The 72,089-nt window shown below is 44.1% G+C and overlaps 4 protein-coding genes across 4 annotated transcripts in view; 2 read left to right on the forward strand and 2 right to left on the reverse strand.

Moving 5' to 3' along the window:
* Positions 1-6,720: 6,720 nt before the first annotated feature.
* LOC120033460 (intermediate filament protein ON3-like) lies at positions 6,721-14,633 on the reverse strand. The gene is made up of 8 exons (XM_038979826.1): positions 14,433-14,633; positions 12,947-13,155; positions 11,049-11,205; positions 10,168-10,332; positions 9,239-9,364; positions 7,993-8,213; positions 7,816-7,841; positions 6,721-6,887 (listed from the first exon to the last, which is right to left on the reverse strand). The coding sequence occupies exons 1-8, from the start codon at positions 14,631-14,633 to the stop codon at positions 6,721-6,723; spliced, it is 1,272 nt and encodes a 423-aa protein (XP_038835754.1).
* Positions 14,634-15,050: 417 nt separating this feature from the next.
* Positions 15,051-18,946, forward strand: zgc:92380 (uncharacterized protein LOC445086 homolog). Its single transcript, XM_038979827.1, has 6 exons — positions 15,051-15,386; positions 15,591-15,673; positions 15,930-16,086; positions 16,246-16,407; positions 17,688-17,813; positions 18,716-18,946. Exons 1-6 carry the CDS (start codon positions 15,051-15,053, stop codon positions 18,944-18,946), a joined length of 1,095 nt encoding a protein of 364 aa, XP_038835755.1.
* Positions 18,947-38,342: 19,396 nt separating this feature from the next.
* On the reverse strand, positions 38,343-51,899 carry LOC120033601 (actin-related protein 2/3 complex subunit 2-B). Its single transcript, XM_038980019.1, has 10 exons — positions 51,669-51,899; positions 50,642-50,676; positions 50,399-50,511; positions 47,649-47,694; positions 46,528-46,714; positions 44,782-44,875; positions 42,970-43,096; positions 42,407-42,507; positions 41,838-41,938; positions 38,343-38,802 (listed from the first exon to the last, which is right to left on the reverse strand). The coding sequence occupies exons 1-10, from the start codon at positions 51,740-51,742 to the stop codon at positions 38,781-38,783; spliced, it is 900 nt and encodes a 299-aa protein (XP_038835947.1). The 5' UTR covers positions 51,743-51,899; the 3' UTR covers positions 38,343-38,780.
* Positions 51,900-71,700: 19,801 nt separating this feature from the next.
* LOC120033438 (C-X-C chemokine receptor type 1-like) overlaps positions 71,701-72,089 on the forward strand; it is a 5,617-nt gene continuing 5,228 nt past the window's right edge. The window contains exon 1 of the mRNA XM_038979797.1: positions 71,701-71,921. Within this exon, the coding sequence (XP_038835725.1) occupies positions 71,915-71,921 (7 nt within the window). The 5' untranslated portion in view covers positions 71,701-71,914. The remainder of the gene's footprint in view (positions 71,922-72,089) is intronic.

Here is a 72,089-nt window from a genome sequence, read left to right on the forward strand (position 1 = left end):
GCAAACAGTAGACATTTGACTTCAGAGTCTAGTAGGGTGAGACCGGGTGCTGCAGACTGTTCTAGTGCCCGCGCCAATTCGTTGATATATATGTTGAAGAGGGTGGGGCTTAAGCTGCATCCCTGTCTCACCCCACGACCCTGTGTGAAGAAATGTGTGTGTTTTTTGCCAATTTTAACCGCACACTTGTTGTTTGTGTACATGGATTTTATAATGTCGTATGTTTTACCCCCAACACCACTTTCCATCAATTTGTATAGCAGACCCTCATGCCAAATTGAGTCGAAGGCTTTTTTGAAATCAACAAAGCATGAGAAGACTTTGCCTTTGTTTGGTTTGTTTGGTTGTCAATTAGGGTGTGTAGGGTGAATACATGGTCTGTTGTACGGTAATTTGGTAAAAAGCCAATTTGACATTTGCTCAGTACATTGTTTTCATTGAGGAAATGTACGAGTCTGCTGTTAATGATAATGCAGAGTATTTTCCCAAGGTTACTGTTGACGCATATTCCACGGTAGTTATTGGGGTCAAATTTGTCTCCACTTTTGTGGATTGGGGTGATCAGTCCTTGGTTCCAAATATTGGGGAAGATGCCAGAGCTAAGGACGATGTTAAAGAGTTTTAGTATAGCCAATTGGAATTTGTTGTCTGTATATTTGATCATTTCATTAAGGATACCATCAACACCACAGGCCTTTTTGGGTTGGAGGGTTTTTATTTTGTCCTGTAACTCGTTCAAGGTAATTGGAGAATCCAGTGGGTTCTGGTAGTCTTTAATAGTTGATTCTAGGATTTGTATTTGATCATGTATATGTTTTTGCTCTTTATTCTTTGTTATAGAGCCAAAAAGATTGGAGAAGTGGTTTACCCATACATCTCCATTTTGGATAGATAATTCTTCGTGTTGTTGTTTGTTTAGTGTTTTCCAATTTTCCCAGAAGTGGTTAGAGTCTATGGATTCTTCAATTACATTGAGCTGATTTCTGACGTGCTGTTCCTTCTTTTTCCGTAGTGTATTTCTGTATTGTTTTAGTGATTCACCATAGTGAAGGCGTAGACTCAGGTTTTCCGGGTCTCTATGTTTTTGGTTGGACAGATTTCTCAATTTATTTCTTAGATTTTTGCATTCTTCATCAAACCATTTGTCATTGTTGTTCATTTTCTTCGGTTTTCTATTTGAGATTTTTAGATTTGATAGGGAAGCTGAGAGGTCAAATATACTGTTAAGATTTTCTACTGCCAAGTTTACACCTTCACTATTGCAGTGGAACGTTTTACCCAGGAAGTTGTCTAAAAGGGATTGAATTTGCTGTTGTCTAATTGTTTTTTTGGTAGGTTTCCAAACTGCATTCCTTCCATCTATAGCATTTCTTAATGTTACTCAGTTCCTTTGGCTTTGATGCCTCATGATTGAGTATTGCTCTGTTCAAGTAGACTGTGATTTTGCTGTGGTCTGATAGGGGTGTCAGTGGGCTGACTGTGAACGCTCTGAGAGACTCTGGGTTGAGGTCAGTGATAATGTAGTCTACAGTGCTACTGCCAAGAGATGAGCTATAGGTGAACCTACCATAGGAGTCCCCTCGAAGCCTACCATTGGACTATGTACATACCCAGCGTGCGACAGAGCTGCAGGAGTTGTGACCCGTTTTTGTTGGTTATGTTGTCATAGTTGTGCCTAGGGGGGCATATGGGGGAGGGAATGCTGTCACCTGCAGGAAGGTGTTTGTCCCCCTGTGTGCTGAGGGTGTCAGGTTCTTGTCCAGTTCTGGCATTTAGGTCGCCACAGACTAAAACATGTCCCTGGGCCTGGAAATTATTGATTTCCTCCTTCAGGATGGAGAAGCTGTCTTCATTAAAGTATGGGGATTCTAGTGGGGGGATATAGGTAGCACACAGGAGGACATTTTTCTCTGTTAAGATAATTTCCTTTTGAATTTCTAGCCAAATGTAAAATGTTCCTGTTTTGATTAATTTAATGGAGTGAGTTAGGTCTGCTCTATACCAAATTAGCATTCCCCCTGAGTCCCTTCCCTGTTTCACACCTGGTAGTTTGGTGGATGGGACTACCAGCTCTCTGTAACCTAGAGGGCAACCAGTGGGTCCGTCTCCTCTGTACCAGGTTTCTTGCAGGATGACAATGTCTGCATTACCGATTTCTTTGGTGAAGTCCGGGTTCCTGCTCTTTAGGCCAAAGGCAGATGACCTCAGGCCTTGGATATTCCAGGATGATATAGTGAAGGCTTTTTGTTCCATAAAGTGTCCAATGTTGTTGGTCGTGGTTTGGCCTCAGGCCAGTAAGTGTGAGCAGAGCCTGCTGAGCATCTGGTACATGCCGTTGGCTTGGGCGAGTGTAAGAGTGGGGGTTGGGCCTGTTTGCCCGCTCACTACCTGGGCGTATGTGTGACTTCCATGTTGATGCCCTCTTTGCGGGGGTGGGGTGCATGGGGTGGGCAGGAGTGGCATAGGTCTGATCTGAGGGGGCCTAAATTGGGTGTGGGCATGGTTGATGTGGGGGGGTGTTGATTGGTTGGGGTGGGGGTGTGGATGTGTCTGGGGGTGCTGTGGTCTGGATGTAAGTCCTCTTGGCGTGGGTCCTCTATGTGTAGGTCCAGGGGGGGTCCTGAAGGTCTTGGAGGGTGTCTCGCTGGTCTGGGTGGGGTGTCTATTGATCTGTTGCTCCTGTGTGAAGTGTTGGGGCTGCGTTTTGAGAGCGATGTCCTTTAGAGTCTGGGCAAAGGTGGGCACTGCTGCCTTGTAGAGGTGGACCTGGTCATAGAGGCTGTTCAAGTCCAGGGTGGAGTGGTGGGCCAGAAAGATTGGCCCACCCTCATTTGGTTTTGAGGCACAGTCACGGGAAATGCTTGCGTTTACCCGCTGTATTGTAGCAGGGTGGAAGTCTTTTCGTGGTAGCAGGGTGGAGATAACCACTTGTGCGTTGGGGAAAGTAGAAGAAGCTTTTTCAATCACTCCCTTCAGTGCTGTGGCCACCCTTTCCTGCTGTGCTCTCAGGTCGTTTGTGCCTGTGTGTATTATTATGTGGCTAGGTGAGCCTAGTTTGTCCTCAGACATAAGGTCTAGGGCGCGCTGGGTGTTTGGACACCAGAGTTTAGACACACTGTGTTTGGGAATATATCTATATATTTCCCATTTGAGTCCATAAGGAGGACAATCTGTGTCTTGTGTTTGTCCTCAGTGGGTGTGGGGGGGTTGTCAGGAGGGCTATCAGGGTGGCTGACTCTCTCTATCTCTCTCTGTCTCTCTCTCTCTTGCTCTCTCTCTCTCTGTCTCTCTCTCTGTCTCTCTCTCTCTCTGTCTCTCTCTCTGTCTCTCTCTGTCTCTCTCTCTCTCTCATTCTGTTTCTCTCTGTCTCTCTTTCTTTCGCTCTCTTATCTCCATCCACCCAGAACAGTCTGTATACCACATGGAACTACAGTCTCTACTTTGAACACTAAATGAGAAAGGGTCCTCATGCTAGTGTTTAACATTACCGTTATCAAATTAGACAGTTGTGTTTAACATTACCGTTGTCATATTAGACAGTTGTGTTTAACATTACCGTTGTCATATTAGACAGTTGTGTTTAACATTACCGTTGTCAAATTAGACAGTTGTGTTTAACATTACCGTTGTCATATTAGACAGTTGTGTTTAACATTACCGTTGTCAAATTAGACAGTTGTGTTTAACATTACCGTTGTCATATTAGACAGTTGTGTTTAACATTACCGTTGTCAAATTAGACAGTTGTGTTTAACATTACCGTTGTCAAATTAGACAGTTGTGTTTAACATTACCGTTGTCAAATTAGACAGTTGTGTTTAACATTACCGTTGTCATATTAGACAGTTGTGTTTAACATTACCGTTGTCAAATTAGACAGTTGTGTTTAACATTACCGTTGTCAATATTAGACAGTTGTGTTTAACATTACCGTTGTCATATTAGACAGTTGTGTTTAACATTACCGTTGTCATATTAGACAGTTGTGTTTAACATTACCGTTGTCAAATTAGACAGTTGTGTTTAACATTACCGTTGTCATATTAGACAGTTGTGTTTAACATTACCGTTGTCAATTAGACAGTTGTGTTTAACATTACCGTTGTCAATAGACAGTTGTGTTTAACATACCGTTGTCAAATTAGACAGTTTGTGTTTAACATTACCGTTGTCATAATTAGACAGTTGTGTTTAACATTACCGTTGTCATATTAGACAGTTTGTGTTAAACATGACCGTTGTCATATTAGACAGTTGTGTTTAACATTACCGTTGTCATATTAGACAGTTGTGTTTAACATTACCGTTGTCAAATTAGACAGTTGTGTTTAACATTACCGTTGTCAAATTAGACAGTTGTGTTTAACATTACCGTTGTCATATTAGACAGTTGTGTTTAACATTACCGTTGTCATATTAGACAGTTGTGTTTAACATTACCGTTGTCATATTAGACAGTTGTGTTTAACATTACCGTTGTCATATTAGACAGTTGTGTTTAACATTACCGTTGTCATATTAGACAGTTGTGTTTAACATTACCGTTGTCATATTAGACAGTTGTGTTTAACATTACCGTTGTCATATTAGACAGTTGTGTTTAACATTACCGTTGTCATATTAGACAGTTGTGTTTAACATTACCGTTGTCATATTAGACAGTTGTGTTTAACATTACCGTTGTCAAATTAGACAGTTGTGTTTAACATTACCGTTGTCATATTAGACAGTTGTGTTTAACATTACCGTTGTCAAATTAGACAGTTGTGTTTAACATTACCATTGTCAAATTAGACAGTTGTGTTTAACATTACCGTTGTCATATTAGACAGTTGTGTTTAACATTACCGTTGTCATATTAGACAGTTGTGTTTAACATTACCGTTGTCAATATTAGACAGTTGTGTTTAACATTACCGTTGTCAAATTAGACAGTTGTGTTTAACATTACCGTTGTCAAATTAGACAGTTGTGTTTAACATTACCGTTGTCAAATTAGACAGTTGTGTTTAACATTACCGTTGTCAATATTAGACAGTTGTGTTTAACATGACCGTTGTCATATTAGACAGTTGTGTTTAACATTACCGTTGTCAAATTAGACAGTTGTGTTTAACATTACCGTTGTCATATTAGACAGTTGTGTTTAACATTACCGTTGTCAATATTAGACAGTTGTGTTTAACATTACCGTTGTCAATATTAGACAGTTGTGTTTAACATTACCGTTGTCATATTAGACAGTTGTGTTTAACATTACCGTTGTCATAATTAGACAGTTGTGTTTAACATTACCGTTGTCAAATTAGACAGTTGTGTTTAACATTACCGTTGTCATATTAGACAGTTGTGTTTAACATTACCGTTGTCATATTAGACAGTTGTGTTTAACATGACCGTTGTCATATTAGACAGTTGTGTTTAACATTACCGTTGTCAATTAGACAGTTGTGTTTAACATGACCGTTGTCATATTAGACAGTTGTGTTTAACATGACCGTTGTCATATTAGACAGTTGTGTTTAACATTACCGTTGTCATATTAGACAGTTGTGTTTAACATTACCGTTGTCAATTAGACAGTTGTGTTTAACATTACCGTTGTCAAATTAGACAGTTGTGTTTAACATGACCGTTGTCAAATTAGACAGTTGTGTTTAACATTACCGTTGTCATATTAGACAGTTGTGTTTAACATTACCGTTGTCATATTAGACAGTTGTGTTTAACATTACCGGTTGTCATATTAGACAGTTGTGTTTAACATTACCGTTGTCATATTAGACAGTTGTGTTTAACATTACCGTTGTCAAATTAGACAGTTGTGTTTAACATTACCGTTGTCATATTAGACAGTTGTGTTTAACATTACCGTTGTCAAATTAGACAGTTGTGTTTAACATTACCGTTGTCAAATTAGACAGTTGTGTTTAACATTACCGTTGTCATATTAGACAGTTGTGTTTAACATTACCGTTGTCATATTAGACAGTTGTGTTTAACATTACCGTTGTCAAATTAGACAGTTGTGTTTAACATTACCGTTGTCAAATTAGACAGTTGTGTTTAATATTACCGTTGTCATATTAGACAGTTGTGTTTAACATTACCGTTGTCATATTAGACAGTTGTGTTTAACATTACCGTTGTCAAATTAGACAGTTGTGTTTAACATTACCGTTGTCATATTAGACAGTTGTTTTCATCAAAAGGAGATACTGAATGTAAGTACTTATATGACGACAGTGATGGTCCCGGGGTTCTAGGAAGTATATCTCTGTCTGTGTGGTGACAATAGGCCCATGTATACCTTGAGTTCAGGGCTGAGTTGTATAGGGTGACAGACATACTCCTTAAACAAACCATACACATATTTGGTACCTTAATATTTTCTCTTTTTATTTTGGACCTGGTTCAGTGACATTCAAGCTTTGGAGGACATGGCCTTCCCAGTCACACGAGCACAGATAAATTCTCCCACCACAAACGTAATGAAAAAGAGCACAGGACACATTTTGTAAGAGCTCCTGTTACTGTCGCACATGGTCTTCAAACTGCAGTTGAAAACAAAGTTTGTAAGTTTAACACCTTAGCTTATTAAACAATGACCTTAACGTAAAACAAAAGACTCCGCAATGTTTTTTTAGATGGAAAAGAGAGAGAGAGAAAGAGGTACAACACCGTGTTACTATAGCGACAGCAGAGTGACGGTGGACTTGGTTAATTGTCGGAATAGTGCAAGCTCTTGGACATGACCCTGCCCGCCTCCACCTCAATTCTGATCAGCAGACGCTTCCTGGGGCTGGTTGGGGGGGCAACGGCATCTAATGGGAGGGGCTTCAGAGTCAGGAGGGGCTTCCTGGGGCTGGTTGGGGGGGCAACGGCATCTAATGGGAGGGGCTTCAGAGTCAGGAGGGGCTTCGACGGCAAATCAATGTCTGCGTGCAAGCAAGGACTGGGATTGGTTGGTTTGTTTTAGTAATCTGAGCAAAAGAGATATGATTTGATTTTAGTAGGACACACACAGATCATGACACAACACAGGTCACAGTTCCTTCCTATCGGATCTTTCTCTTCTTACTCACCCTTCTACACATTTACTGAGGATGGGAAATAACTACTCGGCAGTGGTGTAAAGTACTTAAGTAAAAATACTTTTAAGTACTACTTAATTAGTTGTTTGGGGTATCTGTACTTTACTATTTCTATTTTTGACAACTTTTACTTTTACTCCACTACATTCCTAAAGAAAGTAATGTACTTTTTACTCCTTTACTCCATTTTCCATTTTCCCTGACACCCAAAAGTACTTGTTACGTGTTTAATGCTTAGCAGGACAGGAAAATTGTCTAATTCACGCACTTAACAAGAGAACATCCCTGGTCATCCCTACTGCCTCTGATCTGGCAGACTCACTAAACACAAATCCTTTGTTTGTAAAGGATGTCTGAGTGTTGGAGTGTGTGTCTGGCTATCTGTCAATTTTAAAAACAAGAAAATCGTGTTGTCTGGTTTGCTTAATATAAGGAATTTTAAGTGATTTATACTTTTACTATTGATACTTAAGTACATTTAAAACCAAATACTTTAACATTTTTACTCAAGTAGTATTTTACTGGGTGACGTTTACTTTTACTTGAGTTATTTTCTTTTAAGGTATCTTTACTTTTACTCAAGTATGAAAATTGGGTACTTTTTCCACCAGTGCAACTCTGAAGTGGAACGTATCATGTAGATGCTACCTAGAGGTTCTAAGGTTAAATAAACTAACGAAGAAGAGAGTGAACCACTGGAGGGAATAAGAAGAGCTCTTACCTTGCTGACGTATATGGTCATTCATTCTGAAATGACAGAGAGAATACGGGCTAAGTATAGGCAGGATACTACAGTATTTCTCCATTTCAATCTCTCCTACATCCCCCGTCACCACACACACTTCTCTCCCCCTGCCCCCCCCCCCCCCCCCCCCACCCCCTCCACTGTGCTACTCACCTCATCTCCTCTCCCTCCAGTAGCTTCCTGTAGGTGGCGATCTCGATGTCCAGGGCCAGTTTGAGGTTCATCAGTTCCTGGTACTCCCTGACCTGACGGGCCATGTCCTGCTTGGCCCTGCGGAGAGCGTCTTCCAGCGCAACAATATTATCCCTGGCCTGCTCCAACGCATTCTGCCCATCCACCTCCACAACCTCAATGTCCTTCTCAATAACTATTTTCTGAACAGGGGAAGAGAGAGAGGGAGAGGGTCGGAGGGAGAGGGTCGGAGAGAGAGGGGGGGTGGTCAGAGAGAGGGGGGGGGAGGGTCAGAGGGAGAGGGTAGAGAGAGGGGTAAAGGGAGGGGAGGAAGAGGGTCAAAGGGAGAGGGTCAGAGGGAGAGGGTCAGAGGGAGAGGGTCAGAGGGAGAGGGTCAGAGGGAGAGTGTCAGAGGGAGAGGGTCAGAGGGAGAGGGTCAGAGGGAGAGGGTCAAATGGAAGGGAGAGGGTCAAAGGGAGAGGGTCAGAGGGAGAGGGTCAGAGGGAGAGGGTCAGAGGGAGAGGGTCAAATGGAAGGGAGAGGGTCAAAGGGAGAGTGTCAGAGGGAGAGGGTCAAATGGAAGGGAGAGGGTCAAAGGGAGAGTGTCAGAGGGAGAGGGTCAGAGGGAGAGGGTCAAATGGAAGGGAGAGGGTCAAAGGGAGAGTGTCAGAGGGAGAGGGTCAGAGGGAGAGGGTCAAATGGAAGGGAGAGGGTCAAAGGGAGAGTGTCAGAGGGAGAGGGTCAGAGGGAGAGGGTCAAAGGGAGAGTGTCAGAGGGTCAAAGGGAGAGTGTCAGAGGGTCAGAGGGAGAGGGTCAAATGGAAGGGAGAGGGTCAAAGGGAGAGGGTCAGAGGGAGAGGGTCAAATGGAAGGGAGAGGGTCAAAGGGAGAGTGTCAGAGGGAGAGGGTCAGAGGGAGAGGGTCAAATGGAAGGGAGAGGGTCAAAGGGAGAGTGTCAGAGGGAGAGGGTCAGAGGGAGAGGGTCAAATGGAAGGGAGAGGGTCAAAGGGAGAGTGTCAGAGGGAGAGGGTCAGAGGGAGAGGGTCAAATGGAAGGGAGAGGGTCAAAGGGAGAGTGTCAGAGGGAGAGGGTCAGAGGGAGAGGGTCAAATGGAAGGGAGAGGGTCAAAGGGAGAGTGTCAGAGGGAGAGGGTCAGAGGGAAACGGAAGAGAAGGATATAGAAATATATGCGTGTATATTGCGTGTGTATGCGTGCAAGAGTGTTTCACCTGCTTCTTGAGGGTCTCCAGCTCTGCCTTCAGTCTCTGTGTTAGACGGAGCATGTCAGCAATCTCCTTCTTCACATCACGTACATCCTGCTCATACTGACCTGCTGTCAGCACTATGTCATCCATCTGAGAGGGGGAGGAGGGGGAGGAGAGGGGAGGGAGGGAGGGAGAAAAAGAGGGGGAGAAAGGATAGAGGGGCATCAGTGAATATATTTAGGATAGTCATCACTCTTGTTGCATCGTCAACATCATTAACTGTGTTACATAATGTTGGTGTGTGTGGCTCTGATGTGTAACCGTGATTAAGTTGCGAAACAAAAGTTATTCTTGATGGACAATAGATACCACTCACCCCAGCCACCACTCACCCCAACCACCACCACCACCACACCATTCCCAACACCACCACCACCACCCCTCACCCCCACCACTCCTCACCACTCACCACCACCACCCACTCCTCACCACCACACCATTCATCCCCACCACCACTCACCACTCACCCCAGCACTCACCACTCACCACTCCCACCACCACCCCTCACCCCCACCACTCCTCACCACTCACCACCACCACCACCGCTCACCCCCCCACCACTCACCCTCACCACTCACCCCCACCACAACCACCAGTCACCCCACCACCAGTCACCCCCACTACTCCTCACCACTCCTCACCACTCCCACCACCACCACCATCACTCACCCCCACCACCACTCACCACCCCCACCACCCCTCACCACTCACCCCCACCACCACAGCGGTTGAGAGCGTTGGGCCAGTTACCGAAAGGTTGCTGGTTCAAATCCCAGAGCCGACCAGGTGAAAAATATGTCAATGTGCCCTTGAGCAAGGCATTTAACCTTAATTGCTCCTGTAAGTCTCTCTGAATTAGAGTGTCTGCTAAATGACATAAAATAAATCCTCACCTTTTTCTGGTTCCACAGCTCTGCCCCCTCTCTGGCACGGGAGGCCATGTCCGCGTACTGTTTCTTGACGCTGTTGATGATCTCGTCCATGTCTAGAGATCTTTTGTTGCTTTCCTTCACGACCACCGTCTCATTCTGGATATGAGACTCCAGCTCCTTCAGCTCCTGTCACACCACAGCCAGGACAACAATACTACATTAGAGAAGGAGATCTGGGCCTCCCGAGTGATCTAAGGCACTGCATTGCAATGCTAGCTGTGCCTCTAGAGATCCTGGCTCGAGTCCAGGCTCTGTCGCAGCCGGCCGGGATCGGGAGAGCCATGGGGCGGCGCACAATTAGGGGAGGGTTTGGCTGGCAGGGATGTTCTTGTCCTATCGCGCACTAGCAAGTCTTGTGGCGGGCTGGACGCAATGCACGGTGACACGGTCGCCAGGTGTACGGTGTTTCCTTCGACACATTGGGGCGGCTGGCTTCCGGGTTAAGTGGGCATTGTGTCAAGAAGCAGTGCGGTTTGGCAGGGTCGTATTTCGGAGGACGCACGGCTCTCGACCTTTGCCTCTCCCGAGTCCGTACGGGAGTTGCAGCGATGGGACAAGACTGTAACTACCAATTGGATACCACGAAATTGGGGAGAAAAAGGGGTAAAGAGAAAGACATCTGGGCTGCGTCTCATTCCAGGTAACTGCCTCCTTCGCTCTGCCCTAGTTGGCAGATTTGAGATGGTTTGTGCACTGGGTAGGTGTCAGTTGCAATAGTTCCACACAGCGCCATGCAGTAAAGAGAGTTTGGCAAACTTTTACACTGGACGCCATGTTAGGCTATATATGGTTCTGGTTCCACCTAGCCTCTGATTGGCCGATGGGTGTGTCAGTCAGCCTACCTCATCATAGCCCCGCCTCAGGAAGTCCAGTTCTCCCATCAGGTCCTCCAGTTCCAGAGCCAGATCCACGGCTGCCAGTTGGCCCTCATCCACATCCTTCTTGTTGATCACAAAGTCATTCTCCAGATCCGACTTCTTCTGGATCTCATCCTGGTACCTGGAGGACCACAGAGTGGATAATGAAGAGGACATTGTTGTTTTGATATTTTACATTTTAGTCATTTAGCAGACGCTCTTATCCAGAGCAACATACAGGAGAAATTAGGGTTAAGTGCCTTGCTCAAGGGCACAGGCAGATGTTTCACCTAATTGGCTTGGAGATTCAAACCAGCAACCTTTTGGTTACAATGCTCTTAACCTCTCGGCTACCTGCCGCCCTGGTATGATATGACTGAGATGGGAGCTCAGGTAAGCACACACACCCGCAAGCATGACACCGCACCACACCACGACACGACACACCACGGCACACCACGACACAACACACCACGACACACCACGACACACCACACCACGACACACCACACCACGACACACCACGACACACCACACCACACCACGACACACCACGACACGACACACCATACCACGACACACCACGACACAACACACCACGACACACCACACCACGACACGACACACCATACCACGACACACCACGACACACCACACCACGACACACCATACCATGACACAACACACCACACCACACCACGACACACCACACCACGACACACCACACCACGACACACCACGACACACCATACCATGACACACCACACCACGACACGACACGACACACCACACCACGACACACCACACCATGACACACCACACCACGACACACCACGACACACCACACCACGACACACCATACCACGACACAACACACCACACCACGACACACCACGACACACCATGACACACCACACCATGACACACCACACCACGACACACGACGACACACCACACCATGCCACACCACACCACAACACACCACGACACACCACGACACACCACACCATGACACACCATGACACACCACACCACGACACACCACGACACACCACACGCATCCCCAAACCCCTTTCACTGACATGTCAATTTATCATCCTACTGTCAGAACATCTGCAGCTTTGTTCCCCTCTAAACCCCTCCAAGTCAGACACCCTAGCATCGCGTGCCTGTGTTGAGCTGATCCAGACTGGGTAAGAGCCCAGGATGGATGGGATGAATGGGCCCAGCTCCCAAAGGGTTCCACATTTTCTCCACTCTCAGAGCCATGTCTGTGGGTACTGTGCAACACAGAGGTCCATGGTTAGGGGGTAGAGTGGAGTAGAGGGGCTGGGGAGTGTACACTGACTACAGTACATTTACCTCTCCCCACAGACATAGTGCAGGGCACACCAGAGCCCCCCTGTACATACTTAACTCAACCCAGTGGACAGAGGCTTATGTAAGGATAAAGAATTAGCACCTCCGACTCTTGAGGACTGAGGACCCAGGTGGAAAAATGCTCCGTAGCCTAGCGTGAGAAAACGCTGTTTGTCACTTTAGACTGATGAGGTTCCTGTTGTGGACTGTGGCATTTCCTGGAGGCCTGGTGACCTGTACAATATCTAAACTATGATTTATATTATACAATTGACTGTCCTAGTTTTCTCCCTAGGCCTGCTTCACAGGAATCATGTGTTGGGTGGTTTGTTAGGGCGTCCCTGAAATGGTAAATACATTCATAATTTAGATTTATCTTTTGCAGTGCATGTTGTCCAATTCAATGCCATTCTATTGTATTGCACTGTATTATTTTGTATTGTATTCCATTGTATTCTGTTCTATTCGATTCTATTAACTCTTAACTACGAAAGGCTCTGTGAAGGCTCTGTGAAGTCACTGACTTGTTGCGTGTCTGGTCCACTTCGTCCTGGCAGCGGGCCAGCTCCTGCTTCAGTTTCTGTTTGTCCCGGGCCAGGTTCTCGATCTGCCGCTGCAACTCGTTGGCCAGCTGTTGGACCACAGCGTCCACGTTGCCTTGGTAGTCCTCCTGCTCCTTCAGGATCTTCAGGCGCGTGTCCAGGACCTTGTTCTGCTGCTCCAGGTTTTGCACCTAAAGGGAGAAGGAGAGAGAGAGTATATTGGATCAGAAACTCAATCAAGGTGGTTGCATCTGAAACCAGTCAGAGTAAACTACAATGAGTTATAGAAGGAAAAAACTCCTATCCATTTTTTTATTCATGTCACTGGGGGATTGTGGGTTAAGATTTGTAAGCCTCCACTTCTCTGCTAGCAGGAATTTAACAGATATTGAAAAAGTGACTCTACAACCTGTTAGTCTTGTGGGATGCCATTGTGTGTGTGTGTGCGTGTGCGTGCGTGCGTGTGTGTGGGCACTTATGTGGAGCCTCAGTGATGAAGGGTCTCATTACACTAACTGAGCATCACCAGATCTGCCCACAGCTAAAATTCCACCGTGTGTGTCTGTGTGGCAAGCACACTTTCTGGCTGCTTGGTGGCAGCAACATGCATTAGGTTTACACCCAGACTCTCATGGCCATTAAATATAGAACCAATGTGTGATTCACTACAACATACTCACACTATGGTCTGTTAACAACAAATAGGCCCCCACACTCACAAATGTAACCCAACAAAAATATTATATAATATTGACTAAATCCAAGTCCAAAAATCTATTAAAGAAAATTGATTTGGAAAATTCGCAAGAGATTAAAAATAATTCCATTTTGAAATGGTATTCTGTTATTGGCGACAAGGTGGCACCTTAGCAGTTGAAAACGCCCTATGATCGAAGGAGAGAGAAGAGAGAATGAAAGTGAGAGAAAGAATGAGAGAGAGAGGGAGTGAGAGAGAGGCTCAGAACACGGAGCAGAGAGCAGGAGACTCTATGTCTGACAGGTTTTCTTTACAGGTGTGAGTGATGGTGATGAGACCGCTAGAACACCTCTCTCTGGGTAGAATGTTTTGGCTACATAAACCCCGCTGCTGGGATGATTACAGAGGCTCTTATTTTACTGAAGGTAGGCTTCTAACTATGTAAAGGTGGTAATGAAGTATAATGACAGTTAAGTAGAATGTATCAAAACGTAGGCCTGTAGATAATTAGAAATATACATTTGTTTTTTATCTCAAGATGTGTTTTGGGTCTATCTAATGGAATTATTACACAATGAATTGGAAGAAAATGCATAAATTAAGCATCAAATCAAATATCATATGGCTGAAATAATTATGTAGGAGTGTCATACAGGTGTTTCTCTATTACCAGCAGACTTCAGACAGACCTATTGCATCAATGCATTGATTTAGTAAAATTATTAATCCAATCAATAATAATAATAATAATAGAATAATAAAATAGCACACCTTGTCAATGAACGCTATGAACTTGTCGTTGAGTCCAACCATCTGGTCCTTCTCCTGGGTCTTGGCTGACTGGTCCTTCGGGTCCACCTTCGGGTTGTTGGGCTCTAGAAGGTCCTTGTTAGTGGCGACGTTCGGGTAGCTTTTGGGCTTGTTACCGGAGGGAGTGTCGGACTGGCTGCTGTATCCGCCTGGTTTGGACATCTTGTCTTTGTGTTCTTGTCAGAATGACAGAGAGAGAAGGAGTCTCAAGTATCAGACTCAGAGTTTAGGGAAAGGCACCTCTTCTCAGGTTATCACCCGATTTTAAGGTGGGCAAGGACCAACCCTCACCACTCAAGTGTCTGCCTCTGTCCAATCAGCTGAGGTGGAACTCTAAATTTCATAGTAAAAACAACAAAGTCACAAAGGAAAACTTGTATGTTTACTCTAAACCTGTTTGCCCGGGGGTGTGCTGGACGTACTACAGCCAATCGTATCTTTGGGGCCGGTTTCAGGTGTTGAGCAGCGGTATAAAAACAGTCCCTCGCATCTCTCAATCACTACCTGTACAGGTGACTATCAGTTCTACACTGCCTCTCTATTTTCTTTCTCAACTCACCCATTCAACCAACTACTGCCATGTCTAGTAACAGAGCCTTTAGCATGTTCGGTGGGGCCGGGGGAAGAGGCTCCAGGGTGTCCGTGGCCAGTCTGGAGGGGCTACGGAACGCGATGCGTTCTGACCCAGAGAATTCAAACGATGTCTCTCCTGCCCCCGGGCCCGCCCCGGATGATAAGAAGACCATGAAGGGTCTCAACGACCGTCTGTCCGGCTACCTGGGCAAGGTGAGGAACCTGGAGGAAGCCAACAAAGATCTGGAGGACCAGATTCAGGACATCTTGGACAAGAGAGGAGACCCCAACGGCCGCGACTGGGATGTGGTTGAGAAACCGTTGAATGACCTCAGGAAGAAGGTGATTTTTCACTCAGTTAATTATTTAATATGATTAATTAGACTGATTTATTCTGCATTTTTGCCCTTTGAATGATCAATGTACAGTACTGTATGTCTATGTCAGCTGAGCTTATTTACCTGATAGTCACTTGATCTCTGTCTGTGAATCGTTTGGTGTGTTTACTGAATTCTCAATAACTGGCCCATGTTCTCTCGGTTTCAGCTCCGTGATATGACCATGGATAATGCACGTTTGTTACTGCAAATTGACAACACCAAACTGGCCAATGATGACTTCAAAAACAAGTGAGACATGACATGCTATCAATTTATTATAGAAAAAGACCTGGAGATTTATTTAACCTTCAATTAATAAAAAATAGAAATAGGACAAAAATACACAAAATAAAATTAATATTATTGGATTATTATTATGTCATTATAATAAAAACATTTATGAAAATGGTGCTCATTTACATATAGCAGTCTTTGCTAAAACCCAATGGGGCTTTTTACATTGTATGGGGCTAAGAGAGACATGCTCCTGTCCTCTCCTCTGCAGGCTGGACAACGAGAAGCAGGCCAGGAAGACTGTGGAGCGGGACCTGATTGGTCTGAAGAAGATGATTGACGACACCAACCTGAACCGCATGCAGCTGGAGAGCCAGGTCGAGTCTGTGATGGAAGAGCTCGCCGTCCTCAAGAAGGACCATAAGGATGTAAGGGCACACACTCATTCACCCACTGTTCCTGGAACAGTGTTGAGATTTACCTCATAATGGTTAGGTTTATAGCTGGGAATAGGAGAGATGATCCTAGAGAAGCTTTTACTTGAAATAGCCCATAATAACTACTGTATTCTCCCCTGCTGCATGCAGGACGTTGATGAGCTGCGTAAGAAGATCAAGGACTCCAACGTCCTCGTGGAGTTTGACTCCCAGGACAATAACCTGAGTGATACACTCAACAAGATCCGCTCCCAGTACGAGAAACTGGCCAAGAAGAACCTCAAGGATACCGACGACTGGTACCAGAGCAAGGTATGAAGATTTACTTCCTTATCAATGAACCACACTATATTAGTTTGTTCATTAATTATCTAATTCCTTCGCTTGTTTGTTTGTTCATTCCTTAATTAATTAATCTCGCTCGCTATCTCTCTCTCTCTCTCTCTCTCTCTCTCTCTCTCTCTCAATTCAATTAAATTTCCTTTATTGGCATGATGTAACAATGTACATATTGCCAAAGATTTACAATATTAACATAATTCAAATAATAATAATCAATATTGTCAATGGGACAGCAGTAACTACAATAATCAAGGGTCAAAATAACCATACATTGAACAATTACAATAACAATAAGCATAGGTTGGTATGTCAGACACTGACTCATCTTATGGCAGGCAGCAATGTACTGTAGTGCGCTGCCAACCCATAGCTCTCTGCGTCCTCCCCCAACAGGACGGGCAGCCTATTCTCATCAGAGAGGTCTTTGAAACCTTGAATAAGGGTTTCAAATTTGGGAAAATGACACTCTCTAATTGTTTTATATTTTTTGACATTTTGTCAGGAAATGCAGCTCTGTCTCAGGTTCTGCTGTGGTGCAGTGGTTGCACAGCCTTTCCTCTACACGGAGCCAGGTTTTCCTGGGTCTACCCATCTCAATGGCAAGGCTGTGGAGACTAACACCAGGGGCTGAGGATTTTTATAGAATAGTGGCCAATTCGTCGATTTAAATATTGAAGAGCGCAGGGCTCAGATTGCAACCCTGGCGAAGGCCCCACTACTGTTTAAAGAATTAAGTTATTTTCTTGCCAATTTTGAATCTCAATGTATTCCCAGTATACATTGAACTAATTATGTAATATGTTTTACCCATTACACCACTTTCAATAACTTCGTAGAACAGTCCTGTATGCCAAATAGAATCAAATGCTTTTTGGAAGTCGATAAAGCAAGCGTACATTTTGGTATTATTTTGGTAGACTTGTTTATCTATCAGGGTGTGTAGGGTGTAAATATGATCGGTCGTGCGATGTTTTGGTATAAATCCAATTTGGCTTTTACTCAAGACATTGTGCTTATTAAGGAAGTTTAGAACTCTTACATTTATAATACTACAGAAAACCTTCCCAGGTTACTGTTACACACAAATGCCTCTGTATTGCTAATTCCTGTCCTTTTTTTTTTAGGTTTTTCCAATTTTGCCAGAAGTTGTTTGTGTTTATGGACTCCTCAATTAGTGTCAGCATCTTGCTGTTGTACAGTGCTTTTTTGGTTTTCAGTTCTGAGTTTGATTCTCTCTCTCTCTCTGACAGTTTGACAGCATCAAGGTAGAGGTGGTTCAGAATACTGAGGCTCTGCATTCAGGCAAGAATGAGCTCAAAGACCTGCGCAGACAGAGACACCTCCTGGAGATAGACATACAGTCTATAATGAGCTTGGTAAAACATACCTACCTGCACTATCTCTCTCTCGCTCGCTCGCACGCACGCACGCACACGCGCACGCACGCACGCACACACACACACACACATTTCCGTCTGAAAAGACTCCATTCTGTCCCCCTGTGTTGGTTTTGGTATGTCATCATATTGTAGCCCATGTAAATGATGCTATAGTAAAACACTCACATCACCTGACCAGTGACATCACACACACCGGACCATACCCAACATAGGTAACCCCCATACATCACCTGTACTGTCGTACATGCTTAGAAAAAAGGGTTCAGCTATCCCCATAGGAGAACCATTATTGGTTCCAGGTAGAACCATTTTGTGGTCAATGTAGAACCCTCTTTAGAAAGGGTTCTACATGGAACCAAAAGGGTTCTACCTGTAACCGAAAAGGTTCTTCAAAGGGTTCTCCTATGGGAACTGCCGAATAACCCTAAATAGCACCTTTTTATCTAAGAGTGTAGGTCAACTGTAAACTGGGTCAAGGTAAAGCTGACCATGCTAAACAGGGGTCAACTATGCACACACATCCCGTAACATACAGAGAATGCAACACCTCTATATAGGGATGTAACATAGCTGTGTTGTCGACACACATTCCAGCCAACCTGGTTATTACATTGAACTCTGTCATTACAAACCAGACTGAACTTCATGACCTGTCATCAATATGGTCGCCACCTGGAACATATGTGAACTTGATTTATCAACAACAACTAATACAAAACAGTCCAACATCTGATAGCATTTCACAATGCTTGGCTGGGTGTCTTTATAGTCAGGAAATACAAATAAAAGTAGTGAGTTCAAATCGATTTGATTGGTCCCTGTGCCTGTCCGTCACATCTGCTCACAAATTGATTGGTCTCTTTCCTTGTCCGTCACAGGTCCACTCCCACGAGGAATCTCTGAAGGACACGGATGGGCGGTACAACCGTGAGATGACCCGCCTCAATAAGATCCTGCTGCAGTTGGAGGGAGAGCTGGTCCAGGTGAGGACGCAGGTGGAGAGGCATGTGGATGACTACCAGGAGCTGCTTCACGTCAAGATGAAGCTGGAGGCCGAGATCGAGAACTACCGCAGCCTAATGCACGACATCGCCCCCGACGACAGGTGAGCTAACGATGCACAAACCCAGAGGGAATGGGGGCTCAGTACTCATGACTTGATGTGGGTTGTCATAGCCAGTACTCCCAGTTAGCCCATGGCTTATAATGAGGTACCTATACATAGGATCAAACAACATTCAGTTTATATAGGGTCTGTAGCTGTAACACATTTGCAGTAAACCTGGTATTACATTTCAAGTTGCCGGTTAAGTGGTGTAATTTATCCTCTTCCCTAACAGCGTGGGCTTTTCTTTAGAGCAGGCAGTGAATTGTGGTAAGTACTGGACATCGGCCCTACTGAACCATCTGATCTGATGTATGGGGAGAAGACACCAGGGAATCCAACATACCATTATATCACTGTCCATCTAAGATGTCTCTGTCTCACGGACCAATCAGTCACAGTGCGCTCTAACACCACTCCAGATTGCTGTTCATTCTCAGTTATGGCTAATATCACTCTGTCTGTACTACCTACCTATGTCACTGTATAACTGCATGATGTCAAAGACAATGTTCTTAACATGTTGTAGACAGATCCAATGGTATTCTGATTGTGAGTTGTTCCTTGTACGATTGTTAGACATTGATTCATTGATTCATTTGATCCCAATGTTATGTGGATGTGTTGCAGAGGTGGTGTCTATTCAATTCATACAAACATCTGATTCAAGTAGGATGTGCAATTTGATTTGAACATGGCCAATATACTATACATTTCCAATTCAAATTGTATGTCTTCATCTATTAGAGTCTGGTGGAACCGTCCTGATCACGCAATAGCTCACACTCTGATTTACACAGAAACAGAATGGTGAGCGTAGCAATCAGGATGGTTCCACAAAGCTACTGAAAAACATGAAAAACATCCTGAAAACCTGAAAAACATCCTACAAAACCTTCAGACTGAGATCTTCTTCCTCTTTCCTGACTCCACATCAGAGCCGCCCCAGCCACCTAAGAAAGCCTTGATGAAGGATGAGGTGGATGGAAAGGAGGTCCCCAAAAAGACAGAAGCCCCGGCAACTCAGAAAAGTCTCCCTCCAATCCAAGAGGCCCCCACAAAGAAGACAGAAGCCCCTGCAACTCAAGAGGCCCCCACAAAGAAGACAGAAGCCCCTGCAACTCAGAAAAGTCTCCCTCCAATCCAAGAGGCCCCCACAAAGAAGACAGAAGCCCCTGCAACTCAAGAGGCCCCCACAAATAAGACAGAAGCCCCTGCAACTCAGAAAAGTCTCCCTCCAATCCAAGAGGCCCCCACAAAGAAGACAGAAGCCCCTGCAACTCAAGAGGCCCCCACAAATAAGACAGAAGCCCCTGCAACTCAGAAAAGTCTCCCTCCAATCCAAGAGGCCCCCACAAAAAAGACAGAAGCCCCTGCAACTCAAGAGGCCCCCACAAATACAGAGGCTCCTACAAAGGCAGCTAAGGCTGAGACACCAACAACCGAAGCAGGCCCCAGCTGAAGAGGATAAACCAAAGAAAGATTCCTCCTCTTGTGTCTTCTTCCTCCTCCGATGCAGACAATAATGACCATAAAGAGAAACCCATAAAGAAGTCTGCCCCCTGAAACCCCCTCCTCACCTCAACCCCCATCCCTCTAGTCTTTTCTCTTCGTGTTTTGAAGCCCAGCATCGTAACTAATGATGTTGTGTACGGTTTGAGGTAGATTTGGTGTTATTAATCCATTGCATTCTTTCTCAGAGATGTTTCTTTACAAAATAAATACGTTCAACACATTGTTCTTGACTCTGTATCATCAATGTCTTCCAGTTGTCTTGTTCAAGACATTGACTATTGTTTTTATTACCAATGAGTTGTGCAATATTCCCTGGGTAGTAAGTGTAGTGTTGTAGTGGTGGGCCTAAAACTGCTGGACTGAAGATAGTGGCTGTGTGTTTACTGTTCACCCACAGAAACATTGACACTGATCTGAGGAAGTGAGGACTGGAGTTCTGAGGAATTGGATCTAAATCAAATAGAGCTATTTTCACAGAGAAGCTAAAGTGAAACCAAAGACAATGCAACAGTAAACATGTCGTCTCCCGTGAATGACAACTACAATTGATGACATGTAAGATTAGATTCTGTGAAACAAGGACTGAGGCCAGGTATCAGCAGGTAGCCTAGTCAAGCCAGATGTGTATAGCCATAACAGACATTCTGATGACCTTATTCAGTGGTGTAAAGTACTTAAGTAAAAAATACTTTTAAGTACTCAAGTTTTTTTTTTTGGGTATCTGTACTTTACTTTACTATTTCAATTTTTGACAAATTTTTCTTTTACTTCACTACATTCCTAAAGAAAATCAGGTAATTTTTACTCAAAACATTTTCCCTCACACCCAAAATTACTCGTTACATTTTGAATGCTTCGCAGGACAGGAAAATGGTCCAATTTATGCATTTATCAAGAAAACATCCCTGGTCATCCCTAATGCCTCTGATCTGGCGGACTCACTTAACACAAATGCTTTGTTTGTAAATTATGTCTGAGTGTTAGAAAACATGAAAATAGTTCCATCTGGTTTGCTTAATCTAAGCCATTTGAAATGATTTATACTTTTACTTTTGATACTTAAGTATATTTAAAACCAAATACTTTCTAACTTTTACTCAAGTAGTATTTTACTGGGTGACTCACTTTTACTTGAGTCATTTTCTATCACAGTTTTTGCCGATTGCTTCCACACAAAGTGAATGCTCAGACAAAAGCATCAAAACCTTCACTTTTGTAACCATGCCTTTAACAAAGGCACCAAAAGTACACACCCATTTTATGCTTTGCACTTTGTTTGCACTGTGTTTGTAATTCTGCAACACACTTTCAAAACACTACACACTGTTTCTTACATTAGACACTTCGTTCAAGAAGGAAATCTCTTGCAATCATAGGGAAAACACTTCTATTCAAAATGCAAAACATACCTGAAATTGGCAACACCCACACACACGCACACACATGAAAACACTTCAACAGTAATTGAACACCAATTAGTCTGAGCCTTACCACTACAAATAGACCTCAGGTAAACGCACCTCTTTTGTGAGAACTTTACAGACATGTACGCAGCGAAAGCGAGAGAACAAAGAAGGGGACCAGGCAATAGACGGAGACATATTTCCAACAACATCAGGGCCACTTTAGTGGACCATGTCATAAATCATGGCCTGACGATGAGGGAGGCTGGGCAGAGTCCAGCCCAACTTGAGTTGCTACACGGTAGCATCCATAATATTGACATTTAGACTGGAGAACAGGTATGTCTTCAACTTTCTACATTACTGTACCTATGTAATTGTTGTATTGTACTGTGATGCAAAATCTGCAATGTAGTCCTACAATATTAGGTCTATGCTCCTCAGTGAACAAAACAAATGGGTATAGTGCTGTTAAGTACATGTAATACAGTTTTGATGTTACTGTGTACAGGATGTAAAAAAGAACAATAACATCACATTATTGGATTTTCTACAGAACTACCAGATGACTCATGTCTGCTCCTGCTCCTCCCCTCTGATGCGTGACCTCACCAGAATACTAACCACCGGTCCTGGAAATCAGCTTTGCGCGAACCCGTCATTACGCACACCTGTTAATCATTATGATTCACACCTGGACTCCATTTCCTTCATTTAATTTCCTCCCCTATATGTCACACTCCCATGTTCACTCACCAGTTGGTATTGTTCTTGTGTATCGGCGTTCTGCCTTATGTTAGTGTCGTGTTCTTGGTTTGGTTTTCTTAATGTTTCACCTGCTTCCGACTCACGGCCCCATCACAAAGACCTGAGGGTGGAAGGCAATGTTTGTTCACCCAGGAACTGGCCATTGTCAATCTAGTGTTGGCAAACACCATCTGCCTACATTAGTTTTTCCCAATTGTTTACACACTAAAATTGGAACTTGAAACGCAATCACCGAAACCTGAAACTCATGTACCAAATCCCTAAACCAAGTCTTCAAAATTGCAAACACAATTCCTGCTTTCCACTCAGTTTTCAATTCTATCACACTTTTTGCAAAACACTACATAGTTCTCTACATTAGGCACAACATTCAAAATTAAGCTCTCTTTAGTCCCTTTGGAAAGCAACGCCAATCACAATGCCAAGCTCTATACACCAATTTGCAACACCCCCTCACAGGTGTAAACACTAGTTGCTGAATTGTTCACTTTGAAATCAGAGCTTAAGCACTACAAAAGGCCAGATGAGCTCTCCTGTTTTGGAAGTCAATGGTGAAGGAGTGAGAGTAGGAAGGACTGTCTCAGATGAGATCAGGGCCACATTGGTTGACCATGTGCTTAACCATGGATTGAGTATAAGAGAGGCTGGGCAGAGAGTTCAGCACAACCTGAGCTGCTACACGGTTGCATCTATCATCCATACATTCAGAAATGACAACCGGTAAGTTACCTACCATCTACACTATGCTCTTTATGTATGTATACTGTATATATACTGCAGTCCGACATATCAGCAGGCCTATGTTACTCAGGGATTGTTGGTCAATGTTACAGTAATATCATTTCATATTGAAAGAAAATAGATTATTTTAGTTTACTGTAACCAATCACATATTTGTGGATCTTCTGCAGAACTGAGAGACGGCGAGGCCATGGTGGGAGACACCGGCTGTTCACACCAGAACAGGAGATCGCTATTGTGAACATGGTGGTGGCAAACAATAACATTAGACAGCGAAAAATCCAGAACCACATAATTGCAGACAACACAATATTCAGTAACATTCACCAGGTGGGCTTGTCTACATTGGACCGTGTATTACAGCACAACCGAATCCGGATGAAACAGGTCTACAGGGTGCCATTTGAGCGACACTCAGAGGGTTAAAGAACAGCGCAATGAATATGTACAAGTAAGTACTATACTGTGAATTTACTACCATATCAGCACTGTATAGACACATTACAGTACTGTAATCCAGTGTATTGTGTCTCACCATACTGACTGCTCTAGGTCTGTCACATTGTCTTGTCTGTTTCAGAGAGTCTTGGAGCTGGATGCCGCTGCAATTCAGTACGTTTATATTTACATTGATGAGGCTGGCTTCAACCTAGCCAAACAAAGGGGACGGGGACGGAACATTATTGGCCACCGTGCCATTGTGAATGTCCCTGGACAGCGTGGAGGGAATATCACCATGTGTGCAGCCGTTAGCCAGCAAGGCATCCTCCATCACCATGCCAACCTTGGTCCCTACAACACCGCCCTTCTCATCACATTCCTGGACACACTACATGGCATCCTCATTCCAGCCGAGTGGAGGGGTGGACCAGAGCAGCCCAGGTATGTTGTCATTTGGGACAACATGAGTTTCCACCGGGATGCTCTGGTCCACAACTGGTTCATCGACCACACACAATTATTGTTCTATACCTCCCACCATATTCCCCATTACTAAACCCTATCGAATGTTTTTTTTCTGGCATGGGGATGGAAGGCGTATGATCACCATCCCCTCCATGCCTCTTCTCCAGGAATTGGAGGATGCATGTGGTGAAGTTGATGTGGGGGCTGGATCCGTCACTCCAGAAGATTCTTTCCCCGCTGTTTAGCCAGGGAGAACATGGCTTGTGATGTAGAGGAGGTGCTGTGGCCAAAATAGGAGGCAGGATGCAGCCTAATGTCTTTTTCCTTACATTTTGCATGTGTTTGTCTTTGTTTGGAGTTTTGGAAGAATGAGCCACTTTCATTTTTTGTACAGAAACCCCTTTATCTCACTGAATGTTTTTCCTGGTTTTCTCCTGTTGGGTACAGAAAGTGTTACATACAAAACACAAGTGTTCAAAATATTGCATTTTTGGAAATAAATGACAATGTCGCTATTGCATTTGTGTGTGTTTATGTATATTTGAGTAGGTATACATTACTGTGACAATCTTTTACAACCAGCTACAGTGGAACACTGAAAATGCAAAAGGCATAAACCTACTGATGGGATATTCATAGTGTTTTGTGTTGAGCACATCAGTGTGTTGGTTGGTAGACAGATCTATTCATAGTAGTGTTTTGTGTTGAGCACATCAGTGTGTTGGTTAGTAGACAGATATATTCATAGTAGTGTTTTGTGTTGAGCACATCAGTGTGTTGTTGGTTGGTAGACAGATCTATTCATAGTAGTGTTTTGTGTTGAGCACATCAGTGTGTTGTTGGTTGGCAGACAGATCTATTCATAGTAGTGTTTTGTGTTGAGCACATCAGTGTGTTGTTGGTTGGTAGACAGATCTATTCATAGTAGTGTTTTGTGTTGAGCACATCAGTGTGTTGTTGGTAGACAGATCTATTCATATGACTTGTGTCATTTTGATGCAAAAAAACATTTTGGAAAGAAAACAGTTTTGAATGCAGTGTTTGTTTTTGCTAGAGAATTGTAGAGTTTAGCGTTTTGTGTTCAGGTTTGGGGACAATAGGCCAAAGATTCAGCAAACGTGTGTAAACAATTATGGAAAACTGTAACTATGAGAGCAAATCATCGCAGATCACACAACATCCCATAATATCAACCGTGTCATTATGTCAACACCAACTTACGATGAAGCAGCTGTCCAGGGCTCCATTTGAGAGGAACAGCGTTAGTCAAAGACCTTCACTATGACTCTGTGCAAGTAAGTGTCACTGTATGATACTGTAGTACAGTAATGCCAGTAGATTGTGTCCTATTTGCACTGCATAGATACATTCAGACAAGCAGTATGTGACCCAGGCAGGTGCCCCCATTCTGGGTGTGGGGGAGGGGTCTGTGGAGGAACCTGCCTTGCTCGTAGTTTTGACTGAATGTGTCTGACCCAACCCACCCCCATCCTTGTGTGAAAATGTAGACATTGGAGTCCTGTGTTTTGAGTTACGCCATATTCACAGTACAGTGTCTGCATTTTCTGTTACAGAGAGTCCTGGACTTTGATGCAGCTGCACAGCCTCATGAGTTATTTTTCATTGATGAAACTGGATTCAATCTATCTAAAACCAGGCGTCGGGGCCGACATGTTATAGGACAAAGAGCCGTTGTGAATGTCCCTGGGCAGCGTGGGGGACATTCCGCCTTGTATGCTGCCATTAGTCTGCAAGGAGTTCTCCATCACCATGGCACCCTGGGTCCCTACAATACTGCAACACATGATCATATTTCTGCATGCACTACATAATGTAGTTGTACAGGACGGACCAGAGCAGCACAGGTTTGTTGTCATCTGGGATAATGTTAGTTTCCTTCGGGCTGCTCTGGTCAGGGACTGGTTCACCAACCACAATAACTTCACAGTTGTATACTTGCCCCCTTACTCCCCATTTCTCAATCCAATTGAGGAATTATTTTCGGCTTTGGCGTTGGAAAGTGTATGACCGCCAACCACATGCCCGCGTGCCTCTTCTGCAAGCAATGGAAGAGGCATTTGGAGACATTGAGGTGGGGTCAGTCCATGGTTGGATAGGCAATTATTTTCCCCGTTGCCTAGCCAGGGATGACATTGCTTGTGATGTGGATGAGGTGATGTGGCCAGACCCTAACAGAAGGTGGGATCCAGAAACCACCCATCACATCCTTTACAATCCCTTACAATACTATTTTTTGTTAACCATTGCACTGTAATTTTACTGTAATTATTTTTGTTTCTGTGAGATTACAGTAACACATTGTATTAATTACTGTATTGTAATTCTACTTTGTGTTTTGTTGTTGTTGTAAAAACCTGCAATGGCAAAAAATGAGCTGTATATGTATTTTGTTGTTAAATAAGCTGTATATATATATTTTGTTGTTAAATAAGCTGTATATATATATTGTGTTGTTAAATAAGCTGTATATATATTTTTTTCTGGAGCCTTTATATTTTTGAGTTCATTGAAATGTGAGTAGATGAACTGTACCGGAACAATCTTTCACAGAACCCTGTATGAGAAAATTAAAAAGGTTTACAAAGTACGAAAGACAGCAGTGTTTTGTATAAAACACTAAACAATCACAACACAGTCACTATTGGTCTCTATTATGGATCATTATTCTAATATGTATTCATTATAGAATGTTGTCAGTTATTAAAGAGTATATTTGTTAACTGCACTGTAGAGAGTTGTAGACCTAGATATCTCCAATCCTAAAAGCACACATCAAATAAACAATTACAATTTATTTACATAGTGTGTGTGTGAGAGAGATAGGAAAGTGTGTGTGCATTTTGTGTTTAATGTTTCCTTGTCAGCCACCCATCTCTGCTTTTCTGCCTTATAAAAAGCTGAGGTCTGGAACTCCCTCCAGGTCATCTCTCTCTCTCCATTCCTTGGCCTTGGTTGCCTGATGACTCACCCTGAAAGTAATTACTCTGCTCTATCGATCGCTACATAAATTCATTGTGGAGAAGAAACGTCAGTTTGTCCAGGAACTATCTGGCCGGCTGGCCAGACCTATCAATCTGGCCAGCTGGACTTAGATACCTGGCTGGCCTGCCGGACCTAGCTACTTGGCCGGACCTAGCTGCCTGTCTGCCCGGCAGGCAGGACCTAGCAATCTGGCCGGCTGGTCAGACATAGCTGTCATGTTTTCTATTCATCGTAACTAATGATGTTGTGTACGGTTTGAGGTAGATTTGGTGTTGTTATTCCACTGCATTCTTTCTCAGAGATGTTTCTCTACAAAATAAATACGTTCAACACATTGTTCTTGACTCTGTATCATCAATGCCTTCCAGTTCTCTTGTTACATTTACATTTAAGTCATTTAGCAGACGCTCTTATCCAGAGCGACTTACAAATTGGTGCATTCACCTTATGATATCCAGTGGAACAACCACTTTACAATAGTGCATCTAAATCTTTTAAGGGGGGGGGTTAGAAGGATTACTTTATCCTATCCTAGGTATTCCTTAAAGAGGTGGGGTTTCAGGTGTCATTGTTTCAGGTTGTTCAAGACATTGACTATTGTTTTTATTACCAATGAGTTGTGCAATATTCCCTGGGTAGTAAGTGTAGTGTTGTAGTGGTGGGCCTAAAACTGCTGGACTGAAGATAGTGGCTGTGTGTTTACTGTTCACCCACAGAAACATTGACACTGATCTGAGGAAGTGAGGACTGGAGTTCTGAGGAATTGGATCTAAATCAAATAGAGCTATTTTCACAGAGAAGCTAAAGTGAAACCAAAGACAATGCAACAGTAAACATGTTGTCTCCCATGAATGACAACTACAGTTGATGACATGTAAGATTAGATTCTGTGAAACAAGGACTGGACTTCTAAGGAATTGTGCCTATGGCATGAGGCCAGGTATCAGCAGGTAGCCTAGTCAAGCCAGACGTGTATAGCCACAACAGACATTTTGGTGACCTTTTCTGCTGCTTTTGAGACACGGTTGGATCCCACCCTGAAGCACTACTTGTGTACTAATTAAAACTCTAAACAATCACAACACAGTCACTATTGGTCTCTATTATGGATCATTATTCTAATATGTATTCATTATAGAATGTTGTCAGGTATTAAAGAGTATATTTGTTAACTGCACTGTAGAGAGTTGTAGACCTAGATATCTCCAATCATAAAAGCACACATCAAATATACAATTACAATTTATTTACATATTTACATAGTGTGTGTGTGAGAGAGATAGGAGAGTGTGTGTGCATTTTGTGTTTAATGTTTCCTTGTCAGCCACCCATCTCTGCTTTTCTGCCTTATAAAAAGCTGAGGTCTGGAACTCCCTCCAGGTCACCTCTCTCTCTCCATTCCTTGGCCTTGGTTGCCTGATGACTCACCCTGAATGTAATTCCTCTGCTCTATCGATCACTACATAAATTCATTGTGGAGAAGAAACGTCAGTTTGGCCAGGAACAATGTGGATGGTTAGCCAGGGAACGGCCTTGGTATATAAAAAACATTTTTGCAGGACAATAAACATATCAGCCTGCCACTCCTGGGAACCATGTTTATACAGTTGAAGTCGGAAGTTAACATACACTTAGGTTGGAGTCATTAAAACTCATTTTTCAACCACTCCACAAATTTCATGTTAACAAACTATAGTTTTGGCAAGTCGGTTAGAACATCTACTTTGTGTATGACACAAGTCATTTTTCCAACAATTGTTTACAGACAGATTATTTCACTTATAACTCACTGTATCACAATTCCAGTGGGTCAGAAGTTAACATACACTAAGCTGACTGTGCCTTTAAAGAGCTTGGAAAACTCCAGAAAATGATGTCATGGCTTTAGAAGCTTCTGATAGGCTAATTGACATCATTTGAGTCAATTGGAGGTGTACCTGTGGATGTATTTAAAGGCCTACCTTCAAACTCAGTGCCTCTATGCTTGACATCATGGGAAAATCAAAAGAAATCAGCCAAGACCTCAGAAAAACACTGTAGACCTCCACAAGTCTGGTTCATCATAGGGAGCAATTTCCAAACGCCTGAAGGTACCACGTTCATCTGTATAAACAATAGTACACAAGTATAAACACCATGGGACCACACAGCCGTCATACCGCTCAGGAAGGAGTCGTGTTCTGTCTCCTAAGAGATGAACGTACTTTGGTGCGAAGCGTGCAAATCAATCCCAGAACAACAGCAAAGGACCTTGTGAATATGCTGGAGGAAACAGGTACAAAAGTATCTATATCCACAGTAAAACGAGTCCTATTTCGACATAACCTGAAAGGGCGCTCAGCAAGGAAGAAGCCACTGCTCCAAAACCGCCATAAAAAAGCCAGACTACGGTTTGCAACTGCACATGGGGACAAAGATCGTACTTTTTGGAGAAATGTCCTCTGGTCTGATGAAACAAAAATAGTACTGTTTGGCCATAATGACCATCGTTATGTTTGGAGGAAAAAGGGGGAGGTTTGCAAGCCGAAGAACACCATCCCAACCGTGAAGCACGGGGGTGGCAGCATCATGTTGTGGGGGTGCTTTGCTGCAGGAGGGACTGGTGCACTTCACAAAATAGATGGCATCATGAGGTAGGAAAATTATGTGGATATATTGAAGCAACATCTCAAGACCATCAGTCAGGAAGTTAAAGCTTGGTCGCAAATGGGTCTTCCAAATGGACAATGACCTCAAGCATACTTCCAAAGTTGTGGCAAAATGGCTTAAGAACAACAAAGTCAAGGTATTGGAGTGGCCATCACAAAGTAATGACCTCAATCCCATAGAAAATGTGTGGGCAGAACTGAAAAAGCGTGTGCGAGCAAGGAGGCCTACAAACCTGACTGAGTTACACCAGCTCTGTCAGGAGGAATGGGCCAAAATTCACCCAACTTATTGTGGGAAGCTTGTGGAAGGCTACTAATTTTTACTAGGATTAAATGTTAGGAATTGTGAAAAACTGAGTTTAAATGTATTTGGCTAAGGTGCATGTAAACTTCCGACTTCAACTGTATGTGAGCGCTGTTGGGGCCGTGTTACAGCTCCAGATGACAAAACCTGCACACACTCCCAGAGGGTTGCAGGTCTGCCGACTTCCTTTTGGTCACACATTTTAATCAGAGAAATATCCAATAAACCAAAGACGTTGCTTTGTCTGTGAATGTACTTTATTGCACAAAATCTTCAAATAAAATGGAGCAAACATAAAATAATAAGTAGTTATATTTTGATTTACATTGTCAGAGAAAGAGAGTGAGCGAGAGAGAGACAGAGTGTGTGTGTCAAGGTTGTGTTTTATTTTTTCTTGTCAGACACCCATCTCTACTTTGTCAGTCTGCATGCACTTCCGGGTGAGGCTGTCAGGGGCAGTGGTGGAGTGCAAGGCAGATCTGAAAGAGAGATGCACAAAGTGACAGTACGTATACCGCTCAACAGCATGTCTGTTGGTGTGAGTGAGCATGTCTGTTGGTGTGAGTGAGCAGGTCTGTTGGTGTGAGTGAGCATGTCTGTTGGTGTGAGTGAGCATGTCTGTTGGTGTGAGTGAGCATGTCTGTTGCTGTGAGTGAGCATGTCTGTTGGTGTGAGTGAGCATGTCTGTTGGTGTGAGTGAGCGTATGTGTATGTAATATAATTCTGAATGACCTGTATCCATCTGGGAATCCTCCAGTGTCTCCCGTCACGGCCAGTGTAGTGGGAACTGGTGCAGCCGGTAAATGAAATACCACAGCAGAGGACTGCTGGCAGGGTGGATGGCAGATCTAAAAGAGAGGCACAATTTTATTAACTGACAATGATAATATAACTAAACAGAGTGAATGAGTGTAAGATTCAATCAGATCAAGTCTTAACAGGAAATATCCGACACCCGCATTTCTGATGTTTTGGCGGAGTCGGAGGTGTAACTGTGTTGGAGCCGTCAAACAGGTGAGCAACTACTCTTGTGATCATTGTCACGAAGCCACACCCTCCCACTCGCGTTAGATGTTGAGAAGGAGAAAGTATAAGCTCAAATTGAAAAACATTAAACGAAATGAGGATTTCTATAATTTTAATGGAGGGGTAGATCCCATCTCACATTCCAGTGTTCTGACTTAGAAACAAGGCTGCATGGGATACCTGTTAATGCCACTCTGTATAGCAGGTGCAGGGCAGACGATTGCAGCTGTGAGGGCTGTAGTTGAGCGAATAGGGGTGTAAGATCTAAAAGAGAGGGGCACAATTTTCTTAAGTGGAAATAATTATTCAACAAAACAGAAAGAGTGATTGAGTGTGTGTGATAATTACCTGGACCACATCACACTGCTTCAGGTCCACAAGCCTCTGGAAGTTCCATTGTGGCTCTCCAGGCCTGGAGCAGCTCAGTGGAGACACAGTTAACTGTCACCCGTCTAGCCTGCTTGGCAGATCTGAAAAATAGGCATTATTTTAATGACAAAGACTTGTCTACACACTAACCTAAATTAAGTGTTTTTGTTCATATCGGGCAAGCACGCAGTAGACTTCATTTTCCCAACTGCTCATTGTACTTACCCTGGCAATCTGTGGTGTGTGTGTGTGTGTGTGTCTCTGTGTTATTGTGACTCAGAAGTGCGTCAACTTGACCACATCCTTGTAGTAGGACATTGAGTGATTACCTTTGGAAACAATTGCTATCAACAGTGAACAGTAAAAAGGATATCAAACATTCAGATTTGGTTTGACAAATAGGCTAAATCATGAGAAGTTACAAACGTCTTCCCAGGTCCCTTCCTTTCTAAGGAGTTTTTGCTAGCCACTGTGCTTCCACATCTGCATTGCTTGCTCTTTGTGGTGTGTCTGTATAAGCACTTTGTGACATCTGCTAATGTAAAACGGGATTTATAAATACATTTGATTGATTGCCTGTATATGCTTCTATTCATGTCAGTAACTCTCAATCTAAATATGACCTTGAGTTATCTTACATTTCCTCAATAGGAAGTTGTACCTTAAGCAACACACTTTTTCCTGGTATTTCCTGCTGGGGACAGGGGGCTTCAGGTTTGGGAATGGAGGACCTAGAGAACTGTAATATTTACAATAATGAGCGCCTACATTTATGAATGAAACGAGCTGTGTATCTAACCTGATTGAGAAATGCTGATATGTGTATTTTCTTTGGAGAATCTGCCACTGAACCACACAATTGTATCTAGTGAGAGTGCACACAACCTTTAGCTTATTTGACCAGCTTAACAATAACATACTTCTTTCAAGGGAGACCTGGCATAGAGTGCAGAGCTCTCAAGTAAAAGACACATCCAAAGCAGCTGCTATTGTACGGATACTTTTAGATCTGTGTGTATTGTGGTTAATTGTTAGATATTACTGCACTGCTGGAGCTAGGAAAACAAGCATTTCGCTACACCCGCAATAACATCTGCTAAATATGTGTATGCGGCCAATACAATTTGATTTGATTTCCCTCGACTTATTCCACATTTTTGTTGTGTTACAGCCTGACTTTTTCTCACCCGTCTACACACAATACCCCATAATTTCAAAGTGAAAACATGTTTGTAGACATTTTTGCAAATGTATTGAAAATGAAATACAGATCTACATAAATAGTCACACCCCTGAGTCAATACATGTTAGAATCCCCTTTGGCAGTGATTACAGTTGTACATCTTTCTGGGTAAGTCTCCAAGAGCTTTCCACACCTGGATTGTGCAACGTTTGTCAATGATTATTTTCAAATTTCTTACAGCGCTGTCAAAATGGTTGTTAATCATGGCGAGACAACCATTTTCATGTCTTGCCATAGATTTTCAAGTAGATTTACAGTACCTTTACAGTACCAGTCAAAAGTTTGGACACACCTACTCATTCAAGGGTTTTCTTTAATCTTACTATTTCCTACATTGTAGAATAATAGTGAAGACATCAAAACTATAAAATAACACACATGGAATCATGTAGTAACTAAAAAAAGTGTTAAATCAAAATATATTTTATATTTGAGATTCTTCAAAATAGCCACCCTTTGCCTTGATGACAGCTTTGCACACTCTTGGAATTCTATTAAGCAGGAACTATTTGTCTGGTCGTGCGGACATACAGTGCCTTCGGAAAGCATTCAGAACCCTGGACTTTTTCCACATTTTGTTAGGTTACAGTCAACTTATAAAATGTATTAAATTGTTTTATTCCTCATCAATCTACACACAATACCCTTTAATGAAAAAAGCAGAAGCAGGTTTTTAGAAAGTTCTGCAAATTTATATATTTTTCAAACGGAAGTATCACATTTACTTAAGTATTCAGATCCTTTAGTTGTCAGTGATTACAGCATCGAGTGTTCATGGGTATGACGCTACAAGCTTGGCACACCTATATTTGGGGAGTTTCTCCCATTCTTGGATAGGGAGCATGGCTGCACAGCAATTTTCAGGTCTCTCCAGAGATGTTTGATCAGGTTCAAGTCCAGGCTCTGGCTGGGCCACTCAAATACAGACTTGTCCCAAAGCCACTCCTGCGTTGTCTTGGCTGTGTGCTTAGGTTTGTTGTCCTGTTGGAAGGTTGAACTTTCACCCCAGTCTGAGGTCCTGAGCAGGTTATCATCAAGGATCTCTCTGTACTTTGCTCCATTCATCTTTGCCTCAATGCTGACTAGTCTCCAGTCCCTGCCACTGAAGAACATTCCCACAGCATGATGCTGCCACCACCATGCTTCACCGTAAGGATGGTGCCAGGTTTCTTCCAGACGTGACGCTTAGCATTCAGGCCAAATAGTTCAATCGTGGTTTCATCAGATCAGAGAATCCTGTTTCTCATGGTCAGATTCTTTAGGTGCCTTTTGGCAAATGCCAAGCAGGCTGCCATGTGCCTTTTACTGAGGATTGGCCACTCTACCGTAAAGGCCTGATTGGTGGAGTGCTGCAGAGATAGTTGTCCTTCTGGAAGGTTCTCCCATCTCCAGAGGAACACTTGAGCTCTGTCAGATTGACCATCGGGTTCTTGGTCACCTCCCTGACCAAGGCCCTTCCCCCAATTGCCCAGTTTGGCTGGGTGGCCAGCTCTAGGAATAGTCTTGGTGGTTCCAAACTTCTTCCACTTAAGAATGATGGAGGCCACTGTGTTCTTGGGGACCTTCAATGATGCAGAAATGTCTTGGTATCCTTCCCCAGATCTGTGCCTCGACACAATCCTGTCTTGGAGCTCTACGGACAATTCCTTCGACCTCATGGCTTGGTTTTTGCTCTGACATGCACTGTCAACTGTGGGACCTTATATAGACAGGTGTGTGCCTTTCCAAATATGTCCAATCAACATTTTACCACAGGTGGACTCCAATCAAGTTGTAGAAACATCTCAAGGATGATCAATGGAAACAGGATGCACCTGAGCTCAATTTCAAGTCTCATTTCAAATGGTCTGAATACTTATGTAAATAAGGTATTTATGTTTTTATACACATTTTCAAAAATGTTAAATTTTTTTGGGGGGGTTTTGCATTATGTGGTATTGTGTGTAGATTTAATCCATTTTGGAATAAGGCTGTAACGTGATTTTTTGGGGGGAAAAAGTCAAGGGGTCTGAATACTTTCCGAAGGCACTGCAACATTCTGGCAGGCGGGCAGGACCTAGCTGTCATGTTTTCTATTCATCGTAACTAATGATGTTATGAACGGTTTCTCAGAGATGTTTCTCTACAAAATAAATATGTTCAACACATTGTTCTTGACTCTGTATCATCAATGCCTTCCAGTTGTCTTGTTCAAGACATTGACTATTGTTTTTATTACCAATGAGTTGTGCAATATTCCCTGGGTAGTAAGTGTAGTGTTGTAGTGGTGGGCCTAAAACTGCTGGACTGAAAATAGTGGCTGTGTGTTTACTGTTCACCCACAGAAACATTGACACTGATCTGAGGAAGTGAGGACTGGAGTTCTGAGGATTGGATCTAAGGGTGATTCTGCAACTTCAGGCACTTTGACCGTGCAAACTTTCAGAAATTAAAACTTATTCAAACACCATTTTAGCAGTATTGTACTTGTCTTTGATTTGTCTAGAAACTATATCTGATAATGGCTGCGATCATACTATTCAGGAATTTATATATTCTAGTCATTTTTCCCAGACAGCCATAGACAAATGTAATTTCCATCACGTCATTAAACATCCATTTTAGTTGAAAATGAAATATCATACAATTGATTTATAACGGATTTCTTATACATTTGTACATTAACTATTTAAAGTGATTTTTAAGGTTTTCCTAATATGAATAATTCAACATGACGCCTGAATGTATAAACTTGCCTGGTGACAACTGAAAACATTTATTTATCATGAAAAATAAGATATTTCCACCCAACCTTTTTGTGAGATTATGATAACCATGTGATTTCCATATCTAAAACAAATAAATGTATGTAAATTATATATAATATACTCATTTACCTCAAAAATATGGGTTGTGGTGGAAATGACAAGGTGTGGTGGAAATGACAAGGTGTGGTGGAAATGACAAGGTGTGGTGGAAATGACAAGGTGTGGTGGAAATGACAAGGTGTAGTGGAAATGACAAGGTGTGGTGGAAATGACAAGGTGTGGTGGAAATGAAAAGGTGTGGTGGAAATTATATCTACGTAAAAAAAAAACATGAAAACAGTTGAAATTGTTATAGCCAAATACATTTAAACTCAGTTTTTCACAATTCCTGACATTTAATCCTAGTAAAAATTCCCTGTCTTAGGTCAGTTAGGATCACCACTTTATTTTAAGAATGTGAATTAATAGAGAGAATGATTTATTCCAGCTTTTATTTCTTTCATCACATTCCCAATGGGTCAGAAGTTTACATATACTCAATTAGTATTGGGTCAAGCATTTTGTGTAGCCTTCCACAAGCTTCCCACAGTAAGTTGGGTGAATTTTGGCCCATTCCTCCTGACAGAGCTGGTGTAACCCAGTCAGGTTTGTAGGCCTCCTTGCTCGCACACACTTTTTCAAAATGCCCACACATTTTCTATGGGATTGAGGTTAAGGCTTTGTGATGGCCACTCCAATACCTTGACTTTGTCCTTAAGCCATTTTGCCACAACTTTGGAAGTATGCTTGAGGTCACTGTCCATTTGGAAGACCCATTTGTGACCAAGCTTTAACTTCCTGACTGATGTCTTGAGATGTTGCTTCAATATATCCACATAATTTTCCTACCTCATGATGCCATCTATTTTGTGAAGTGCACCAGTCCCTCCTGCAGCAAAGCACTCCCACAACATGATGCTGCCACCCCCGTGCTTCACGGTTGGAATGGTGTTCTTCGGCTTGCAAACCTCCCCCTTTTTCCTCCAAACATAACGATGGTCATTATGGCCAAACAGTTCCATTTTTGTTTCATCAGACCAGAGGACATTTCTCCAAAAAGTACAATCTTTGTCCCCATGTGCAGTTGCAAACCGTAGTCTGGCTTTTTTATGGCGGTTTTGGAGCAGTGGCTTCTTCCTGGCTGAGCGCCCTTTCAGGTTATGTTGATATAGGACTCGTTTTACTATGGATATAGATACTTTTCTACCGGTTTCCTCCAGCATCTTCACACGGTCCTTTGCTGTTGTTCTGGGATTGATTTGCACGTTTCGCACCAAAGTACGTTCATCTCTTAGGAGACAGAACACGACTCCTTCCTGAGCGGTATGACGGCTGTGTGGTCCCATGGTGTTTATACTTGCGTACTATTTTTTGTACAGATGAACGTGGTACCTTCAGGCATTTGGAAATTGCTCCCAATGATGAACCAGGCTTGTGGAGGTCTACAATGTTTTTCTGAGGTCTTGGCTGATTTCCTTTGATTTTCCCATGGTGTCAAGCAAAGAGGCACATAGTTTGAAGGTAGACCTTGAAATACATCCACAGGTACACCTCCAATTGACTCAAATGATGTCAATTAGCCCATCAGAAGATTCTAAAGCCATGACATGGTTGTGGCCAACGCGACTCAGGGTTTTCACAAAAGCGCCAATCTCAGTGTGAACGTCTTGCATGATACCAGGGTAAACGTCCTGATCATACTCCACCACACACCACTGGATAAACAGAGCTGTTTTCAGTGAAGCTAAAGTGAAATCAAAGACAATGCAACAGTAAACATGTCGTCTCCCATGATTGACAACTACAATTGCTGAAGTGTAAGATTAGGTTCTTTGTAAGACGTGTGGCATGTCAGAGTTGGCAAGAGCACAAGCAGATCTACCGTTTCTGCTGTACTGTACCTATGATAAAATAAAGTAGGCAGGCCTCTCCACATACTCTCCTCGGTATTACTCCACACCAGTTTGACAGCTATACATAACATTCCTGAGAAAGGATGTTGACAATGTGCCCATCATCCCCCAATCACTCAGTGGTGCCAACTTGTAACGACTGGTACTTTACCCTTGACTGAACTCTCAAATCCCCATTGTCATGTTCCCTAGCAAAAGGTAAAATTACATGTTTTTGTTATCTCAAGATAATGTGTTGTCAAAGGAGACGCAGCTACTGATGGAAAAGAAACTCATGGCTGACAATGATCTAAGGAAACGAGGTCTGGAGTTCTAAGGAACGGTATCTAGATGAAACGGCAAAAAAGAAACAAAACAACTTTGGTTGATGACGTGAGATGAATTTGTCAAACAAGGACTGAAGTTGTAAAGAATTGTGACTAGGACATGGCAGGTAGCCTAGCGGTTAGAGAAGCCAGCAACCGGAGGGTTGCCAGGTTGAATCCCAGGTCTTAAGGGGAAAATCATGCAGGAAGTTAGCTGGCAACGGGAGGGTTGCAGGTATCACATCCTAGATGCCATCGCCTGCCGTTGCGCCCTTGAACAAGGCACTTAACCCCCACAATTGCGCCGTAGTATGGCAGCCCCCTTCTCCAACCTGTATGTGTACCTTTTTGTCTTTTAGAGGAGTTGGGATAAAGTGCAAGGCACATTTCCGTTGGACCTTGTACAATTGGACAAATAAAGTAATGTTAATGTGAGATTAAGGTCTGTGAAACCACAACACAGAAAATAATGATTTTTATAAGACTGGTTTATTTTTCCAATGACAATGGTACAGACAACATGGAAGCATAGAGAGGAGGTGGGGAGAAAGAGGGGTTCTGATGTTATGGACACCACCAGGGAGGGAGGGAGGGAGCAAGGTAACAGTACCAAATGGAGTAAAAGATATCGTATCAAAACATCATATTTTTTTATATATATATTTATATAGGACTAATAATTATCTTTTAACTATGCAAAGCAAGGAATGCCCTTTTTATTTTTTTAAGCCTCGATTTCTACTAAGAGACAACTTTATTCAAAGAGACAACTTTATTTAAAAAAGACACAGGATGGACACGCGCTGGGCGGGGCTTTAGGGGCCTGTGATCCTGTCCAATGTGGAGTCGAGTCTCAGTGTGGCACGATTGGGCATGTCCAGGGGTCAGAGTGCACGTGTGGACCAGCCTCAGCGGGAGAACGTCTTGCCCCTGAAAACAGACATAAAAAACAATTAGCCAGAAATCAATGAAAGAGTCTTGCCACACAGACACTTTATTGGCAGCTCGCTCTAAAGCCTATTCTACAGAGGGCTTGGCATTACTGCTTCTAGGTGTTATTCCGTCAATGTTTTAAAGGAAAACCCTCTCGCCACGAGGTCCAAGGTAGGCTCCTCGCTGGCGCTGACTAGGTGACAAACTTGTTGAAATGTTGCAGTTGAAAGATATAGTTGACAGCTGAATGCAGATACAGTGCCTTCAGAAAGTATTTATACCCCTCAACTTATTCCACATGTTGTGTTACAGCCTGAATTCAAAATATATTCCGCCCCCTCATCCATCTACACACAAGACCCCATAATGTCAAAGTAAAAACATGCTTATTTTACAAATTTATTGAAAATGAAATACATGGGGCCTTCCGAGTGGCGCAGTGGTCTAAGGCACTGCATCGCATTTTTTGAAGCGTCACTACAGACCCAGGTTCGATCCCAGGCTGTGTTACAACCGGCCGTGACTCGGAGTCCCAAAGGGCGGCACACAATTGGCCCAGTGCTGGCTGGGTTAGGGGAGGGTTTGGCCGGGGGAGCTTTACTTGGCTCATTGCGCTCTATAGCGACTCCTTGTGGCGGCCCGGGCACCTGCAGGCTGACTGTCAGTTAAACAGTGTTTCCTCCAACACATTGGTGCAGCTGGCTTCCGGGTAAAGCGGGCAGGTGTTAAGAAGCGCGGTTTGGCGGGTCATGTTTCGGAGGACGCATGACTCGACCTACGCCTCTCCCGAGCCCGTTGGTGAGAAAAGGGGGGTAAAATAAAGAAAAAACATATATACAGTACCAGTCAAAAGTTGGGACACCTACTCATTCCAGTTTTTTAATAAATTGTACTATTTTCTACATTGTAGAATAATAGTGAAGACATCAAAACTATGAAATAACACATATGGAATCATGTAGTAACCAAAAAAAAGTGTTAAAATATATCAAAATATTTTATATTTGAGATTCTTCAAAGTAGCCACCATTTGCCTTGATGACAGCTTTGCACACGCTTGGCATTCTCTCAACCAGCTTCATGAGGTAGTCACCTGGAATGATTTTCAACTAATATGTGTATCTTGTTAAAAGTTAATTTGTTGAATTTCTTTTTCTTAACCCTCTAGGTGTTATAACTACCATTCCTGTAGGTTCACTCCAACCCTGTTTCTGGAGAACTACCATCCCAGCGCTCCATACATTTTCTTGATCGCCAGTATTTACTACAACTAGTCAAATTTATTCCAGACATCCGACTTCCCTTTTACCTCCTGCGCAACCAGTAAACATTCCCGTTTCGAGTTTGTCATGTCCTCTGCGACCATTTTGCTGTCACGTGTGTTATGGTGTTCAGAGTATGTTAGAACCAATTTATTGATGTGATTATGATATGCTATAGGTCAAGCCCTATTGGTCACGTGCATGCGGAGCATACATGTGTCACGTAAAGAGAGCAAGGTTTGAGGGAATAAGCAATATACACACTGTTGATGTGTGGTGGTCGCTGCAGTAGAGAGGAGAGAGAGAGACAAAGGATGTTCATCACAGTCGCTCAATGTCTTTTTTTTTTTAACACAGCAAGTCTGAGCCCGGCACAATCAAATCAAATGCGGTCAGACTCCCTCTAGTCATTTGTCTTAATTATTTAACCAAACAGTTCGCTTACAGCATCCGACAAGCTCAGTATATATAGTTGATTTGATTAAAAGACATTCGATGAGTCTATATGGAAAAATACACGTTTAAAAATGTTGACCAATAGATTGGTCGAAAGAACAGACGACTCTTGGTCAACACACAAAAGGTCAGCACATATGGCCTTCGTGCAGGAGTAAAAAAAATACAGACACCACACCTTCCAACTAAATGTTGACCCAACTATTTCAACTACGGCTGACTAAATCCCAGATAGTGAAACAAGAGTTCACCCCTGCTTCCTTCCACCCAGAGCTCCCTGAGGAACACTGCCATACAATTCCCCAGTCAGAGTTAAATATTCATATTTAGACATGGGCTCTTCTGTTTCAGACAGATAGGGGGAGTGCTGGTCAGATCCACAGATCCCACACAGAAATAGGGACCAAACTGAGAGTGAGTGGGGGCAGCTTGTAAAAATTCCACCTGAGCCCACTTCAAACAGCGCTGCTAGTGTCAAAGCAGTTCTAGTAGTACACACACAACGAACTAACAAACACACAACTGTTGAAACAAGACCGCCCTCACAAACACAGTAGCCTACAGACACAAGAACATTACAGGAGGGTTCTAAGGAATCTGTAGAATCTATTCTTTTATCAGCTTCTAAGGACTCTTCAATCCATTCATTTATCAGCTGTGGTTTGGGCGAAGGCTGCAACTTGGTACCAGAGATGTAGAGAGAGTACACACTTCCACCCTGGCTCTCTCTCCCCATCTGACTGCTGTTCACCACACAGGCGCCGATGCGTGTGTGTTCAGTGTTGGTATTTAATTAAGAAAGGAATGTCGAGGTGGGCGAGGGACGTGAAAACATTTCACACAAAATAAAATAAAGCATTATCAGGGACAATAAGATCTGGGGACATGGTGAAAGTAGCCAGTGTGCTTCAATAAATGATAACAGATGAACTGATCTCTTTGAGAACAGGCTGCACTCACAGGCACACAGCTCCAGCAGAGTGAATTTCCCATATGACTTGTTTTTAAGGACAGAAGTGTCCTACAAGCAGTGCTGCTAGCTAGAGTCAACGTTAGGTCACGTTTTGTTCGAGCAATGGCTGGAGTGCCAGGTGGGCGGGGCTTGCACTTTTGGGACTATTCCATTAGTTCCAGACAAGCTCAATCAAGCACAGTCCAGGTATGGGACCATATTCTAAAAGCATCTGAGAGTAGGTGTGCTGATCTAGGATCCCCTCCCACATGAACATGTAATACTATCCATAGTGAGCTAAAAGGCTAAACTGATCCTAGATCAGTATTCCAACACTGGAGTGAGCAGCAGCAGTAACTTACGACATGGTCTTCATCTCCTTCTTCTCAGCGTCGGGTCGAGCCCTGTTCAACACCTTGAGGAAGTCAGAAGTCTTTGCCCTCATACGTGTGTGGATGTAGGCCTGGAAGTGGGGGGGGGACAGAGACATACCTTAATACACACCTACTGGACCAACAGCTCACTGACACACACACTAACTGACCCAACTGACCTCAACTCATACCAAGCAGGAATCTGAAAAGCACATATTTACACGGCCGTAACCTTTTACGATGGAAAGCCCATCAGATACCTTTATGATCACAGATTGCAGGGTTTTACCATGCTAGTGCCGGTAAAGTAGGGCAGGTAAAGCAGGGCCCTAGTTAGGGCAGGTAAAGTTATTCCCTCAACCCTTGCTTAATCTATGTCCAGAAAACTGTTCCTTTACATGGTAGTGCAGGTATGGTAGGGCCCTAGTAAGGGCAATAGTTAGTGCTCATCTTGGAGCACTATATTGGGTAGTGCAGGTATAGTAGTGTCCTAGTTAGGGCAGAGCAGAAGCTGGGACTAATAGGGTCCTAGTTAGTATACTAGTTAGGGAAGTCACCTTGGAGCACTTTATGTGGTAGTGCAGGTAGTCCCTGAAGGTGTGGATGAGGTTGATGGTGTTGTCTCTGGCGTTGGCATTGGTGTGACGTGGGAACAGGACTGAGAGGACAGGAGAAATAACACACATTAACACAAAGACATTGGAATTAGGCCGATGACTGACCTGATATTCAAGCTAATGTTTGTTTATGATCATCCACGGACTACTTTCTATCATGTCACTAGCGTTGGATAACTGACTACTTTCTATCATGTCACTAGCGTTGGAAAACTGACTACTTTCTATCATGTCACTAGCGTTGGAAAACTGACTACTTTCTATCATGTCACTAGCGTTGGAAAACTGACTAATTAATTGCATGTCTAGTTTAAGTTAAAAAAAATATATTTAACGGTTACACAATTCAGCTCTAAGCACTATATTGTACAGTGCACCCATGTAATTCCCAGGAAGGCCCAAAATCCCATTTAGAAGTTTCCAGGAATCAGAATGGAATAAGCAGAAAATCCAGAATCCTCCAACCAGGATTTCTGGAAAAGCTGGGAATGGTTGGTACAGACCGAAGGTGATGTAGCCGATGTTGTCTCCAACGGCGGCGTCAGTGTCCTTCAGCTCCAGGGGCGGCTCCCGGTGGCTGAACAGAACCTGGGGGGCAGTGTGACTGGCTCGCCGACCCTCCTTAAACTCCTACACACAGAGAGAGCAACACAGACAGACAGTGAGACACATACAGCGAGCGACACACACACTAAGGTTGTCCATGACAAATACCTAATAGTGTAGAGAGCAAATGAGATATTTCATAAATCATTTGCACAGACATGGAGGTGACGGGGTTTCTTCATTACTGTAGTGAACTACCTTTAGGCAACAGTGCAAAGATACTTAGGCACCCTTTCTCCTTTTCACAACCACATGGACAACTACATACTGTATTGTAATTACAGCATCTTGTACCGTACATAGTGCTGCCAAGCTCATTTTAATCATGTGAGAGGCGGTTCCTGTTAAGGGTAATGAAAACTTGAGTAGGGATGCACGATATATCAGTGAACATACCTATAACGTAGGTACATGATGTAATGACGCCACGTAAAATTTTGCGCTACACAGCATTCCAAACTTAGCCCACAATGTCTGCTGTGTGGATCGAGCAGTCATTTGAAAGAGTAAGAACATTTCAGCGAGACAACTCAAAGGCCAAATCCATTAACGCCAAGATAATAAAATTCGTTGTCCTTGACAACCGTTCTCTGTCGTGGGTGATGTTGGCTTTCGCCGACTGGTCGAGCACCGATACACACTACCAAGTGTGCTATTTTTCAGATGTTGCCCTACCGGAGTTACACAGTAATAGCGTCACAGCTATTAGCTTCACGACACACATTTGGACCAGCGATATCAGCCCCATGAGCATGCAGAGTCTGACAGCACAGTGGGTCGACGAGGATTTCGTAATGAGGAAAGCCGTATTTCATGCTCATGAATGTGCTGGTTGTCATACTGCTGCTGCCATTTCAATGGCATTTGAGAACATGTTTGAAACATGAACACACTAGCTAGCGCCATTCAAAACTACTGACTGGAGAAATAAGCTGATCAACTACAGCCGTGATGCCCTCTGTCATGGCATTGAAACGCCTGCTCAACAAAACTGCCCACACAGGCTGTGAACGAGCGAGTCGGTGACATTCTCTTTACTGTGTCGCCACAATGCTCGATGCTATGTACAAGGACCGCTACCTCGATGCAGACTTGAGACAGGGTTTACGTGAGATGTTATACACAGCTGGACAAGATGGAAACAGATACAGTGCGCACCAAGGAAGAGGCCACGGACAGACAGAGCTGAAACTTCACCGCTTGACATGTATGATGAAATCCTGGTTGAGACTGAAACGACTGAACAACGAAACAGCACAGCAAGTAAGTGAAAGAAATGAGATTTGATTGTTTCACTGGTAATGGGGACATAAGTACATGCCAACAAAATAACTTTTTTGTCAGTGTGGTAACCTTTATTTAACTAGGCAAGTCAGTTAAGAACAAATTGTTATTTACAATGACGGCCAAACTCGGACGACGCTGGGCCAATTGTACGGCGCTCTATGGGACTCCCATAACGGCCGGATGTGATACAGCCTGGATTCGAACCAGGGACTGTAGTGACGCCTCCTGCACTGAGATACATTACCTTAGACCGCTGCATCCATGTGTGTGTTAAATAGTTAACTGTACTAGAATGCTTAAAAGGCCACTAAAATGTTAAAGATCTGTATCGGGTTTTTTTGTCAAGGGAAATATTGGATATCGGTATCGGCCAAAAATGTAATATCGGTGCATCACTACTTGAGAGAGAAATATTGTTTTACCTGCATGAACACTTTCCCAAGGATGACATCATCGTCGTCTTTGAACACTGTGCTGAACACCACCGTCACTCTGTCCTTCTTGGCCTCCAGATACCTGAGGACAAACACAGAAACATGTCAACAGCCAGTAGTCACCTCGGTGACATGGAATACTGGCAGTAAAAAAAAGGAAGGTTTCTTGGATTTAAAAATATATACAGTACCAGTCAAAGGTTTAGACACCTACTCATTCAAGGGTTTTTCTTTATTTTTACATTGTAGAATAATAGTGAAGACATCAAAAATATTAAATAACACATATGGAATCATGTAGTAAGCAAAAAAAGTTAAACAAATCAAAATATATTTTATATTGGAGATTCTTCAAAGTAGCCACACTTTGCCTTGATGACAGCTTTGCACAGGCTTGGCATTCTCTCAACCAGCTTCATGAGGTAGTCACCTGGAATGCATTTCAATTAACAGGTGTGCCTTGTTAAAAGTTCATTTGTGGAATTTCTTTCTTTCTTAATGCTTTTGAGCCAATCGGTTATGTTGTGACATGGTAGGGGTGGTATACAGAAGATAGCCCTATTTGGTAAAAGACCAAGTCCATATTATGGCAAGAACAGCTCAAATAAGCAAAGAGAAATGACAGTCCATAATTTCTTAAAGACATGAAAGTCAGTCAATACAGACATTTAAAAACTTTGAACGTTTCTTCAAGTGCAGTCGCAAAACTATCAAGCGCTATGATGAAACTGGCTCGCATGAAGACCGCCACAGGAAAGGAAGACCCAGAGTTACCTCTGCTGCAGAGGATAAGTTCATTAGAGTTACCAGCCTCAGATTGCAGCCAAAATAAATGCGTCGGCGTTCAAGTAACAGACACATTTCAACGTCAACTGTTCATAGGAGAGCGTGAATCAGGCCTTCATGGTCGAATTGCTGCAAAGAAACTAACTAAAGGACACCAATAAGAAGAGACTTGCTTGGGCCAAGAAACACGAGCAATAGACTGACCTTCATGTCTTAAAGTAATGATGGACTGCCATTTCTCTTTGCTTATTTGAGCTGTTCTTGCCAAATAAGGCCATCTTTGGTATATCCACCCCACCCACTACCTTGTCACAACACAACTGATTGGCTCAAATGCATTATGGAATGAAATTCCACAAATTAACTTAAGGTACACCTGTTAATTGAAATGCATTCCAGGTGACTACCTCATGAAGCTGGTTCACAGAATGCCAAGTGTGCAGAGCTGTCATCAAGGCAAAGGGTGGCTATTTGAAGAATCTCAAATATAACATTTGTTTAACACTTTTTTGGTTACTACACGATTCCATAGGTGTTTTTTCATTGTTTTGATGTCTTCACTATTATTCTACAATGTAGAATATAGTAAAAATAGAGAAAAACCCTTGAATGAGTAGGTGTTTTTAAAAGTTTATTCCTTATGATTTATTTTAGACTGTTTTGCCATTTATGAATGTGTTATTCAATGTGTTTTTATGGGCTATGGCAGTAAAGGCAAAATTCTATATTTCAACAAGTAATTATTTTGATACCTACAGGGGTCCTAAAATTCCAAATCAAATAGCTAAATGATCCATGTCATTACCACCTTAAAACAATTCCATATGTTTTAGTAGAACCCCCCCACCCAAAGCCTCAGACTTTTAGTGGTCAACAACAAATAGCATCCTTGCTTTTGTCTATGTTACTTCTATACATTTTCATCCAGGCAGTGCAGCGGCCACCTACATGGACTCGTCGTCTCTGTAGTGGACCACGGCCCTCGTCTCTCCCTCCTTGCCCTCCTCCTGGAACTTGAAGTACTTCTCAAACACAGAGGCGAAGCAGTTCCTCTTCAGCATGCCCGCCTGGTGGATCACTTCCTCCTTGTTGGCCGGGACCGCATCCAGGTCAAAGATCAGGGACACATTGTAGCCTAGGAGACAGCCAATCACAGACAAGATCAGCTATTGTTCGATATAATTATTAAATCGCTAGGAAACTTCTTAGTAAGAGGTTTACTAACTACGACATGGTGTCGATCTTGTGTCAATCTCTGAAGGGAATGGGGGTCAAAACCGGCCTATAGTAAATTACAATAAATACTAATAAAACCCAAACTCTGCATTGACTTTCCAACAAAGTAAACTATTAAGCAAAAAAAATGAACAACGTGTTGGCCTAAATGCAAAGCGTCAGCCCTGGTGCCAACCAAAGACAGCGTATCACCCAGTAAACACTATCTATATGTAACAGTATAACTTTAGTCCGTCACCTCGCCCCGACCCGGGGGCGAACCAGGGACCCTCTGCACACATCAACAACAGTTACCCACGAAGCATCGTTACCCATCGCTCCACAAAAGCCGTGGCCCTTGCAGAGCAAGGGGAACCACTACTTCAAGGTCTCAAAGCGAGTGACGTCACCGATTGAAACGCTATTAGCGCGCACCACCGCTAACTAGCTAGCCATTTCACATCGGTTACATATAGTTTCAATCGTGGAGGAGGATGTGGGTGCATGGTGTTATTTTAATTGAATGTGTCTAAACTACAGGCTGTGGACAAAACTAAAGCAGGAAAACAAGAAGCAGTTAATTTTTTACATTTGAGTCATTTATAGTGATTTACAGTCACAGCTAGATGGTAGGACAACCACATAGTGCATCTCAGTCATAGTTAGCTACTTCATTTAGGAAAAATGTACTATCAGCGAAGTCAGTGGTAGTAATATAAGTCTGGGTGTTGGACCTCCATAAGGGATTGGCTATATGACGCGCTGTCGATAATTCTCTGAGCAGTTGGAGTCATTAACATGGTGACAGTGGTAACTTACATAGGGAGAGTGGACCGTAGTTACATAATACTTACACGCTTCGGGTGAAACCAGGAAGTTCCCATAGACCCGCTTCAGCAGCTGAAAGGAGGGAGGGATTTGGTGTGTTATTAGGGACAGTAACAGAGATCACAAAAGGCACCGACAGAGTCCGACACCAGCTATGCAACATCAGAGAGCTAGAGTGGACTGGTAGGGGTGGATGTCTCAGTGTAGATAATGACTAAGGGGAGATCATAAGCCTTCCCCTAAAACAGCGGTTACCTGTCAATGTGGAATCACTGGAATGTAGCTCATGTTCTGAACAAAAAAGGCAATAATATGCAAATCCAGCATACAAATTTTAAAACAGAGGAGATTACATAACTTCTATTATAAGACGCTGTACTGCAACTCAGTTTCCTTTACAGTAAAACTGCAAGAGTGCACCATTGTGACACAGTATTTATGTATTGTGTAAATCTATTATGTAACATGTAAAGTGGAACATTTCTACACGAAAATGTGTTTTGTTGTGGGTTAGTGAAGAAAGGTGACAATGTGTACCAACATTGAGTGACTGAAAAGGACAAGGCTTGATTAGCTGAGCATGTTCTCACAAGGCCACTTTATTTTTGCAGTAGTTAAACTAGCTTTCTAAACCACTACAATGAAGAACGGAGCTGGAAGTAGGAAACAAGGCAATGAAGGCAGACATGTTCTATGGTCAGGTGACAGGACTGGGACATGATCTGGTCCTTTAAAAACACACCACTGTGCAGCAAGTGATATAGGTGTTCCTTTCCACATGATCTTAAAGTGCTCGACAGGTAAAAGCAATACTGTTAAAACCTATCCAGTCCTTTGATCCAGTAGTGCTCACAGAGAGTAAGAAAACAAGGAGTGGAAGACTACAGGAAAAGCAGTCATGGTGTTCATTAGGCTACATTTAGCTGTCTCAGTCAGCACTTCCTCCGTATAGGGTGAGTCAGAAACCACTTCCTGTTTCTATAAGAAACCACTGCTGCTGCTTTCTTCCATACATGGTGAGGATGTACAAAGCCCTGACATCCTGCTTTACAGACATTTCTCCTTTTTCACATAAAATGAAACATCTACTCTGACACACATTTTAAACTACAATTGAAGCTATGATGAGTGCCATGGGTTCGTTTTTGTCACGATCGTCGTAATCCTCCTCGTCTGAGGAGGAGCAAGGATCAGACCAATATGCAGCATGGTATGTATCTATATTTATTTGAATACTTCTTTGACACGAACAAAAACAATAAACAAAACGAAACCAACGACGCTACAGTCCTGAACATGTGAACCTATAAAACAAAGAACGCAACGAACAGGAACAAACTATACAAAAACAACAAACGACCGTGAAGCTACAAAACGGAAGTGCAGACACAAGCAACTAACGTAAAGACATAGACAATCACCCACAAACTACCTAATGACTATGGCTGCCTAAATATGGCTCCCAATCAGAGAGAACTATAGACAGCTGTCTCTAATTGAGAACCAATCTAGGCAACCATAGACATACAAACACCTAGACTGAACACTGCCCCATAAACATACAAAAAACCCTAGACAATACAAAACACATACATCCCCCATGTCACACCCTGACCTAACTAAAATAATAAAGAAAACAAAGATAAGGCCAGGGTGTGACAGTTTTCAAGCATTACATTTTTGTAATTTAGCAGACGCTCTTATACAGAGCAACTTACAGTAGTGAATGCATACATTTTCATCCTTAAAAAAAATATATATATACACTGCTCAAAAAAAAAATATATATATATGTGACTCGTTTCAGGAAACTGTATGTCGCACGTCACTACTTCACAGGACCGCCATTTGAACGTAAACCTTTTTTTATTTATTTTTTATAAATCAAAATGTATTTTTTTTGCAAGAAATGCATTCTGGAAGAATGCCTTAATAACAAACTTGTATGTCATATGTAAAAACAAATAAAGTTGTTAAATTACGAGCCTAGTTGATTTAGTCATGGAAAGATACAGCATCCTTCCTGCTAGCAATGATTGGCTGAGAAAAGGAGTGGGCTGGACATGCTGCGAGACGAGTTCGGATTGGTCTGCCATATAGTACGCTTCTGTCTATAATATGAGCTTGTGAGTATGTGTAGGTAATCCTTTTTAATGCTGATAAAAAAAAGAAAAGCTATCAGGTAGTAGAACTGCATAAGTGTTGCTCTCCTCTTTCTGGAGAACTGAGTTGTGAAATCAGTGGAATTAGAGTCTGATAGCTAAGGAAAAACTTTGGGCATTTGATTGCAAATATGCAGGGGGAGTCCAAAAGTTAAATCTTTGGTTATTTAGTACATAGCCTCACATGTGAATCATTAAATAGATGGGTGGGGCTAAAGCTTAAAAGGGTGTGAATGATGCTGAATGGGTGTAGATAAAGAAGAGCTCTCCAGTAGGTACCAAAAAATTCAAGGGCCATTTCCTCAAAAGTGAGGTTACATGTTTATCAACTTTCAAAGCAGAATTACTTTCCCAATGTTCCTCATCTGTAGTGTATGATATACAATTTTCTAGCGCTGAGTCTCTACCTTGATCCAATGTAAAAAACACAATTTCAAATTTTGCTACATAAGACCAAATCGAGCCGGTCGGTCACATATACTGGTCCCCCGTGGGAATCGAACCCACAACCCTGGCGTTGCAAGCGCCATGCTCTACCAACTGAGCTACACGGGACATTTCTGTAGATTGAATGAAGGGCAAGGGAGGTACAGATGCTGGTGTGTGTGTGTCACCTCATCAGCTCCGTGCTCCTGCAGCTCCTTGTAGAACTTGAGGGAGATGCTGACCATCAGCTTGGTCTTGTCCCCATCGGGGTTGGAGATGTGGTAGAGGACACCATCGAAATCTACAGTTCAGAGAAAAGCCATCAGTTACAAACAAGCACCCACCTGGACAACTCACTCCTGAAAATAGCATAATATTGTTAAAACTGCATGGTACTGCGTGGAAACATTAACCACTAGTCCTTAACTCACCTGCAAATGTCACCTCCACTGCCTCTGGTTTTGTCCTACAAATAGAGAGGATTATATGTCAAATATGTATGAAACTGAATGCATGATAATATAACAAATTCAGACATGTTTTGTTGAGTAGTCTTAACTATAGACAACGCTTAATTTGCTGCCAGTATAATAATATTCTGCAGCAGCAGTTACCATGTTGGCATATTCGTGTAAAACCATTTTGGTTTTCGTGCAACTTGCAATTGTATTTCAAGAAACCACTCCTTGAGGTTTAGAAGTTGTCTATAACTGCAGTTCCTCTCCCCAGAGAGTTGCACTGACAAGACCCAACTTGGGGATGCTGGAATGCGGAAGAGGCCAACAATGCGATGGCTTATATAGTGCTAGCAGCTATCTAGTCTGATTATTCTCTATTCATTTCCTGAAATTGAACGACTCTAGCTAATACAAGGTTAACCCATAACGATACGTTCTCTTTCTCAATTCAAAGCAAACTAGTTAGCTACTATACCATGAACTAGAAAAGCAGATTCCCTTGTATTGCGGTGATTAGCATAGCAGCCAGTGATAGGTATAGTTAGCTAGCTAACAAACACGGCTGGACATATTTTATGTGAAAGCCACCATCATCATAATTGAAAAATTGTCAGTTCATTGGGACAATAAATGAGGGGATGCCGACAAGCACACGTAAGCTAGAGTTCGCTTAGCGTTACCCCCTTATTGGGGCTAGACAGTTATCAGATAGGCTTCCCCTGCCCAGCTAGTCTAGCTAGCCAAAGCTAACCAGTGACAGACACACCCCAGTGTTCCGGGTAAGCGATGTCTCTTGCAGAGGCGCGTGACACTTTATTCAGTTAAATCAGAATATTACTGTACGTGTCAAATCTATAGTCCCTGTTCTGTCAATTCCACCAGCCGCACATTTTCCATCCATCATTCATTGTCGACCAAATAATACTGGCCAGACATTAAGATACGGCTACTGTTAACTATTCGGAAGCTAGCAAGCTAGTCTGGAACAATGATTTCTCACCCATTGGATGCGCCGTCAAATTTCAACGTCAGCGTCTCTTCTATAATCCGGTTGTTGATTTCTAGCAGAATCATTGCAGCGGACTGGAAAATACGTTTATATCGAAATATAAAACTTGTTTTAGATCCTTAGGCTTCTTTGTGTCAAATTCTGCAAATGTTTCTTCCCTGACAGACCGCTGTCGGCTCTTCCGCTTATTTCATTCCGGACCCCAAAGTAAGGTTGCTCACAGCACTGCCTGTAAGATTGTGGCTGATATTGGTCTAGATATAAAATGTGCACACTAATTGCTTCAATTTTTATTATAAACTGGGTGGTTCGAGCCCCGAATGCTGTTTGGCTGAAAGCCGTGGTATATCAGACCGTATACAACGATTATAACAAAACATTTATTTTTACTGCTTTAATTACATTGGTAACCCGTTTATAATAGCAATAAGGCACCTCGGGTGTTTGTGATATATGGCCAATATACCACGGCTAAGGGCTGTATCCAGAAACTCCACGTTGCATCGTGCATAAGAACATCCATATACCACACCTCCTCGGGCCTATTGCTTAAATAACTGCTCACCTTCCTTGTGTGTTTTTGTCAGATAACAAAACACATTTAAATCGTTCATGGTTCCTTCGTACTCCTAGTAATAGACAAACCACAAGTTTGTAATGTAGTAGGCTATGTAATGCATATATTAAATATACTGTATATATACAGTATCAGTCAAACGTTTGGAAACACCTACCCATTCAAGGATTTTTCTTTATATTTACTATTTTCTTCATTGTAGAATAATAGTGAAGACATCAACACTATTAAATAACACATATGGAATCATGTAGTAACCAAAAAACTGTTAAACAAATCAAAATATATTTTTTATTTGAGATTCTTCAAAGTAGCCACCCTTTGCCTTGATGACAGCTTTACACACTCTCGGCATTATCTCAACCAGCTTCATGAGGTAGTCACCTGGAATGTATTTCAATGAATTTGTGTAATTACTGCGCTTGAGCCAATCAGTTGTGTTGTGACAAGGTAGGGGTGGTATACAGAAGATAGTCCTATTTGGTAAAAGACAAAGTCCATATTATGGCAAGAACAGCTCAAATAAGCAAAGAAAAACGACAGTCCATCATTACTTTAAGACATGAAGGTCAGTCAATGCAAAACATTTCAAGAACTTTGAACATTTCTTCAAGTGCAGTTGCAAAAACCATCAAGCGCTATGATGAAACTAGCTCTCATGAGGGCCGCCACAGGAAAGGAAGATCCAGAGTTACCTCTGCTGCAGAGGATAAGTTCATTAGAGTTAACTGCACCTCAGATTGCAGCCCAAATAAATGCTTCACAGAGTTCAAGTAACAGACACATCTCAACATCAACTGTTCAGAGGAGACTGCATGAATCAGGCCTTCATGGTCGAATTGCTGCAAAGAATCCACTACTAAAGGACACCAATTAGAAGAGACTTGCTTGGGCCAAGAAACATGAGCACACAGCTCGGACACCCATGCATACCCCACAAGACATGCCACCAGAGGTCTCTTCACAGTCCCCAAGTCCAGAACAGGCTATGGGAGGCGCACAGTACTACATAGAGCCATGACTACATGGAACTCTATTCCACATCAGGTAACTGATGCAAGCAGTATAATCAGATTTAAAAAGCAGGTACAAATACACCTCAAATCAAATCAAAGTTTATTTGTCACGTGCACCGAATACAACAGATACAGTGAAATGCTTACTTATGGAACAACGGTGACTGTGAAAAGACACACATAATGGTACAGACACATGCATACCCACACATTGTGATATTGCTGTATGGTGGTATTGAACATTTTGTGTTGTGGATATGTTGGGGTGTAGAGATGTTATATGATGTACTGTTTTATCTTTAGCTCATTCAGTACAAACATAGTTCACTGTTTTATCTTTTGTTTTATATGTCATGTGGGACCCCAGGAAGAGTAGCTGCTGCCTTGGCAGGAACTAATGGGGATTCTTAATAAATACAAATACACTGTCATCAATTTATTTAGAATTCAAGGCACACTTTACCAGCATGGCTACCACAGCATTCTGCAGCGATATGCCATCCGATCTGGTTTGTGGGACTATAATTTGTTTTTCAACAGGACTATGACCCAAAACACACCTCCAGGCTGTGTAAGGGCTATTTGACCAAGAAGGAGAGTGATGGAGTGCTGTATAAGAAGACCTGGCCTCCACAATCACCCGACCTCAAACCAATTGAGATGGTTTTGGATGAGTTGGACCGGAGAATGATAGAAAAGCAGCCAACAAGTGCTCAGCATATGTGTGAACTCCTTCAAGACTGTTGGAAAAGCATTCCTCATGAAGTTGGTTGTGAGAACGCCAAGAGTGAGCAAAGCTGTCACCAAGGCAAAGGGTGGCTACGTTGAAGAATCTAAAATATTGTAATTAACACGAGGGGAGACAGTGAGATGGTTTCAAGCGCAGAAGGTGTTTATTGCAAAATACCACAGGAGGAGGCAGGTAGCTGTGTCCAGGGGTAGGCAGAAGGTCATACACAGGGGGGTCCAAAAGGGAAACAGTACAGGCAGGGAAAAGGCTAGTAACGTAGTCCGGGAGATCAGGCAATAGGTAGATAACAGGAAATCCAATAAAGTACAGGCAGGGAATAGGCATAAACTATCATACACAGGAGGCGTAACTCACAGGCCACAGCGCACTCTGAAAGCCATGTGTCACAAAACAAACAATACCTCACAGTGATGGGGTGCAAAAAACTGAACTAAATAGTGTGTGATAATGACATTCAGGTGTGTGAAAAGGTGATTAGAATTCAGGTGATTGGGATCTGGAGTGTGAGCTGGAAAGTGAGCTGCATTCAGGGGATCTACGTGTTTGAGGGTGTGAGTTGGAAGCAGACATTACAAATATAAAATGTATTTTGATTTGTTTAACACTTATGGTTACTACATGATTCCATATGTGTTATTTCATAGTTTTGATGTCTTCACTATTATTCTACATTGTAGAAAATATAAAAAATAAAGAAAAACCCTTGAATGAGTAGATGTGTCCAAACTTTTGACTGGTGCTGTATACAGTATATAAAACTAATGCATGCTATATGTAGGCTTATGCAAATTAATGCAACTTCATGTGTTCATATGGTTGATTTGAAAATACAGCAATCCGAGCAGCATGGCCTAGCTAGAATGAGGAGGCATGTGTAGCCAATACTACCCCCGCGTTAAACATGATTTTATGGGCAAGGATCTTCTGATGGTACAGTGCGCCGCAATTGTTGCAACCCCTATTACTAGCCTGTTCAACCTCTCTTTTGTATCGTCCGAGATCCCTAAAGTTTGGAAAGCTGCCGCGGTCATCCCCCTCTTCAAAGGGGGAGACACTCTAGACCCAAACTGTTACAGACCTATATCTATCATACGCTGCTTTTCTAAAGTCTTCGAAAGCCAAGTTAAACTTCTTATGGCTGCAGGGGTAGTATTGAGTAGCTTGGATGAAAGGTGCCCAGAGTTAACGGTCTGCTCCTCAGTCCCAGTTGCTAATATATGCATATTATTATTAGTATTGGATAGAAAACACTCTGACGTTTCTAAAACTGTTTGAATGATGTCTGTGAGTATAACAGAACTCATATGGCAGGCAAAAACCTGAGAAGAAATCCAAACAGGAAGTGGGATTTCGGAGGTTGGTCGATTTTCAACCCAGCCCCTATTGAATACACAGTGGGATATGGATCTGTTTGCACTTCCTACGGCTTCCACTAGATGTCAACAGTCTCAACAGTCTTTAGAACCTGAATGAGGCTTCTACTGTGATGTGGAGTCGGATGGGAGCTGTTTGAGTCAGTGGTCTGGCAGAGAGCCAGGTCCTGGTCATGCGCATTTCACATGATAGTGACCTGCGTTCCATTGCTTCTCTACAGACTAAGGAATTCTCCGGTTGGAACGTTATTGAATATTTATGATAACAACATCCTAAAGACTGATTCTATACTTAGTTTGACAAGTTTCTTCGACCTGTAATATAACTTTTTGAAGTTTTTGTCCGACGTTCGGCTGGACCTGCATGAGCGTTTGGATTTGTGTACTAAACGCGCTAACAAAAGTAGCTACTTGGACATAAATAATGGACATTATCGAACAAAACAAAAAGTTATTGTGGAACTAGGATTCCTGGGAGTGCATTCTGATGAAGGTCATCAATAGTAAGGGAATATTTATAATATAATTTCTGATTTCTGTTGACTCCAACATGGCGGAAATTTTTTATATTCTTTCTGAGCGCCGTCTCAGATTACTGCATGGTTTGCTTTTTCTGTAAAGTCTTTCATCAAAGTTTATGATGAGTATTTATGTTATTTGGCTCTCTGCAATTTCTCCGTATATTTTGGAGGCATTTCTGAACATGTCGCCAATGTAAACTGAGGTTTTTGGATATAAATTTTAACTTTATCGAACAAAACATATATGTATTGTGTAACATGAAGTCCTATGAGTGTCATCTGATGAAGATCATCAAAGGTTAGTGATTCATTTTATCTCTATTTCTGCTTTTTGTGACTCATGTCTTTGGCTGAAAAATTGCTGTGTTTTTCTGTGATTTTGCGGTGACCTAACATAATCGTTTGTGGTGCTTTCGCTGTAAAGCCTATTTGAAATCGGACACTTTGGTGGGATTAACAACAAGATTACCTTTAAAATGGTATAAGATACATGTATGTTTGAGGAATTTTAATTATGAGATTTCTGTTGTTTGAATTTGGCGCCCTGCACTTTCACTGGCTGTTGTCATATCATCCCGTTAACAGGATTGCAGCCATAAGAAGTTTTAACAAACAGATCACCGACCATTTCGAATCCCACCGTACCTTTTCCGCTATGCAATCTGGTTTCCGAGCGGGTCATGGGTGCACCTCAGCCACGCTCAAGGTCCTAAACGATATCATAACCGCCATCGATAAAAGACAATACTGTGCAGCCGTCTTCATCGACCTGGCCAAGGCTTTCGACTCTGTCAATCAATTCTTATCGGCAGACTCAACAGCCTTGGTTTCTCAAATGACTGCCTCGCCTGGTTCACCAACTATTTCTCGGATAGAGTGTGTCAAATCAGAGGGTCAAATCAGAGGGCCTGTTGTCCAGACCTCTGGCAGTCTCTATGGGGGTGCCACAGGGTTCAATTCTCAGGCCGAATCTTTTCTCTGTATACATCAATGATGTCGCTCTTGCTGCTGGTGATTCTCTGATCCACCTCTACACATACAACACCATTTTGTATACTTCTGGCCCTTCTTTGGACACTGTCACATTCGTCTGATGAAGAAGGAGTGGACCAAAGCGCAGCGTTGTACGTGTTCATGATAATTTATTAAACTGAACACTGAAACAAAAATAACAAAGAGAAAAACGAACAGTTCTGTAAGGTAACTACAACTAAACAGAAAACAAATACCCACAAACACAGGTGGGAAAAAGGCTACCTAAGTATGATTCTCAATCAGAGACAACGATAGACAGCTGCCTCTGATTGAGAACCACACCCGGCCAAACACAAAGAAATAGAAAACATAGAAATAAAGAAACTAGAATGCCCACCCTAGTCACACCCTGGCCTAACCAAAATAGAGAATAAAAGCCTCTCTATGGCCAGGGCGTGACAGACACTGTGTTAATAAACCTCTAGATGAGCTTCAATGCCATACAACACTCCTTCCGTGGCCTCCAACTGCTCTTAAATGCAAGCAAAACTAAATGCATGCTCTTCAACCAATCGCCCGCACCCGCCCGCCCATCCAGCATCACTACTCTGGACGGTTCTGACTTAGACTATGTAGACAACTACAAATAACTAGGTGTCTGGTTAGACTGTAAACTCTCCTTCCAGACTCACATTAAGCATCTCCAATCCAAAATGAAATCTAGAATCAGCTTCCTATTTTGCAACAAAGCATCCTTCACTCATGCTGCCAAACATACCCTCGTAAAACTGACTATCCTACCGATCATTGACTTCTGCGATGTCATTTACAAAATAGCCTCCAACTCTCTACTCAGCAAATTGGATGTAGTCTATCACAGTGCCATCCGTTTTGTCACCAAAGCCCCATATACTACCCACCACTGTGACCTGTACACTCTCGTTGGCTGGCCCTCGCTTCATATTCGTCGCCAAACCCACTGGCGCCAGGTCATCTATAAGTCTTTGCTAGGTAAAGCCCCGCCTTATCTCAGCTCACTGGTCACCATAGCAGCACCCGCCCGTAGCACGCGCTCCAGCAGGTATATTTCACTGGTCATCCCCAAAGCCAACTCCTCTTTGGCTGCCTTTCCTTCCAGTTCTCTACTGCCAATGACTGGAACAAATTGCAAAAATTACTGAAGCTGGAGTCTTATATCTCCCTCACTAACTTTAAGCATCAGCTGTCAGAGCAGCTTACCGATCATTGCACCTATACACATCTGTAAATTGCCCACCCAACTACCTCATCCCCACATTATTATTATTTTTTGCTCCTTTGCACCCCAGTATCTCTACTTGCACATTCATTTTCAGCACATCTGTCACTCCAGTGTTTAATTGCTAAATTGTAATTATTTCGCCACTATGGCCTATATATTGCCTTACCTCCCCAATCTTATTACATTTGCACACACTGTATATAGATTTTTCTATTGTGTTAATGACTGTATGTTTGTTTATCCCATGTGTAACTCTTTGTTGTTTGTGTCACACTGCTTTGCTTTATCTTGGCCAGGGCGCAGTTGTAAGTGAGAACTTGTTCTCAACTGGCCTACCTGGTTAAATAAAGGTGAAACAAACAGTTCCATTAAATGATGCTTCCCATCAGATCATAACTATAAATATGTGCCTGCCAGATACTGCTGTGACACCTTGTTGTCCTCTCTCTATGTGCACATCCCTGCAGCCGACCCACAATCCGGAAATGCCTTGTCTAGATATTTGTAAGATTTGGAAGTCCGGTTTCAGAATACAGTCATCCGAACAACCTTATTGTTCAGCTGATTCCCTCATAAATATCTTACTGACAAGTCATATTGTCATGCCCTGACCAAAAGAGAACCTTTTCTATTCTCTATTTTGGTTAGGTCGGGGTGTTCCTATCTAGGTGTTTTTGTTTTTCTATGTTGGCCTGGTATGGTTCCCAATCAGAGGCAGCTGTTTATTGTTGTCTCTGATTGGGGATCATATTTAGGCAGCCTTTTCCCACTGTTTTTTGGGGGGGATCTTGTTTATGTGTAGTTGCCTGTGAGCACTGCAATTGCTTCACGTTTTGTTACTCTTTATTGTTTTTTTGTGAGTTTCATCTAATAAACATGTGGAACTCTACGCACGCTGCGCCTTGGTCCATTTATTCCAACGATCGTGACTGAAGATCCCACCACAACAGGACCAAGCAGCGTGCCCAGGAGGAGCAGACATCTTGGATGTGGGAGGATATATTGGATGGGAAGGGATCCTGGACGTGGGAGGAAATCCTGGCCGGAAAGGATTGCCTTCCATGGGAGCAGACGGAAGCAGCGCAGGGAGGACAGCGACGATGCCGGGGTTCGCGGCCACAAGGAGAGCCCAAAAGACAGCCCAATTTTTTGGGGGGGAGGCACACGGGGTGGTCGGCGGTGTGAACCAGAGACAACCTGGGAGGAGATAGAGAGGTGGTTGGTCGACCCAAGGAGAGTACCAGAGCCTGCCTGGGAGTCGATGGAACAGTGCGAGGAGGGATACCGAAGAATGGAGTTGGCGAGGAGTATGCGGCAAAGCAGGCGTTTGGAGGAGCGTGTCACCAGTCCGGTGCAATCTGTGCCAGTCCCACGCATGAGGCCTCCAGTGCGCCTCCCTAGTCCGGTACGTCTTGTATCTCCTCCTCGCACTCGCCCTGAAGTGCGTGTCCCCAGTCCGGTACGTCCTGTGCCTGCTCCCCGCACTCGCCCTGAAGTGCGTGTCACCAGTCCGGTGCCACCTGTACCGGCCCCACGCATCAGGCCTCCAGTGCGCCTCCCCAGTCCGGTATATCCTGTGCCTGCTCCTCGCGCTCGCCCTGAGGTACGTGTCACCAGTCCGGTGCCACCTGTACCGCCCCCACGCATCAGGCCTCCTGTGCGTCTCCCCAGCCCGGTACGTCCTGTGCCGGCTCCACGCACCCAGCCTCCAGCGCTTCTCCCCAGCCTGGTACGCCCTGTGCCAGCTCCACGCACCAGGCCTCCAGCGACGGTCTGCAGTCTAGAGCCTTCAGCGAAGGTCTGCAGTCCAGAGCCTCCAGCGACGGTTCGCAGTCCAGAGCCTCCAGCGACGGTTCCCAGGCCGGAGCCTCCAGCGACGGTTCCCAGTCCGGAGCCTCCAGTGACGGATCCATGGCCCGGAGCCTCCAGTGATGATCCATGGCCCGGAGCCTCCAGTGATGATCCATGGCCTGGAGCCTCCTGCGAGGGTTCCCAGTCCGGAGCCTCCTGCGAGGGTTCCCAGTCCGGAGCCTCCAGCGAGGGTTCCTAGTCCGGAGCCTCCTGCGAGGGTTCCCAGTCCGGAGCCTCCAGCGAGGGTTCCTAGTCCGGAACCTCCTGAGACGGTCCACAGTCCGGAACCTCCTGAGACGGTCCACAGTCCGGAACCTCCTGAGATGGTCCACAGTCCGGAACCTCCTGCGACGGTCCACAGTCCGGAACCTCCTGAGACGGTCCACTGTCCGGAGCCTCCTGCGACGGTCCACGGTCTAGAACCTGCAGCTCCATGGCAGGAGCCTCCCTCTGAGCCGGTACCCAGTCCGGGTACGGTGTCCAGTCCAGCTCCATGGCTGGATCCTTCCTATGCACCGGTGCCAAGTCCAGGAACGGCGTCCAGTCCCGCTCCAGGGCCGGAGCTTTCCTCTGCGCCAGTGCCCAGTCCAGGCACGGCGTCCAGTCCCGCTCCAAGGCCGGAGCCTTCCTCTGCACCTGTGCCAAGTCCAGGAACGGCGTCCAGTGGCCAACTCAGCTCCATGGCCGGAGCCTTCCTCAGCACCGGTGCACAGTCCGGGTGCGGCGTTCTACCCGGCTCTATGGCCAGACCCGTGGTCTGGGCGGGGGCAAAGACCCGAACCGGAGCCGCCACCGACGCTAGTCACCCCCCCTACCCTCCCTGGTTGGTTTCAGGTTTTGTGGCCGGAGTCAGCACCTTTGTGTGTGTGTGTGTGTGGGGGGGGGGGGGGGGGGGGGGTACTGTCACGCCCTGGTCAAAAGAGAGCCTTTTCTATTCTCTATTTTGGTTAGGTCGGGGTGTGACTAGGGGGGGTGTTCCTATCTAGGTGTTTTTGTTTTTCTATGTTGGCCTGGTATGGTTCCCAATCAGAGGCAGCTGTTTATCGTTGTCTCTGATTGGGGATCATATTTAGGCAGCCTTTTCCCACTGGGTTTTTGTGGGATCTTGTTTGTGTGTAGTTGCGTTCTGCACTGCATGTAGCTTCACGTTCGGTTGTAGTTTATTGTTTTGTTTCGTGTTCATCAAATGAAAGGATGTACGCTTACCATGCTGCACCTTGGTCTGATTCTTCCGTCAACGGACATGACACATATACTTGCTATCATTTTAAGTAAGCATATAAAACAGCAATCCCGTCTCAATCAACTCACGACTAACTCAATCCCCTATAACTCAATCCACATCTGCATTGCTTGCTGTTTGGGGTTTTAGGCTGTGTTTCTGTCTAGCATCATCTGCTGATGTAAAAAGGGCTTCATAAATACATTTGATTGATTGATAATATAGACTGAGTGTAATGGTTATGTTTAATGAGGAGACACAAAGTTTTATTTCAAGTAAATAATTACATGACATTATTTCCTACCTAACAGAACAGTATTGAAATTGGATTCTTGGGTGTGGGCTATGGAGCCAATCATTTTCCTTCCCCATCTATCTCCCCTCATCTCCCCTCCCTCAAGTCCTCTCTGTTGGGCAGACCAGAGGAATCTCAATTCAAGTAGGGACAGGCCTACCGCTCAAGAAGGTGAGAAGGAATGTAAAATGAGGCCCAATAAAGTGAAAAACAGTAAACAAAAGTCCATCTTCACTTAAATCCATTGCAGGTAAGGAAAACCACAGGGTCCACTCAGAATGTTTATCAATCAATCAATGAAATGTATTTATAAAGCCCTTTTTACATCATCCGATGTCACAAAGTGCTATAGAGAAACTCAGCCTAAACCCCAAACAGCAAGCAATGCAGATGTAGAAGAACGGTGACTAGGAAAAACTCCCTAGAAAGGCAGGAACCTAGGAAGAAACCTAAAGAGCAACCAGGCTCTCAGGGGTGGCCAGTCCTCTTCTGGCTGTGCCGGGTGGAGATTATAACAGTACATGGCCAAGGTGTTCAAACATTCATAGATGACGAGCAGGGTTAAATAATAATCATAGTGGTTGTAGAGGGTGCAACATGTCAGCACATCAGGAGTAAATGTCAGTTGGCTTTTCATAGCCGAGCATTCTGAGTTTGAGACAGCAGGTGCTGTAGAGAGAGAGAGAGAGTTCAAAAACATCAGGTCCGGGACAAGGTAGCACGTCCAGTGAACAGGTCATGGTTCCATAAAAGGCAGGCAGCACAGTTGAAACTGGAGCAGCAGCACAGCCAGGTGGACTGGGGACAGCAAGATGTCATCATGCCAGGTAGTCCTGAGGCATGGTCCTAGGGCTCAGGTCCTCTGAGAGAGAGAAAGAAAGAAAGAGAGAGAGAATTAGAGAGAGCATACTTAAATTCACACAGGACACCGGATAAGGCAGGAGAAATACTCCAGATATAACAGACTGACCCTAGCCCCCGACACATAAACTACTGCAGCATAAATACTGGAGGCTGAGACAGGAGGGGTCGGGAGACACTGTGGCCCCATTCGATGATACCCCCAGACAGGGCCAAACAGGCAGGATATAACCCCACCCACTTTGCCAAAGCACAGCCCCCACACCACTAGAGGGATATCTTCAACCACCAACTTACCATCCTGAGACAAGGCCAAATATAGCCCACAAAGATCTCTGCCACGGCACAACCCAAGGGGGGGGCGCCAACCCAGACTGGAAGACTACGTCAGTGACTCAACCCACTCAAGTGACGCACCCCTCCTAGGGACTGCATGGAAGAGCACCAGTAAGCCAGTGACTCAGCCCCTGTAATAGGGTTAGAGGCAGAGAATCCCAGTGGAGAGAGGGGAACCGGCCAGGCAGAGACAGCAAGGGCGGTTTGTTGCTCCAGTGCCTTTCCGTTCACCTTCACACTCCTGGGCCAGACTACACTCAATCATAGGACCTACTGAAGAGATGAGTCTTCAATAAAGACTTAAAGGTTGAGACAGAGTCTGCGTCTCTCACATGGGTAGGCAGACCATTCCATAAAAATGGAGCTCTATAGGAGAAAGCCCTGCCTCCAACTGTTTGCTTAGAAATTTTAGGGACAATTAGGAGGCCTGCGTCTTGTGACCGTAGCGTACGTGTAGGTATGTACGGCAGGACCAAATCGGAAAGATAGGTAGGAGCAAGCCCATGTAATGCTTTGTAGGTTAGCAGTAAAACCTTGAAATCAGCCCTTGCCTTAACAGGAAGCCAGTGTAGGGAGGCTAGCACTGGAGTAATATGATAAATTTTTTTGGTTCTAGTCAGGATTCTAGCAGCTGTATTTAGCACTAACTGAAGTTTATTTAGTGCTTTTTCCGGGTAGCCGGAAAGAAGACCATTGCAGTAGTCTAACCTAGAAGTGACAAAAGCATGGTTTAATTTTTCAGCATTATTTTTGGACAGAAAATTTCAGATTTTTGCAATGCTACGTAGATGGAAAAAAGCTGTCCTTGAAACAGTCTTGATATGTTCGTCAAAAGAGAGATCAGGGTCCAGAGTAACGCAGAGGTCCTTCACCACTAAAGGGGTATCTGCAAACCACCAACTTACTACCCTGAGACAAGGCTGAGTATAGCCCACGAACATCTTCTCCACGGCACGAACCCGAGGGGGGCGCCAACCCGGACAGGAAGATCAAGTCAGTGACTCAACCCACTCAAGAGACGCACCCCACTAGGGCATGGAATGGAAGATCACTAATAAGTCAGTAACTCAGCCCCTGTAATAGGGTCAGAGGCAGAGAATCCCAGTGGAGAGAGGGGAACCGGCCAGGGTTTACAATCTTTTGTAGGTGTTAACTGCTTTCAGTTCCCTTTATTCTCCTGGTTATGGGTTAGATAACATATACATCGTCCTTGGATTAGGGCATATGTGTTATTTATTAGTATGTTTCCCAATTTCGATCTTGTCTCATTGCTGCAACTCCCCAACATGCTCGGGAGAGGCTGATGTGTCCTCCGAAACATGAACGCGCTCCTTAACACCCGCCAGCTTAACCCGGAAGCCAGCTGCACCAATGTGTCAGAGGAAACACTGTTCAACTGGGGACCGGGGTCAGCCTGCAGGTACCCGGCCCACCACAAGGAGTCGCTAGGGCACGATTAGCCAAGTACTGCCCCACCGGCCAAACCCTCCCCTCACCCGGACGACGCTGGGCCAGTTGTGCGACTCCCGGACGGTTGTGGCACAGCCAGGGAATGAACCCGGTTCTGTAGTAACGCCTCTAGCCCCGCTATGCAGTGCCTTAGACCGCTGCACCACGTGCCTATGTGTTTTAGCACTGCAGGGGAAAGAGACCCATTACCCCGTATAGACCCATTACCTCCTAGATTGGTAGGCTACACTTCAAGAAGCTTCTGACCACTTTTGCATGAGAGTATCCAAGTCAGAGACTGTGGAGTATTCCTCTCAAGCAGTAGCTGTCTGTCAAACATGCATATTTGAACAGCCTCTATTTTGGGATAGCCACCTATCAAACAGGTCAGTTTATTTTTGTTCTCAAAACAATTCTTTGCTGCTATATTGTCCATTGATAATGGATTCCTTGAGCAACTGAGACAGACAGGGCATTAGTGTTACGCAGAGCAGACTCAGACAAGGGGACTGGGATGAAGTAACCAAGGTATTTATTGAAACACAGGGGGAAGATGGAGTGCCCGCCAGGGGAAGTTCGGGTGGGTTGAAGGAAACCATGTGCGGAGGCTGAGGCTGGAGGGAGAGGGGTTAGGACAGGGTAGGCAGGTCCGGAGGGGAATCCAAGGGAGTAGTAGAGTGGGGAATCCAGGACAGTGTAGCAAGATGACGAGACGTGGAACTGGAGACAGGGACCAGAGTCAGAGCGGGCAGAACTGTAGCGGAGAGGAAAACGGCATCAGGCAAGGAAACCAGGCACAACAGGATCTAATCGTAACAAACGGCTAGAAGCGTACACTGACTGAGCAGAGATTATGATCTGGCAGTGTGGAAGTGGCAGGACTGAGGATTTGTAGAGGTCTTGATTATGGAACAGGTTGCAGCGGGTGGGGATCTGCTCTGACTCCAGCACACCTGTCTCTGCCCACACAATCACACACACAGGGAGAGAGGGAGAGGGAGAGGGAGAGGGAGAGGGAGAGGGAGAGGGAGAGGGAGAGGGAGAGGGAGAGAGTACTGGGGGAGTGGGGGCAGGTTAGGGAGACACAGGATGAGCAGTAGAGGTGTATCTTATTGTTCACAAAGGTATAATATTCATTGTTAATAATGGTGGACATGGTACTTTGGTTAACGTTTTGGGCTAGTGGCCTTTCTCAAGACAAGATGTATACATAATGAATGATTCCTCTCTAGGACCTCTTGGGGGAGCACCTCATTGACTGTAAAAATGGTGTGTTTGTGTGTGTGTGTATTTGACAAATAGGAAGATGATGGGGTGACAACATGGGCTGGCCAGAAACATACATCACAATGTACTCAGGGCAGTGCCCTCTCAGATAGTGAAACTCATAGAATGCTTTGTAGAGTAAAGGGGAAAAGAGGCAGTGCAGAACACTCTAGGCAAAGTTCTCTTGGTAACTGACTATGTTTCTCAACAACTAGGGAGTTGTATTTTAAACAAGATACACAGTATCACCAAGATCATGGCATGTATTTTATCAATGCATTGAAGATATATTGTTGTCGCAAATGTGTTTGTTGACCATTGATATCTGAAATATTCTTGTCTACTTTTTTTGTGTGCGTTCATTGCTTGAGAACCAAATATTTCCACATTCTAAGAAGCTTTACACTTGACGGGCCTGAGGAGCATAATGTTGTAAGGTACCCAGCCATCTTACCCCACTTCCTTCCCTGTACAAAGAGTTTACAACACTGATCAAAGACCCCAGTGTCTTCTGCAATATGACAGTAATTGACATGCATGCAATTTGAGCATATCACGTAAGTGACACTTAGTGGACCGGACCTAGACATGGTGTATTGTAGGTCACAGGGATGTTAATGACAGACATGTAGACCCTCTCATCCCACGGCAGCTCTACCCAAGATTACCATTGTTCTCTGACACCTTAAGAATAGATATCACTTACTGACAAACTCAATGTTTTGTTTATTTGTGATCGTTTGTGTGTTTGTGTGTGTGTGAATGCACACATTTATTGCTACTTTGTGGCTGGGGGGAATTTTCTCTATACAGGTGGTAGTTCGCAGCCCCAGGTACTTGTTTAGGAAGTAGTTGAAATGTTCTCTGGTGAATATTTTGTTTGGTTATATCAGGTATCAAGGTAAGACCCACGTGCAGACTGTGTGAAGTAACAATGTTTCATGTAACAGGGGCAGGCAAACGACAGGTCAAGGCAGGCAGGGGTCGATAATCATTAGTAGGAGCAAAGGGACAGGCAGAGTTCAGTAATCCAGAGAGGGGCAAAGGTACAGGTCGGCAGGCAGGCTCAGGGACAGGCAGACTGGTCAGGCAGGCGGGCTCGGAGTCAGGACAGGCAAGGGTCAAAACCAGGAGGGTGAGAAAAGAGAAACTGGAAAAAGCAGGAGCTGAGACACAAAAATCTGGCACAGACAGACAGAAAACCCAGGTATAAAGGGGTGGAGACAAGCACAAGGACAGCTGAAACAGATCAGGGCGTGACATGTTAGGCCAAGCCGAGAAGCTATGGATCATAGCCGGGGTGATACTGGACTAACGTGTGTGTAACTATTAGGCCCATTGGTGCTCATCTTAAAGTGGTACTCCAGTCTACTTTTAATCTCATTTAACACCTGATTTACTTAAAAGGCACACCTCAATAGATGGTCCAGGCATGTCACATGTCATGAGGATGGCATAACACATTCTCATCAGACCAACTCCTTGAAGTTTGCAGCCTATAAAACACTATTTTGCTCAAAGCATATGTTTGTACCCTTTAGTGTGTGTATTTGACTGTATTTATACTTGGGATATTGCTTTAAAAACAGTAAAAGTTCAAAAATCACTGGAGGATGTCTTTAAGTGAAGATGTCTCAAAGACAAGAGCATCAGAAGTTAAAGGCTAGTCTTTCTCTGTCTGTCTCTATCTTACCGTAATATATTTAGTAACGTGCTCTCAGATCCACCAACAGCTGACAGAAAAAGTAACTAGCAAAAAAGTTCCAAACTGCTGTCAAACTTCTCTTTTGATAATTAAAACATGGAGTGTATGACTTTCATTTCTAATCATTAAGGAGGCAGAATTTGAGGCTGACAAATGACGCACGTGCAGTGACACAATATTGGTCACTGAACAGGATATCTTGACACTTCCATCCCAGCTGTGATGTCTTTAAAACAGTGGCAATTCCCTCTTCATTATCATAGAGCTGGATGCAAAAATGACAGGTGAGAACCTATATAGTTTGTAGAATACTCATGAAATTCGGATGGAGGGATGGATTTGGGTGGATGGATAGATGGGTGGATAGATGGATGGATGGATGGGTGGGTCGATGGGTTTGGGTGGATGGGTTTGGGTGGATGGATGGATGGGTTTGGGTGGGTTTGGATGGGTTTGGGTGGATGGATGGATGGATGGGTTTGAGTGGGTGGATGGATGGGTTTGGGTGGATAGATGGATGAATGGATGGGTGGGTGGATGAGTTTGGGTGGATGATTGGATGGGTTTGGGTGGATGGAAGGGTTTGGGTGGATGGAGGATGGGGTTGGGTGGGTGGATGGATGGATGGGTTTGAGTGGGTGGATGGATGGGTGGGTGGGTGGGTGGATGATTGGATGGGTTTGGGTGGATGGATGGGTTTGGGTGGATGGATGGATGGGTGGGTGGATGGGTTTGGGTCGGTGGATGGATGGATGAATGAATGGATGAAGGGATGAGTTTGGGTGGATGGATGGGTTTGGATGATGGATGGGTTTGGGTGGATGGATGGATGGATGGATGAGTTTGGGTGGATGAAGGGATGGTTTGGGTGGATGGATGGGTTTGGGTGGATGATGGATGATGGATGGGTTTGGATAGATGAAGGGATAGGTTTGAATGGATGGATAGATGGGTTTGAGTGAGTGTATGGATAGGTTTGGGTGGATGGGTTTTGGTGGATGGATTGATGAATGGATGGATGAGTGGGTGGATGGATGGGTTTGGATGGATGGGTGAGTGGATGGGTTTGGTAGATGATAGATGGGTTGGGATGGATGGATTGGTTTGATTGGATGGATGGGTGGATGGGTTTGGGTGGGTGGATGGATGGATGGGTTTGGGTGGATGGATGGATGAGTTTGGGTGGATACATGAATGGGTTTGGGTGGATTGATGGATGAGTTTGGGTGGGTTGATGGATGAGTTTGGGCGGATGGATGGATGAGTGTTGGTGGATGGATGGGTTTGGGTGGATGGATGAGTTTGGGTGAATGGATGGGTTTGGGTGGATGAAGGGATGGGTTTGGATGAGTTTGGGTGGATTGAAAGATAAGTTTGAGAGGATGGATGAATGAGTTTGGGTGGATGGATTGATGGGTTTGGGTGGATGGATGTATGAGTTTGGGTGGATGGATGGGTTTGGGTGGATGGATGGGTTTGGGTGGATGGAGCATGGGTTTGGGTGGATGGATGGATGGGTGGGTGGATGGGTTTGGGTGGGTGGATGGATGAATGAATGGATGAAGGGATGGGTTTGGGTGGATGGATGGGTTTGGATGATGGAGGGGTTTGGGTGGATGGATGGATGAGTTTGGTTGGATGAAGGGATGGTTTGGGTGGATGGATGGGTTTGGATGATGGAGGGGTTTGGGTGGATGGATGGATGAGTTTGGTTGGATGAAGGGATGGTTTGGGTGGATGGATGGGTTTGGGTGGATGATGGATGATGGATGGGTTTGAATGGATGGATAGATGGGTTTGAGTGGGTGGATGGATAGGTTTGGGTGGATGGGTTTTGGTGGATCGATTGATGAATGGATGGATGAGTGGGTCGATGGATGGGTTTGAGTGGATGGGTGAGTGGATGGGTTTGGTAGATGATAGATGGGTTGGGATGGATGGATGGATTGGTTTGATTGGATGGATGGGTGGATGGGTTTGGGTGGGTGGATGGATGGGTTTGGGTTTGGGTGGGTGGATGGATGGGTTTGGGTTTGGGTGGATGGATGGATGAGTTTGGGTGGATGCATGGATGGGTTTGGGTGGATTGATGGATGAGTTCGGGTGGGTTGATGGATGAGTTTGGGCGGATGGATGAGTGTGGGTGGATGGATGGATGGGTTTGGGTGGATGGATGTGTTTGGGTGGATGGATGGATGGATGGGTTTGAGTGGGTGGATGGATGGGTTTGGGTGGATGAATGGATGAAGGGATGGGTGGGTTTGGGTGGATGGATGGATGAGTTTGGGTGGATTGAAAGATAAGTTTGAGAGGATGGATGAATGAGTTTGGGTGGATGGATTGATGGGTTTGGGTGGATGGATGTATGAGTTTGGGTGGATGGATGGGTTTGGGTGGATGTATGGATGGGTGGGTGGATGGGTTTGGGTGGATGGATGAATTTGGGTAGATAGATGGATGAATTTGGGTGGGTGGATGGATGGCTTGGGTGGATTGATGGGTGGATGGGTTTGGGTGGATTGATGGGTTTGTGTGGATGGAAGGGTGGATAGGTTTGGTAGATGGCTGAATGGGTTTGGATGGGTGGATGGATGGATGGGTTTGGGTGGGTGGGTGGATGAATATATGGGTTTGGGTGGGTGGATGGGTTTGGATGATGGATGGGTTTGGGTGGATGAAGGGATGGTTTGGGTGGATGGATGGGTTTGGGTGGATGATGGATGGGTTTGGATGGATAAAGGGATAGGTTTGGATGGATGGATGGGTTTGAGTGGGAGGATGGATAGCTTTGGGTGGATGGATGGGTTTGAGTGGGTGGGTGGGTGGATGGGTTTTGGTGGATGGATTGATGGATAGATGGATGGGTGGGTGGGTGAGTGGATGGATGGGTTTGGTAGATGATGGATTGGTTTGGATGGATGGATGGGTTTGTGTGGATGGGTGGGTGGATGGGTGGATGGGTTTGGTAGATGATGGATGGGTTGGGATGGATGGGTTTGAGTCGATGGATCGGTGGATGGATTTGGGTGGGTGGAAACGTGGAGTGTATGAAAACGTGGAGTGTATGACTTTCATTTCTAATCATTAAGGAGGCAGAATTTGAGGCTGACAAATGACGCACGTGCAGTGACACAATATTGGTCACTAAACAGGATATCTTGACACTTCCATCCCAGCTGTGATGTCTTTAAAACAGTGGCAATTCCCTCTTCATTATCATAGAGCTGGATGCAAAAATGACAGGTGAGAACCTATATAGTTTGTAGAATACTCATGAAATTCGGATGGAGGGATGGATTTGGGTGGATGGATAGATGGGTGGATAGATGGATGGATGGATGGGTGGGTCGATGGGTTTGGGTGGATGGGTTTGGGTGGGTGGATGGATGGATGGGTTTGGGTGGGTGGATGGATGGGTGAGTGGATTTGGGTGGATGGATGGATGGATGGGTTTGAGTGGGTGGATGGATGGGTTTGGGTGGATAGATGGATGAATGGATGGGTGGGTGGGTGGGTGGATGGGTGGATGGGTTTGGGTGGATGATTGCATGGGTTTGGGTGGATGGATGGGTTTGGGTGGATGGAGGATGGGTTTGGGTGGATGGATGGATGGATGGATGGGTGGGTGGATGGGTTTGGGTGGATGGGTTTGGGTGGATGGATGGGTTTGGGTGGGTGGATGGATGGGTTTGGGTGGATAGATGGATGGATGGGTGGGTGGGTTTGGATGGGTTTGGGTGGATGGATGGATGGATGGGTTTGAGTGGATGGATGGGTTTCGGTGGATGGATGGATGAGTTTGGGTGGATTGAAAGATAAGTTTGAGAGGATGGATGAATGAGTTTGGGTGGATGGATTGATGGGTTTGGGTGGATGGATGTATGAGTTTGGGTGGATGGATGGGTTTGGGTGGATGGATGGGTTTGGGTGGATGTATGGATGGGTGGGTGGATGGGTTTGGGTGGATGGATGAGTTTGGGTGGATTGATGGATGAATTTGGGTGGGTGGATGGATGGCTTGGGTGGATTGATGGGTGGATGGGTTTGGGTGGATTGATGGGTTTGTGTGGATGGAAGGGTGGATAGGTTTGGTAGATGGCTGAATGGGTTTGGATGGGTGGATGGATGGATGGGTTTGGGTGGGTGGGTGGATGAATATATGGGTTTGGGTGGGTGGATGGGTTTGGATGATGGATGGGTTTGGGTGGATGAAGGGATGGTTTGGGTGGATGGATGGGTTTGGGTGGATGATGGATGGGTTTGGATGGATAAAGGGATAGGTTTGGATGGATGGATGGATGGGTTTGAGTGGGAGGATGGATAGCTTTGGGTGGATGGATGGGTTTGAGTGGGTGGGTGGGTGGGTGGATGGGTTTTGGTGGATGGATTGATGGATAGATGGATGGGTGGGTGGGTGAGTGGATGGATGGGTTTGGTAGATGATGGATTGGTTTGGATGGATGGATGGGTTTGTGTGGATGGGTGGGTGGATGGGTGGATGGGTTTGGTAGATGATGGATGGGTTGGGATGGATGGGTTTGAGTCGATGGATCGGTGGATGGATTTGGGTGGGTGGAAACGTGGAGTGTATGAAAACGTGGAGTGTATGACTTTCATTTCTAATCATTAAGGAGGCAGAATTTGAGGCTGACAAATGACGCACGTGCAGTGACACAATATTGGTCACTAAACAGGATATCTTGACACTTCCATCCCAGCTGTGATGTCTTTAAAACAGTGGCAATTCCCTCTTCATTATCATAGAGCTGGATGCAAAAATGACAGGTGAGAACCTATATAGTTTGTAGAATACTCATGAAATTCGGATGGAGGGATGGATTTGGGTGGATGGATAGATGGGTGGATAGATGGATGGATGGATGGGTGGGTCGATGGGTTTGGGTGGATGGGTTTGGGTGGATGGATGGATGGGTTTGGGTGGGTGGATGGATG

Source organism: Salvelinus namaycush, chromosome 40, assembly GCF_016432855.1.
Source record: "Salvelinus namaycush isolate Seneca chromosome 40, SaNama_1.0, whole genome shotgun sequence".
NCBI classification, from domain to species: Eukaryota; Metazoa; Chordata; class Actinopteri; order Salmoniformes; family Salmonidae; genus Salvelinus; species Salvelinus namaycush.

What these genes read in the sequence shown, in the direction of transcription:
- LOC120033460 (XM_038979826.1), bottom strand. Translation starts at nt 14,633, where the DNA reads ATGTCCAAACCAGGCGGATACAGCAGCCAGTCCGACACTCCCTCCGGT. An exon ending in AGCTGTGGAACCAGAAAAAG is followed by an intron (nt 9,365 to 10,167) that starts GTGAGGATTTAT and finishes TCCCCCTCTCAG; the next exon opens with ATGGATGACATAGTGCTGAC. An exon ending in CTGGAGGGAGAGGAGATGAG is followed by an intron (nt 7,842 to 7,992) that starts GTGAGTAGCACA and finishes CTGTCATTTCAG; the next exon opens with AATGAATGACCATATACGTC.
- zgc:92380 (XM_038979827.1), top strand. Translation starts at nt 15,051, where the DNA reads ATGTCTAGTAACAGAGCCTTTAGCATGTTCGGTGGGGCCGGGGGAAGA. An exon ending in TGAATGACCTCAGGAAGAAG is followed by an intron (nt 15,387 to 15,590) that starts GTGATTTTTCAC and finishes TCTCGGTTTCAG; the next exon opens with CTCCGTGATATGACCATGGA. An exon ending in ACGACTGGTACCAGAGCAAG is followed by an intron (nt 16,408 to 17,687) that starts GTATGAAGATTT and finishes TCTCTCTGACAG; the next exon opens with TTTGACAGCATCAAGGTAGA.
- LOC120033601 (XM_038980019.1), bottom strand. Translation starts at nt 51,742, where the DNA reads ATGATTCTGCTAGAAATCAACAACCGGATTATAGAAGAGACGCTGACG. An exon ending in CCTGGTTTCACCCGAAGCGT is followed by an intron (nt 46,715 to 47,648) that starts GTAAGTATTATG and finishes GCTGTCTCCTAG; the next exon opens with GCTACAATGTGTCCCTGATC. An exon ending in AAGGAGATGAAGACCATGTC is followed by an intron (nt 38,803 to 41,837) that starts GTAAGTTACTGC and finishes GTCTGTTTTCAG; the next exon opens with GGGCAAGACGTTCTCCCGCT.